General features: G+C 37.3%; 1 pseudogene; it reads left to right on the top strand.

Annotated features, from left to right (window-relative positions):
- Window positions 1-13,492: 13,492 nt before the first annotated feature.
- On the top strand, window positions 13,493-34,981 carry LOC118619612 (annotated as a pseudogene).
- The last annotated feature ends 37,108 nt before the right edge of the window (window positions 34,982-72,089 follow it).

Genomic DNA, 72,089 nt, shown 5'->3' with positions numbered 1-72,089 from the left:
AAAGTTGCCAGTGTTTTTCATGTTCTCTCAGTCAAGATGTACAAATATATAGCATGAAAGTCAACCAGAGTTGACTAGCAGGTTAAAAATCCGGGTCACAATCCATTTGTCTCATCTAGACCCACAAGAATGATAAAAACATTACTTGGCTATGCTTCTGATTTTGCACCCCACTTTTTTTTCACTTAGTATTGTAACTCTTTCTTTCATGCTACATTGTTTCTTAAATGGCATTTTAAATTACACAGAAAATTACATGGAGTGAATAGACCATAATTTCCACAACCATTCCCCATTTTATTGTTTTTCAAACTCTCCCTCAGATTTTTGCTAAAATAAATGATGCTTCACTAAACATTGTCATAGATGTAGTTTTTCTCATCATTGCTGATATAAATTTAGTTCTTGGAAATGGGAATTAAAATACACACATATTAATTTTTTTAAATACACTACCAAATTGCATTCCAATGAGTTTTACCAAGGTCAGATATACATTAAAAACAGTAATGTGTTATAATTCATTGACCTCTCCTTTCTTCTGCCTATTATTATTATTCCATCTATACTATTATTATGCCATAATCATATGGTAAGAAGATAAATACATGACATGTTCTCTTTTAATACATTTTATTTTATTTTTGCTTGTTTTTCTTATTTAATTGAGATATAATTGATATAAAGCAAATACTGTGTGCTTTTTAATTTTCTTTATAGATTCCACTTAAAAGTGAGATCATATAGTATTTATTTTTCTCTGTCTGGCTTATTTCACTTAGCATAATGCCCTCAAATTTTATCCATGTCTATTTCTTCTTTTTTATCACTAAATAAGATTCCATTGTGTGTGTATAGATATCTATCTATATCTACATATACAGAGAGATATATATCACATTTTCTTCGTGCATTCATTCATCAATGGATTAGGTTGTTTCCATGTCTTGGCTATTATAAATAATGCTGCTATGGAAATAGGCGTACAGATGTCTTTTCAACATAGTGTTTTAGTTTCCTCCAGATATATTCCCAGAAGTAGAATTCCTGGATCATAGTGTAGTTCTAATTTTTTAAATTTTTTGAGAAACTTCCATGCTGCTTCCATAGTGGCTGCATCAATTTACAACCCCAACATCAGTGCAGGGGCGTGCCTTTTTCTCCACGTCCCTGCCAACCATTCCGACAGGTGTGAGGTGACATCTCTGTGGCTTTGATTTATGTTTCCCAAATAAGCAGTGACATTAAGCACCTTTTCAAGTGCCTGTTGGACATTTTATATCTTCTTTAGAAAATTATCTAATCAGGTCCCTTGCCCATTTTCAATTGAATTATTTTTTTTATATTGAGTTGTATGAGTTCTTTATGTATTTTTTATATTAACCCTTTATCAGATATATGGTTTGCACATACGTGTTTTCCCCATTTTGTAGGTTGTCTTTTTATTTTGTTGATCTTTTATTTTGCTGTGAAGAAGATTTTTTATCTGAGGTAGCCCCACTGGCTTATTGTTCTTATATTATTTGTGCTTTGGATGTCATATCTAAAAATTATTGCCAAAATCCATACCGGGAGCTTTGTTCCTATGTTTTCTTCTAGGAGTTTCATGGTTTCAGGTCTCACATTTAACGCTTTAATCAACGTTGAGTTAATTTTTATGAGTGGTACAAGATAAGGGTCTAGTTATATTCTTTTACATGTAAATGTACAATGCTATCATTTATTGAAGAAATTGTCTTTTCTCCACTGATCATTCTTGGCACCCTTGTCAAATATTAGCTGACCATGGGTTGCTTCCTTGGCCCTTGATTCTGTACCATTGGTCTGTATGTCTATTTTTAATTCAGTACAATAGTGTTTTGATTATTATAGTTTCATAATACAGATTGATATCAGTAAGTGTGATGTTTCCTGCTTTGTTCTTTCTTGGGATTGCTTTCACTATTTAAGATCTTTTGTGGATCCATATACATTTTAGGATCTAATTACCTAAAAAATGCCACTGGAAATCTTGATAGAGACTGCATTGAATCTACAGATGGCTTTGGATATGGACATTTTAACAACAGCCATTCTTCCAATCTAATTCCAAACATGTGATCCCTTTACATTTATTTGTGTCTGTGATTTCTTTCATGAATGCATTATAGTTTTCAATATAGAAATCATTCACCTCCTTGGTTAAATGTATTCTTAAGTATTATATTGTTTTTGATGCTGTTGTATATGTGATTATGTTGTTTATTTATTTATTTTTTTAGATAATTTGTTGTTCACGTATATAGAAGTACTACTGACATTTTTGTGTTGATTTTGTATCCTGCAACTTGAATGAATTTGCTGATTAGATAAAAAATTTGTGGTGGCATTGGGATGGGAAGGCCAGTTCCAAGCAGGCTTCCAGGCGTTTTCAATCAGGCTTTCTGGTCAAGAGAGGCTGAGCGAGTCAGCTGCAAGCCAGGCTAAGATTCAGCTCCCTTGCAGGGGAGAGACAGTTCAGCCAGGTCCAAGCAGCCCCCAGGTGTTCCCAGTCAGGCTTTCTGGTCAGCAGGGGCCAATGGATAAACTCAGGGATGGGTAAGGCTAGGACTCAGCACCCTTGCCAGGCTCCATGGCAGGGAAGCTCTTTATTTGAGGACCTAAATCAGGCAGACCTTCACCTCACTGCCTTCCGTGGCTGGACCATGCCACCGCCATGGCTCTGCAGGTGAGCGAAACCACTGATTGAGAATCTGCTTGGGCACGGCAGGTAGGAACTCGGTCTGCCAAGATTCAGGTGCCAGATGTAGCAGCTCCTTTCCCCTCTCTGTCCCAGACTCCCACACGTGAAGTACCACTCACTGTTGTGCAGACCCCATGCAGCAAGACTAGAATCGGGGCTCCCAAGAAGTGACCCACAACACTGGAAAGCTGGATGCCCACCCTGGGCTCGCTTTCCTACAGGAGGAGTTGGAGGCTCAGAGAAGAGCTCTCAGCACAGGTTGTGCAAGGCCCTCTGTACTCTGCTCCTCTTACCCTTGAAGGCTGGGTCGCCGTGGGGTGGGTCTGCTTCTGCCTCAGCCTGAGTTCTAGGATTCATCAGGAATGTCTTGTCCATGAAGAGTTGTTGGGTTTTGTTTTTGTTTTTCTGAGGGGGAATGAAGTCAGGAATAACCTATGTTGGCATTCCTTCCTTCTAACATTTTTTAATTTATTTTTTTTATTATTGAAAGTACTACAGATGTCACCCTCCCCCGCCCCATTAACTCCCTTCTCCTTGCTTCCTTATAACTTTTTAAAGTTCTCCTTGCTATAGTTCCTACTTTAAAAGTATATATATATATAACTACATAATTATATTATATATTCAGGAATTGACACAGTCCTACTGGTTCTAATTCAATAAAAATGTTATTTCATTGATGGGAGTGGGGAGAAACACAAGTAGACAGGTCGCAAAGTGAATTGGACAAATGCAAATGGACTCACCTAAGCTCTTGCAGCTGTGTCTAGAGCCATCTGGGATTCAGGTATACATGTTCCATCATACGTGCTGGGTGCCTTACTTCGTAAAGGGGAGTGAAATGCTTGTTCTTATTGTGGCAAATTTAAATATTAATTTCTTCTGAATGAATGAATGAAAAACAAAATGTTTAAGACTCTACCTGCTTTTTTTCTTGTCTTTTCTGCTTTTTATCTTAAGCCTAAATATATGCTGCTCTTTCTTCTTCTCTTGGCCTAAATTATGTGGCAATAAACAAACAAACAAAAAACAAAGGGTAGAGAGTTGGGGTTTGCTAGCCCCATGGAAATGGAAATATATAGTGGCAGAACTTGGGGTTTGGGAATAAAAACCTGCTATTCTGATAGTGTGATGTGATCTATTTTATAGCAGAACAGTTATGACTCACACCACCCTTTCTTCTGACATCTGCCATCTTTCAGTTTCAAAATAATACCTTGAAAAATTAAAAATGAAAAGATCTAGCATTGCTCTGTTGCAGAGTAGAGAGAGTTCAGTAATATTGCACCCATTACTGAATATCCCATACCACATCTGCCAGTTCATTGAGCAAGAGAGTATTTCACTGCATAATTCATAGTATTGCAGATTTTACTTCGAAAGCCTACACAACAGACAGCCACAGGCTTTATTAAAGTTCTTACCTATAGGCACCTGATGATATCCAATTGACCTATGAAATTACATATTTATTATTGACGAAGATTGCTCATGGTTATAATACTTCTTTTTTTACTTTATAAAGTGGCTAGCAAGTGAGAATATGTGGTCAGGCTGACTTCCCTTTGAACAAAAACTTTGTTTTTCTTTGAGGAAGGAAAGAATCAGTCAAGTGAGTACATAGGATGTCCCAGCTACACTGAACCCCTTTGCATGTGGGACTTATCCTGGGGGCCTTAGGCAGAATGTTGTTCAGAATCAATCATCATTTTAGATACCTTTTTTAAAAAAGATTTCCATATTGAGTTTTAAATAGCGAGGAAGGGAGAGGGGGAGAGAGAGAGAGAGAGAGAGAGAGAGAGAGAGAGAGAGAAACATTGATGTGAGAGGAAATATCCATCGGCTTCCCCCTGCCCACCCCTACCTGGGATCATGTGCCTTGATGGGGAATTGAACCAGCAAACTTGCAGGGCATGAGATGGCACCCAACCAGCTGAGCCAAACTGGCCAGGGCCATTTTAGATATCGTGCCTAGGAACCAAGACCACAGATGTGGTTTAAAGGTGAAGACCAGGAAGGGACAGAGGAGAAGGGAGAAGTATTTGTAGTTTTTAGGAAGGTGGCTTATGCTGAGATGATGAAAAGTAGACATTGCCACTGCTTTTTTTCAGAATATACCTTAAGCAGTGCTTAGAATAATCAATAAAACAAAAATTAATAGGCACATAAAAAATCAGGAATTAGCCCTGGCCGGGTTGGCTCAGCAGTTAGAACGTCAGCCTGCGGTCCAGAGAGACCCGGGTTCAGTTCCCGCTAAAGACACCTACCTCGGTTGCAGTTTGTCCCCAGCCCTGGTTGGTCGTGCAGGTGGCAGCCAATCAATGTGTCCCTTTTACATGAATGTTTCTCTCTCTCTCTCCTTCTCTCTCCCTCCCACTCTATCTGAACAAAAAATGGAAAAATGTCCTCGGGTGAGGACAAAAAAAAAAAAGAGAAATTTAAGCCAAGGAAATTTCATATTGATATTGTTCCTCAAAAAAAAAAGTGTACATTTTAAATATCTTCTTCTGTTGTAGATCATCTCAAACTATGTCTCTATGTCTTCCATTTCTTACGCTTTTATTTTGCTTTCTCATTTAGGATTTTACACACACACACATATATATACTATAAATTGTATTTTCTTTCATAATAGTCTGTTTTGAATCAGAAATACAGATGGAAGAAAAGTTAAGAACCAATGGGTGCAAAGCTGAATTCATAAAGAATTCGAACTGAACAGACTCAGATCAGTTCAGAGAATATTGTGTTTGTTTTTTAGTCCAGCACTTTTATAAAACATATAGCTTAGTTTCTTCTTCTGGTTCATCTCAGCATTATTGGGAAAAAAGAAAGAAAGCAAAAAATGACTTTAGGCCACATGTCAGAAAAAAAAAAGAAAAAACCTATTCAGAATCATTTAAGTTAGCATAATATGCTAATAGCATATGAGCAAGTTAAAATGGATACATTCAGGTCAAGTCATAGCTGATTTACGGGCTGAGTGACCTGTGCCAGGTGGACATCTGACCTCAGGAAATTGTCTGCAAAATTTCTAGGGACAAGTAAGATTGCAGGTGCTGTGGGAAGCTTCAGATAACAATTCATTGTCTTGGATGTTTTATACACAATGTGACTAAAATAAACTGCTCTGTGATGGTTAAAAAGTCTAAGTTGTTTTGTCCCCAAAATTTATGTCTTAGAAAGTGTAACTTCTGAGAGGCATGCTATAGAGTGAAGAACAAGAACTTGGACTCATTGCTGCAGTTCACATTCCAGCTCTGTGTTTTACTAGCTATGGACACTTGGGGAATTTCAGAACCTCTCTGTGCTGCACTGGTCCTTTGTACCTCGTGAGGCTGTAGTTTAAAGCAGGTAGTAAAAGTGCCTGGCACGTATAAGGATTTGGTGAGTATTGGCTATTGGTATGATTGCTTGTCTTCCATTTGAAAGCAAAATAGTTAACCCAGGTAATTGGAATGAAGGCAAAACACCCTCAGCTTGAGTTCGGCATAAAGGAAAAGACCATGAGCCTCACCACCCACTTAGCTGGATTCAGCTGCTCTTTTCTGCCTGTCTTTTAGCTTATCAATAGACTTCAGGGTAAGGCAGGAATGAAGTCCTGCTTTCCTCAGCTGGCCTGATGGACCAGGCCCTGAACACATCTGCTTGTTTAAACCACACGCCACCCTGGTGTTAATCCATTGAATAGTATCCTGGCATATCCTAGAGATTCAGCCTTGATTGATTATCTTTGAGAAAATTTCTAAATGGGCAAACTTGCCATCCAAATTATTGATATCAGCAAGTGTCACCCAGTCTTATTAAACATGATTTTATTGACTTCCAACTTCCTGCCTGTGTGCATTTCGTGTCTTCTGGGAAGTAGATGCCAAATTGGGATTAGCTGCTGTGCAGGACCCTGACTGAGAAAATGCCTGTGAGGAAAAATCAGGAGGGAGTCAGACCAAGATGCAGGTCTAATTGCCACTGAGAAGGTAAAGGAGCAAGGATACCTTCAATGGGTTTCAGAATACACCACCTGGGTCCATCTGTTCATCATGCTCCCTGCTGTGAGATGTGGTCACCAAACACCTGATGCCAAAATCTCTTCTCTACAATATCTCCTCTTTACAAAGCTGGAGTTACACCATCTTCTTTAGTTGGGCTCTAGCTTGACATCACCCCATTTTCTTTTATCTCAAATGATTTCCAGAACACCCCTTGTGCCTTTGATTATATTATAATAAACTCCAAAGATAACTGTGATGTTTAAATTATTCTTTGTTTAGGGCTAATTATTAGCCACACACTACAGCTAGAGAACATAAGTAACAATTGCCAGAGCAAGCACGCTCTCCAGCTGTTACTAATCTTTGCCAAGACTGATACACTGTGGTAGAGAACTACATGAAACTTGTTGGACTTGGAAAGGCAGCTCAGAGGGTTTACACAGAATGTAGAAGACAGTCTGCCTTCATGTTATGTTTTGTTTATTGATGCTGCTTATGTCTGCTTGAAAAACAAACGAACGTTCAAATATCCCGAAGTCTTTCCAAATCTATAAGCAATACTCTTTGCCTTTACTTTTGTTTTTGCTTTCATCATATCTGCTCATTTAAACAGTGGTGAAATATGTTAAAGAATGATGAGCAAAAAGTCAATTATAAAACTGACTTTACAGAAAAGAGCATTAAATTTTAAATCAGTGATGAGAATCAATTTACCAAACTTCCAGATATATGTAAGGCAAACTTTTCTCATTAACATTTCAGAACATTCCGATGTGGTGGAATTTTGTAGTAAATTGTAAATGATTTATGGGAAGAATTTTCAGTCAATCTCTAGCAGAGGAAGAGAGAAAGTCAGAGCCAATTTCACAATGCTTTGCAGTTAGTTTTATTAATTCCATTTGCCCGAATAAGGTAAAGAACCACATTTTCCCCCTCTAGTCTCTTAGCTCAGGCTGCCATAACAAAATACCATAAAATGGGTGTCCTAAATAACACTACTCAGCTCACATGACCTCTTTGTGCAATGTGGAGAGACAGAGAGAACAAGCTCATGGGTGTCTCTCTCTACTCATTTCATCTTGAGGGCCCCACCCTGGTAACCTCATCCAACCCTAATTACCTCCCAAAGCCCCCATTTCCAAATACCATTATATGGGAGGTCAGGGCTTCAGTATATAAATTTGGAGGGGTGAGGGATACAAACATTCAGTCCATGATATATAGTCTCAGATCTCAATTTGTAACATAGCGTCAATTCACAGCATGATCAAATGATAATGCCTCCCAGGTTTGCTGGAGGTACACTCTTTTCCTTTTGCGTTTTCTTTTCAAATTCTATCATGGCTCCTCAAGGTCCTTTACAAAGATCAGTATTTCATTCCTTTATCGTTTTTACTGAAAGCTATCTGCTATGAAATGGGGGTTTCAGGCGTGCTCCTCAAAGTCACTTGCCACAACAGTGACCTCCCAGTCAACCGGTCTTGGTTACTACCAGAACCATCACAACTAAATTGGGATCTTAGAGTTACTGATTAAACCATTACATCATAAAGCAATGCCCCACATGTAGTGCAGTGTCACTACAGTTCTAGGGCCACTTGCTGCCTCTGTAGTGCTAATGCGAGTCTCTGCTGATTCTCCCAGGACTCATGAGTAACCCAAGCATCAAGATTAATCAGTGAAGTCCTACAGCAAAACCTACTTGAGACCTAAGTATTCTAGCTCTTTGTCATCCAGATTGTCCTCACGTGTAATGCACACACACACAGAGTTGTTTTCCCAATAAGGTGCCTTGGATGTTATCAGTGGGTACCTACTGTACACAGCCCAGACTACCTCTGCCCCAACATTTGGATGGTAGAGAGTATGAGAGACAAATCCAGACTCTTCTTTCCTTATGTTTAAATTTATCTCAGAGGCCTCATTGGCCTTTTCTCTCTGTATTGCTTTCCTGGCTTTTCCTGTTTGACTTTATAGATTTCAATACACATGTAATTTCAGAGGGAAAGGTCAGACTCTCTTTACAACATTGATCTGATGCCATGATTACCCGGAAGTTCCTAGTATACCCTTCTTCATAATGAAATGGGTATATGCTTTACATCAAGATAGACAGGTACAGACAGACAGATAGATATGGGTTTTTACACAGAAAATTTAATTAAAGGAAAACATTATATCTTATGAGCCAAATACTAACAATGACAATGCCCTACTTTAGATCTTAGTGCCTTAGAGAAATAGCCTTGATACTCTGAATTCCTTGACCCCTGACTCTCATGTTCATGCTATATTATGAAGTTGAAGAACAGCAGAATAAAAATTGTGACATTTATAAATATATGCTTTCCATCAATGTGCTTTGAATACTTCCATCTTGGAAGAAATGCAGCGTATCCCTAAGTCTTAGTCAGTCTGACTTCCAAAGGCAACTTTAGTTTGACTCTTGGCTTGCCATGCCGTTCCCTGGCATTGCAGGGGTGCTCCCTCCCCGCTCAGAGCCCTGTGCTGAAGTTCCTTGGTGGCCTAAAGCCCAACAAGGATCTGGGAGGTGTGTTGATGAGGGGGGCAAGGCAGTGGACTACAGGAGACCACTGTGCTTTTTGTCCCTGTCCTCTGGGGCACTGGTAGTCCTGAAGACAGATCTGGTTGGAGAACTGCCCTTCAGTACATATCACTTAAGATAAAATGTGGCAAGTCCCACCCAGCTCTTGTTACAAAGGCGGATGTTGCATTTCCACCTCCTCAACCACTGGCATTTCTTTAATATCAGTCCAGAGGTTACTGTGAACTCTCGCTGAATTTATCTGCTAAGGTAGTCTAATTTTATCACATAAAACTCAGCTCTGAAATCAAAACTGGGTTATAGCAAATAACTGAATATGAAATTTGTGCCATATTGGCTTACTCAAGTTTTATTTCCAAATAGGAAGAAAAATCAAGTCTTTTTTAAAAAACATGTTCTTATTGATTTTTTTAGGGAGAAAGAGATAGAAACACTGATGTGAGAGAGATACATCGATCAGCTGTCTCCTGCACACTCACCACGGGGGATCGAGCCTGCAACTCGGGCATGTGCCCTGATTGGGAATCAAACTGGGACCTCTCAGTCCTTGGGACAATGCCCAATCCACTGAGCCACCTCAGCTGGGCAAAAAAATCAAGTCTTTAAAAAAGAGAGAATGCATACATTTTGGGAATTCAACATGTAGGCACAGCAGTAGTATTCACAGTAGCATATCTATAAATACAATGGCATGAAGTTGAACTACTTATTACTCTCATACATGTTAAGTCTGACACTCTTGCTCTCTGTCTCTGACTATCTCTCTGTCATGTCATGCTAGGAACTGATTTCATAGTTGACATGTTGGTCTCGTTTCCCAAACAGTAGGTTCCTCCAGTGCAGAGACATAATCTCTTCTAGAGCACTTAGCATGTCCTTGGACATGGTAGGTGTTCCATTAATACTTGATTTTAAATGTTTCAAAAAGGGCCTGCCAAACCTGCATTCAGACTGCTTCTCAAAGGCAACTTGATGTAGACTTGCTGGTTCAGAGTGTCAGCTTTTACCTGGGACTGCTCTGGGGATTCCATGCTGACTGGTTCTGGCCTCCCCACCCCAGGGAAAGAGCGCAGTGTATGCCTACGTCCCTCATGACAGTGGTGTAGGCCTAGATGGCTCCCTTTTGCTTCCAAAGGGAAGAAGTGTACTGCTTGTTATAGTGTAACTGGGCATCTGGTGGGGCTCTCACCATCTTAGGAAGAAGGTATAACATGGGTAAGTGGGAAGACTTTGGAGTCAGTTAGCCTGAATGAGTCCTCTTCAATTTCAATTTGTGTTACTGTGAACATCTAACATTCTTGAATCCTAGCTTCTTATCTTCAAAATGGAGAAAGTGAATGTCTTCTTTTCTCTGGGTTGTCATGTACATAATCTGATCATAAAATATCCATATACAAGATATCATTACTAGCTTATCTATAACACATTCAGTAGTAAGGCACCTGGAATCTTCCATCAGATACAAAGCAGATAACTAAGTGTAAATTATATAAGAATTGTATAATGTTGCAGAAAATTTTGAAATAAAAGCAAACCCCTCTATTAACAGTTCGCATTGGGTTGCATATTGAGATTCAGGTGTAGGAGGTACTCATAGTAAACGAGGCAGCAAGCGAGACCTTTATCCAAACTACCTGACTCCAGCTAGGAACATCAACCACGTAAAAGAAAATTCCTACCATCAAATCCACAACTGCTTATTGCAGGAAAACATGGCTTGCAAGACATAAATAAAAGTTCACATTTTACCTTGATATGTAGAGAAGCAGTGGGAGGCAGCTCCAGGAATCCTTCTCCTCCAAAGCATTCAGTAGGCTCAGAGAATTGTGGTTCCCTAAGCCCCTAAAAGTAGCCATGTCCTGACGTGAAGAGGCAGCAGCCCTGAGCAGCCCCAGGCCTGCTGATGCCCACAGGAAGCACCCTTCCCTTCGCCAGGCTCAGGCTGCTGCTGTGGCTGCATGAAGCTTTCTCAAGGCTCCTCCTACCTTTCCTCCACTCCTTCCTTCAGTCACCATGTTCACCCTGCCCCTTACCACATACATTTTGTTCCTGAAGCAAAGTCTAGGGGAATTATTCTTTGTAGTAAAAATTCTCTGGATTTGCAAGTTGGCACAATGAATAGAACATAATATTAAAATATGCATGCCATGTGGAATAGTTCAGTTGTGTTGACAAAGGGTAATACCATACACCGTTTACTTATAATGATACTGTTGTAATAACCCAGTTATTAATAACTGGAAAGGAGCAACCCAGTTATTAATAACTGGAAAGGAGCAAAGGGAAGGTCACATATTATGGGCATGCCATTTGTGCTGCTTTGCTAGGAAGCTTCAGTTTAGACACATGCCCAGTAAAGTCTGAATGACGAAGGGCAGGTACTTGCCTATTAGTCACACCTGGGAACAAGTCATTGGCCAGAGTAGGCATGGCCACTGCAAGCATGGGAAGATTTAAGATACTTAATCTCCTGAACAAGGGAGTCCACTCTCTTGGTTTGCTCTCTTTCTTGCTTGCTTTCTTGGGACTCTTCTTGCAGTGAGGGGAACATTCTCTTGGCATCCCTGCATTTGCCCGCATGGCCCATGGAACGGAAACTTTGCACACTGGCTGTGCTTCTAGGCTCTGCTGAATCCCCAGCTGCACATCTTCCAGGACTGGATTAAGGGGAATGGGATGTAATTCCATGCAAATAAAGCTTTTTTCCACATCTCGTCCTGCCATGAGTACCTCTGGAATTCTTATTCCAGCGGCACCCTAGAACCCCACTTCCGCTAGCAATGGAGAAAGACCATCCACACATTTATTTGATGACAATAATGAGTCAGCTTTTTAGTTTAAGTGCTGTATAATTTGGAGCTTGGGGGTGTTCTACTTAAAATGGCAGTGAAACTTCAGTAATTCCCCAGGACTAGAAACTTAAAAGTAAACGCAAGTGTCTGGAGCTCTGCTGGAAGGTGTCTTTTTGCAAATTAAACATTGCTCCAAGGCCTCTTTCTTTGATGACAAAAACATTCTTCATAAGTAAATTCCCTCTGGGAGTCGAAATTTACATCCAACAATGGTATCAGTAAAGCATCTAAGAACCCAGGCTGGTGATTAGAAGTCCTGCTGTGGCCTTCCTACCAGCCCTGTGTTCCTGCCCAAATCCCATGGCATTTTTCAAGGAATAGCCCAACCTTTCCCTCAGTAGATTCCAAGGCTGCAGCTTTCGCTAGAATTTCTCCATAGTGTTAAGGAAAAGACTCAGACCGGAGGAAGCGAAGAGGTTCTTTTATTCACGCATGCGGACTCAGAGGAGGCAGTCTCCAAATTCTGGGCCCTAAGTTGTAGGGCGCGCCTAGCTTCATAGCAGGCTGGGCAGACATTCTTTAGATGTGAGACCCATAAGCAGCTTACAGAAGTAGGAAGTGAAAAGGTCTGGTTTTCTCTAGGAGGCAAAAGGGTCTAGTTATCTCCTGGGAAGAAAAAGGGTCTGGTTATCTCCTGGGTACTTGTTTTTTTCTAAAATGGTAGTTTACTTTCTCCATCAATAGAACTTGGATCCAGGCATCCATTCATTCTAGTTCCATTTTTGTTTTTGTTTTTTTTTTTTTTTAATTCAGGCACTATCAGTGTACTTATTAAGTTCTTGCGAAATGAATGTGTGAACAAGTAATGTAGAGAATTATAATAAAATATAATTTTTTTTTAATCCTCACCTGAGGACATTTTTGCATTTATCTTCAGATAAAGCAGGAGGGAGAGAGGGAGGAAGAGAGAGAGAGAAACATCGATGTGAGAGAGACACATCAGGTGGTTGCCACCCACACAACCTAACCAGGGCAGGGGACAAATTGCAACCAAGGTATGTGCCCTTAGGGGGAACCGAACCCGGGACACTCTGGTCCGTGGGCCGATGCTCTAACCGCTGAGCAAAATGGGGCAGGGCTAAATTTGTATTTTTAAAGTTAAGGCCTTTGTCATCTAAAAGTCAAGACAGCATTCCACCATCTGTTTTGTTCACCATCGTATCTCCAGAAAATATAATAGATTTTAACACACAGTGAGCCTTCAATGTGTACCAAACTAATGAATAAATAATTGAGCCATCACACTAGAAAATGGCACGTGAATTATTCTCTTTAGAGATCCTTTCTTAACTGCATAATGGAGGCATCCCTATGCCATCATATAACCTTAGCCTAGTTTTAGTGTTCATGGCACTGAACAATGTTTAACGGTTCTTCATGTTTGCCATCTGTTTATGCCATAACATATACACTCTTTTCTGTCACCCCCTCTTCACTGTTCAGTCCACAGCACCTAGAACAGTGCTTGGCGAAGGATAACTTGTGGCCACCGAGCAAACAGACAGTAAAGGGCTTGAAAGCCCAAATGTTTCAGGTAAGCTAAAAGGGTCTACTGGAATTTCTGCAGCAATGGGAGGGCACATGTCCAGAATTGGGCCTCAGAGAAAGTACATTGGCAATATGCAGTGCTAATTGGCGAAGAGAAGATCCTGGTGCAAAGAAAATAGTAAGGAAATTAGATTTTTTCCCCAGTATGATGTGGCTACTACTGCTGTAATTTCTATTTTGTTTTATGATCCATTAACTGTTTAGACTATAAATAGTTTTTAAGTTAAAGAAAATCTACCGTTTAAGACCTGATAAGTACAATTCTCTCTCTCTATGTGTGTGTGTGTGTGTGGGTTTCCCAACGAAGCTATTAGTTGTATGTGAGTGTGTGGGTGTGAGTATATGTGTGTTACAATGTCTTATTTGGTTGCTTAAGGCGTTCAACATGTCTATATAAAAATGAAGTCAACTATTAACCAAAGGACCTTAGCATTTTAACCCAGACAATATAAAGAGTCTTGGAATTCAGAATTTGCTGTAATTATTGTAGTAAAAAAAAATAGTGAAGGCTATTTAAAAGCTCTCTGTCTTGACATAGTATGTCCTTGTGTTCCAGAAACATAATGGGGGATAATAATAATAGTGATTATGATAATGATAACCTCATCAAAATCACACAAGTATGTTTAAAAAGCCTAAAATGAGTTTCCTGCAGAGGTGATAAAAAGGGTGTTTTGAGGCCAAGTTGAGAATTGGATTTCTACATACTCCAATTAACTTCACACAGAGGGAAAAAATGTAGTTATTTCACAATTTCATGCCGTACTCTCAATCCTGTGTAGCAACCACAACAAATCAACAATATAATTGAGCACCTAATGTGTTGATGATTGAAAACTATTTGCAAGTATATGTCCCTAGCCAAATAGTAAACTGGATAAAGTGTGGATGAGTTAGTGCAAACATCACAACTACTGGCACATGTTGGAAATAAAGTCATTCAAAGCAAAATCATCTGTTTGGATATTCAAGAGCTAGGCATTATTTATATCTCTTGCTCTTTTAGAACCTCTCTATATTAACTTGTAATAAATAGTAAAGAAAATTTAATTTATTCTTATATTCTTTTTTTTATTAATTAATTTTTGTTACAGATGTTTCTCCTTTTTTCCCCACTGATTCCCCCCTCCCCCTCACTCCCTGCCCTGTCCCCAGTTTGTTGTCCATGTCCACTGTTCATGCACACATGCATATAAGTTCTGTGGTTTATCTCTCCACCACCACCCCCTCTTCTGGGGATTATCGATCTGTACGCCACTTACACGTCTCTGGGACTACCCCATTTCTCAGACTGTTATGTTCATTATAGTCCACAAATAAGTGATATCATATGATACTTGTCTTTCTCTGTTTGGCTTGTTTCACTTAGAATGATATATTATTTTTTATTATATAGCTCTCAAACCTTTCCTTCAATTCTGTAGTAACTATTTAAAAGACAGATCTGATTATGACTTCTCTGTTTATAATCTGTTAATAACTACCCAGAATTTATAGAAAAAGGTTAACCTTCTGAACCTAGCACATAAGTTCCTCCATTGCTGCTGTCTTGCCCAAGTCTCTAGCCAACGTTCTCAGCTTTACACTTAGCAATGTATTAACACCAATACTTGGTGCAAAATATAAATCACCATTTTACTGTGACTGTGTCGCTCAACTAGTTGTAATATTTGATATACTTGAATGTGGGAGACTGTTTTGCATGGCATCCATTTTGCAAAAATCTGCTCTGCCATCTCCTGCCCCAAGGCAGGATACCTCTGTATACAATGTTTCTGCATTCCTTTAAGTAACCATTTACTCAGCCAGTTATGCTCTGTTTATCTTTTGTTCCACCCAGGATATTTATGTGATATTTACCTGAAATTGCTTCAGGGTGGTTACCACAAACTTATCGCTTGGCAACAAATGTTCTTGTTTTTCTGCTTCTTGCCATATATAGTGTGGATCTCCCCAGAATAAAGGAGACTTGATCAGAGCCCTGTCTTGTCCCTCCTCATCCTCACTCCCCCTCTAGAGTCCTCATTGCTCGACCTGCGGGACGGGTCACTTGAACTTTCTAAAAATGTTAGTAAATTATTTAATGAAGTATAATACATATATACACTTCATAAATCATTTATGTAAGGTTAATAAAAATTTCTATATATTGAGTTATACCCATGTAATTACCACATGAAGATATCAAGGTATAGAATACTTCTAGCTCCACAGAAGCCTCATTCTGGCCCACCCTGTCACAGTCACCAATTCCTATTACAAGTCATTTACCAAAGTTTGACTTCGCTGTATTTAAATGACCTAATAACATATTCAGTCTTTTATGTTTCAAATATTTCTTTCAAGTTTGGATTTGTGAGATTCATTCAATGGTCTCCCAAGTAAAAGTACTTTATTACTCTACAGAGGTAGGTAGAATTCTCTTATATGAATAAACCATAATTTGCTTTCATATTATTTGCTTCATGATTATTCGGTTTTCAGTCTGTAGCTATTGAGAATAACTTTATTATTTTATTATTTCAGGTCTGAGATTTAATTTTTAATCCATTTCAAGATATTTTTTGTGAGTGATAAAAGATAGGGATCAAATATCATTCTTTCACAAGTGAATACCCAGTTTCTGCAGCACCATTTATAGAAAAGACTGCTCCTAGAGAGCACTGACCATCGAGGTTTGGAAGTGGACCTCGATGCTTTGCTTCTTCTCTGAGTTTTGATTTCACCAGGAGAGGAATGAGGCAGTCAGAACCCTTATGGACTACTATTTGATGAGGTAGGCAGTGAAGAAATAATACCTCCTTATTACCCAGAAATACCCTGAAGCTACGAGTGATAGAAAGTGAGTGGCAGTTCCCTTGCAGGGCAGTGATTGCCTAGTGTTAACAAGTGGAAATGAAGGTGTGTTCAAAATGCAAAGCTGACCTGTTCCCAAGGCCTAGAGCAGAGACAGCTCAGGTGACGGAGGGCACCATACTATTTCCTGCAACTTCCCTGAGCACAGCTTTCTCCACAGGCAATGCACAAAGGCTCGCTTTCTTCTTCACTCCCCATCCTAAACACAAAGGCAAAACATTATAATCATCTTCACCTTCACACGGGAAGAACAAGTTCTTTGGCTCCCTGCTCACTCTAGTTAAATACCAAAAGTTGTGAGATACTCTTAGTACAATGGTTTCTACAGATATCTTCAGAGAACCTGAAAGGAAAAAAAAAAACAAAAAAAACTTTTTCTTTTAAAAAATAAGTTAAAAATATAAAATTTGTTGCATGATTTCTATTACATTTTGTGTAATGAGGGAAGGAGTGTGTATTTCCGTTTAATGCTAAACGGAAATGCTATTAAATTGGGAATTGTCAGAGAAAAATAAATAAAAATATAAAATTTGAGTTTAAAGTGGAGTTAAAATTAATGCATCTTAGAGATATTTTGTTATTTCAACTCCATAAAACACAAAAGTTAAAGAAACATCAATAAAGTTAAAGAAACTATGAAATTATTTGATTTTTATAATCCTAAATGGTTACTTTAAGTATGCCTTTCTCTTTCTTGTAAATTACCTTGCGCAGAGCTCTTTATAAAATAATGTGTCATCCATCAGTAGATGAATGGATAAAAAAGCAGTGGTACATATACATAATGGAGTACTACCCAGCTATAAGAAAGAAAGATCTCTTATCCTTTGAGACAACATGGAGGAACCTGGAAAGATTATCCTAAGCGAAACAAGCCAAACAGAGAAAGACAAGTATCATATGATCTCCCTTATTTGTGGAATATAATGAACATAACAGTCTGAGGAATGAGGTAGTCCAAGAGATGTGGAAGTGGGGTACAGACTGACAATCCCCAGAAGAGGGGGTAGTAGGAGAGAGATAAACCACAGCTTATATGCATGTATGCATGTGTGCATGAACAATGGACATGGACAACAAAGGTGGGGATAGGGCGGGGAGGGAAGGAGAGGGGGCAATCAGTGGGGGAAAAGGAGAAATATCTGTAACAAAAATAAGTAAATAAATAAATAAATAAATAAATAAATAAATAAATAAATAAAATGACGTGCCATTTACTACAGTTCTGTATTGGTGTTCTACTCTGTTACTGAATATCTTCCAATAAGGTTAGACGAATTACTGGGTACAAATGCAGCTTAACGTTTTTTCTTCCTGCTGACACAAAGGTAAAATGTCTGAGAAACCTTTGCTTGGGTGGATTGAGTTTTCTTCTTGTTCCAAGTGAAACTTGGTACCAATTTTTCCTGGGATGCTCCCAGTTCTTGGAAAAGGCTTCAGAAGCTCATGGCGTTCATCCTGACATCTTCAGGCTACAGCTGAGCAAGTGATGGATTAGCTACAAGGATGTTTGCATGAGATAGCAGCTCCTCTACCCAGTGGCACCGTGGGTGGTAACAAAGGGATTTCCCAGCAGAACTTGTTGGTTTTCTTTAATTTGCAAAAATTATTTAGGAAAAGCAGTAGTTAGCTGAGATTGATCTCTTAGCTTGGCACTGAGCTGACAGATTGATTTTTATTAATAGACTGTCATGCACTAGGATGTTTAATTATATAAGATTCAATTGCTTTTGACATCTCTTGGGTTAGCGTCTCTTTTGACCAGATCATTTTATAGTATTCAGATTAGATTTTTACATGGTGATTTCATACATCCCATTGCATACCAGGTAGCTGTTTCTTACTTGGATATATCAACATCTTGAAATGATCAACTTTTTATGAATTCTATTTGAGAGGAAACAGGAGAAATAATGAATTAAAAACCAGTACAGTCATGTGCCACATATTGACATTTAAGTCAATGGACTACATGTAGATTGGTGAGCTCATAAAATTGCAATAAACCTCTGAGCTGAAAGTAGATCAGAAACTTCCCAGGAGCTCTGAGAAGCTGGAAAGTGGTGGTGGGACGTGATCACTGGTGGGGATCCCTGTGCAGGGCCAGCACCAGCAAAAGGCCACTCCCGGAGGACAGAGCCTCCCTCGCTGCCTCGGTGGTTGAGAAGGGGAGAAGTGGCAGGTGTGTTCACAGGGAAGCGAGGCCCACGCTGAGGCCAAGCATCTGGGTGAGCTGTGGGGCAGAGGGAGGTGCCAATGCTACAGAGAAAACCCTTTGAGAAACAGAAGCCTCCAGTGGACCTCCATTCCCACCAAGAAGTTTCTTTTTTATCCTTACCCGAGAACATTTTTGCATTTATCTTCAAGTAGAGCGGGAAGGAGAGAGGCGGGAAGAGAGAAAGACACACACATCAACTGCCTGCCACCCACACAACCCCAGCCATGGCCGGGGACAAACTGCAACCGAGGTACGTGCCCTTAGTAGGATCCGAACCCGGGACACTCTGGTCCGCGGGTGATGATCTAACTGCTGAGCAAAACCGGCCAGGGCACAAAAAAGTTTTCCGCTTAAAGTCACCAACGAGATTTTTTGCCACTGTTGGTGATGTGTTTGAATGAACCATTCTGTGCAGCAGTCTTGTGTGGAGTTGTGCTGTGGCCTGCAGACCTGGACTGACCTATCAGGAAGGACTTGAGTCAGAATAAAACACAAGTCAGAATCTTCAGAGTTTTCCAGAAGCACTAAATAGTCCAGTTTTATACTTGACCAACTTTACCCATCGTTCACACTTATCTGACATTTGTGATGATAGTTTTGCCAAAGATCTACACTTTGTGGAAGAAACTGTGATAATCATTAAGAACAATGGTGCAAGGTTACAGTGTAGGATTTTGGAAGTCAAGATCCCTCATGGAAGTCAAAATCTATCATGGAAGTCAAAACCCAACACATCTAAATGGTTTTGCTAAAGGACAGGCCAGCAGTGTAGTTGGAGAAATTATCATTAGTGATAGTGATGATTCAGAAACACAAAATAGTTCTTTTCAAAATGAGAAGAAAAGGGATGCAAGTGATCCCTCATTGTTTAAGTAAAAGGTACAGCCCACTAACAAATAATTGTATGAGTGTGCTATTACTAAAGCCACACAAATCAGCTGGAGAAAACACCTATTTTTTCATGATAAACTAAAGCTTCTTCTAAGCAACACTGAACTACAAGATGGAGTCCTTAAAATTAAGGCATCATCACTTTCAACATGTAAAATAGCAGACCAAGATTTTTCTTATTTTTTTCCCTGATGATCCACCCACCTAATCTTCAGTCCTGCTAAAAGAGAAGAGGGAGACCTCCCAAAAGAGTATCTATTACTCAGGAGGATAGCATTGCTAATAAACAGACTATTGTAAGTAATAGAAATAAAGCTACTAAAGAAAGAGACAAACTTTAGAAACAGGAAGAAATGAAGTCACTGGCTTTCTAAAACTAAATTCAAGAGAGAGAGAAAAAGAGATACTCTAGAAGCAAAGAAAATGAAAAGGAAGATAAAGAGAAAAAGAAGGAAGAATTGAAGAAAATTGTTGAACAAGAGTGACTGGAGAAAAAAAAAGAAAAAGGCTTAAAATAGAAAGAGAAAAGTTATATGAAAAAAAGCAAAAATATATGGAACACTTAAAATAGTTGAGTAAACCTAGAGAAGATATGGAATGTGATGACCTTAAGAAATTTTCAGAACCAAATCCAGTGAAGTCTTTGGTGATGCGCTGATGGTTTTGGAGTTCCTCAACGCATCTGGGGAACTTCTTGACCTTCAAGATGAATTTCCTGAGGGAGTAATCCTAGAAGGAAGTGCTAGAGGAAGCTCTTGTAGGTAGGAAAAGACATTGAAGGCCCACTATGTGAATTGTTTTTTTTTTCCTTCCTGACTGCCATCTTCCAGGCAATAGCTGAAGAAGAAGAGAAAGTAGCCAAAGAGCAGATAGCGGATGCTGACACCAAAGATTTAATAGAGGCATTGGATAAAGATACAGACCCCACAAAACATGCACTGTCTGCAGTTGTATCTTTGGCAGCTGCGTGGCCACGGTTTACCAGGGCTGCCGTTTGCAGACCTTGGATCTTGTGATAGCTGCACTCTTTTCTGAAATCCTCAGTCTGCACAGCTTAGCTTCAGGTGCTGATGTAACATCAGTTAAATGCAAAGTACAGATATGAACAATGAGGAGGATTTGATGCTACAGACAATGCCTGTAAAGAGCTTCTTTTAAGCAATCCCCGTCTAACAAACTGGCAAGCACTTCAGTGTATGATTTGACACCAGGAGAAAACATGAAGATACTTTATGCTCTCTGTGGGAAACTGCAGACCCTAGTTTTTACTACGGGTTTTATTAAAGATTACATTAATATATTATGGGAGGCAAAGCAGGAGTTCTGAGAGTTAAAAACAGAACAACATTGTAAAGAGAGGGAAGAAGCAGCTGCTCGAATTTGTAAGAAGAAGGCAGAAAAACTTAAGGAGCAATAATAACACATGAAAGAGAAACATGAGAAACTGAAGGAAGATAAAGAAATTCAGCTGCAGATATGTCTATTGGGGAGGAAGAAGAAATGATTTTGAAACTAGCACCAAGAAATAGAGCAAAAGGAACTAGATCAAGATACTGTCACCGAAGATGAAATGAGACAGGATCACATAAAAGAGGCAAAAGGGAGAAAGGGGGACAAAATGAATTTAAAGAATTTATCAGGCCAGAAGAGATCAACTGTTTAACAAGAGAGCCTCTCACTGCTAATGAGGAAGGAGTTTTAAAACAGGAACCCCAATGAAGAAAGAAGGAGCTCTTAGAAAAAGCCCCAGTGCCAGAGCATGCAACACTATCTTTCCCTTGGGCTGTGAGCACATGTACAAGCAATATTGGATTCTAAAACTCCCACAAAGGTGCCTTTGTCCATGCACAGCTGCCAAATTACTGTTACTGAGAAGGGATACAGGTGAGAAACCCTCTATACTGCCATCTTGCCAATGTTACTGCATGAATACTTTTGTTTTAATGCAATCCAATGTATCCATCTTTTTCTTTGTTGCTAGTGTCATATGTGTATGTGAGTGTGTGTGTACATCTGTATGTTTTTTCTGAATGCTTTTAAGATTTTCTCTTTGTCTTCTGTCTTCAGAAGTTTTTCTATGATATGCCTTGGTTTGTTTCTGTCAGAATTTATTTTGGTTGTGTTTCATAAGATTTCCTTTATTCATGACTTAATGACTTGAGATTGTTTTGGAAAAAATATTGGCCATTGCTACATTAAATCTTTTCTTCTGGAACTTGAATATACATATAAAGTAACTATTCCTATATTCTTATCCATATTTTTCATTTTGTTAGTTGTTAAACTGTAGCCTGAATATTTTCTATGGACCCATCTTCTAGTCATTAATTCTAGTACTCTCATCTGCTATGTTAAACTTCTACACTGAGCAGAGTCCTTGGGATCTTAATATCTTCTATTGAATTTTTCTGCTGTAGAATTTTTATTTATTTTTTATTTATTTATTTTTTTAATCCTCAACCGAGGACATTTTTCCATTTTTTGTTCAGACAGAGCGGGAGGGAGAGAGAGGAAGAGAGAGAGAGAGAGAGAAACATCGATGTGAAGGGACACATCGAGTGGCTGCCACCCGCATGACCAACCAGGGCCGGGGACAAACTGCAACTGAGGTATGTGCCCTTAGCGGGAACCGAACCCAGGTCTCTCTGTACCGCAGGCCGATGCTCCAACCGCTGAGCCAAACCGGCCAGGGCTGCTGTAGAATTTTTAATCTTAATTCTAAAGTGATTCTAGCTCTGTGGAGAAAGTTTTAATATTGCCATTTATTTTCTTAAATATCACTATTATGTTCACTTTTAGCTATAAGGCAGATAACAGCAAATATTGGGTTGCCTACATATTGGCTACTATTCGGTACTTTTCTCTTGATTATATTTATTGAAATGCTTGCGATTTTTTATTTAAAGATGGACAACTATAAAATATTGTAGAAACTTTGAATAATGTATCTTTTCCCAGAGCAAGTTAACTCTGTCTTCTCTTTGAATGCCTGAAGGGGAAATCTCATTAACCTCAAACAGGATTGAACTGTCTTGAGTATAGGTTATAGTTTTTGAGAGACTGGGTCTTTTTGGTTTACTTGTTCAGGATCCCAGTTGAAAACCTGAATGTTTGTAGGGCTCTCCTTCTTGTCAGGGCCTCAACTCAATTTATGTATCCTCGACACCTTGGGTTATTTGAAAGAAACAAAAGGAATTATTAAGGTATACTAAAACAACAGTGAGCTAACAAATTTGATACCTTAGATGAAATTGAAAAATTCCTAGGAAGACACAAACTACCAAAATTGACACAGGAAGAAATATAAAAACTAGAAACCTAAGTGGAAAACCTAAATAAATCTATAATAAATAGATTCAGTTACCAGTCTCCAAGCTGTATCCCCATGAAACACACATAAAATTATAGGCTTCCCTGAGCTCTATGTTCACTGTGCTCTACTAACACTTAAAGAATTAATATCAGTCCTTCAAAAGCTTTTCAAAAAAATAAGAGTGGGAAAACTTCCCCACTTACTTTATGAGACTAGTACTACCCTGATTCTCTTATAAAAAAAGGACACCACACAAAAACTATAGACTGATATGACTTATGACTATAGATATAAAAATCCTCAACAAAATACTAGCAACCGGAATTAAATAAGGCATAAGTATTAAAGAGGAAGATCTCAAACTATTTTTATTTTCAACAGATATGATTTTATAAATATCAAATTCAAGTACATCAACTAAAATATCCATTGGAAACAAAATGAGAATTAAGTTTGTTAACTGGCTATAAGATTTATGTGTTTAAATCCATACGTTAAGTTTCTAAAAATATTACTGATTTGGAATACGTGATAAATAAATGATATTTACATTGTTAACAATATGGCCTCAGAATAAACCAAAAAAAATGTTCAAAACCCATGTTAGAAAAAATTTAAAACTCTACTTAAGTACATTAAAGGCAACTTAAGAAAATGGAAAGGCAAGTTTTTCTTACATAGAAAGACAAATATTATTATGTCAGTTATTTATAAAGCAATCAATAAATTTATTTTCACCTCCAATCAATGAGCCAAAAGGTAATTTTACCTTGACAAAATGATTATAAAGTGGTTCTAGAATAACACACTCACACATTTAAAAATGCAAAAGATACTCTAAAAAACTCTGGTAATGAGTATGGAAATAAGGAGGATATTGTAGTCCTACCTATTATTAAATTATATGAAATACAATGTCACTATATAAAGAAGGCTGGTACTAGAAAACTAGGCAGATTTAGGTACAGCTCAAAATTACAATGCTATTTAGCTATAAGTGGTTGTATTTCATTCTAAAAGAAAATTCGATCACCATTCAATAAATTATTTTGGGAGAACTACCCAGCTTCTTGTAAATTAATAATATAAGGGCATATTCCTAACAACCTTTTAGAATTAAATTATAGATGTTTTAAATAAAACATATGGGTGAAACTAATATTAAGTTGGGGAAAGAGTTTCTCAGTGTAGTTGTACACCCAAGTCAAAAAAAAACTGGTGTTAAATAATTTGATTCAATTACAGACACATTTGCTGGTAGAATGCAAATATTACAACCTTCTGCATATAAATGTAACCCTCTCCTTCATAACTGAAATTTTGTATATCCTTTGCTTCTGATGTTCCACTTAGGGGAATTTTCCACATTCATACATTAGCATTAGGTGCAAAGGTTGTGGACAAGATTGCTCATGAAAATAACAAAATTTTAAATAAATCATAACATTATTCAATATAAAAATGCTTTCACGAAATGGAATATTACACTATCATCAAAGCAAATGATATAGAACTATGGGTACAGCCAAGAGAGTACTGCAGATAGTTTTAAAGGAGTGAAATATAGCGAGTTGTCTAAAAGTGTGTGATAGAGATTGCAAACATATCCTCACATGATTATTTATGAATATACATAAAAATTATACTCCATAACAATAGTAACAACAATTTCAGGAAAGTTTCTGTCTTCTGCTCTTGCTCTAACACTATTGTGACAATTACTACATTTTTATGTAATAATTTTTTACAGTAAATAATTTTCAAACCAAATTTGTGCTTTTAAAAAGTTGTCTTGATTATTCTTTACATATTATTTGTTAATTTTATAACTGAGTTTTGAGGTTCCATGAAACTCTGATTGATGGAATTTTTAAACATATTAATTTGGATTTATAGAGTGATGTAAAGGAATTGATATGTAGAACTGACGCTTTTATCCCCACAATAGCATAACTCTAGACTTTAAGATTCCTTTTGTCTTTCAATAAACATTTAATTGTCTCCATAAAATGCTCACATCACGTATTTTGTTTTTTAGCTCTGACTCTGAAATTGGTGGCTGTGGAACAATAAGCCTGTCTGTAGGTTTTTTTCTTTTTAAAATGTATCTTTATTGTTGAAAGCATTACAGATGTCTCCCCTTATTTTTCCCCATAGACCCCTGCCTCTACCTGCCTCCCAAGTCCCCCCAGACCTTCACCACACTATTGTTTGTGCCCATAGGTTATGCATGCATGCATAAAAGTTCTTCAGTTGATCTCTTCTTGCCCACCCCCCACCCCACCACCCCATCCCTGAAATACATCAGTCTGTTCCATGCTTCCATGACTCTGGATCTATTGGGTTTATCAGTTTATTTTGTTCACTAGATTCCACATATAAGTGAGATCATATGATACTTGTCTTTCTCTGACTGGCTTATTTCACTTGGCATAATACTCACCAAGTCTCTCCATGCTGTCTCAAAGGGTAAGAGATCCTTTTTTTTTTTTTTTTTTTTACAGCTGCATAGTACTCCATTGTATAAATGTACCACACCTTTTTTATCCACTCATCTACTCATGGGCACTTGGGATATTTCCATATCTTAGCTATTGTAAATAGCGCTGCTATGAACATAGGGGTGCATATATTCCTTCTGATTAGTGCTTTGGGATTCTTAGGATATATTGGAATAACCAGGTCAAATGACCATTTTTAATTTTTTTTTTGAAACTCCATACTGTTTTCCATAGTGGCTGCCCCAATCTGCAATCCCACCAACAGTGTTTTAGGATTTCCTTTTCTCCACATCCTTGCCAGCACTTCTTTTTAGACCTGTTGATTGTAGGCATTCTGGCAAGTGTGAGATGATACTTCATTGTCATTGTAATTGACATCTCTCTGATGATTAGTGTCTGAGCATTTTATCATATGTCTCTTGGAAAGCTGTATTCCTCTTTGGCAAAGTGTCTATATAGGTCCTTTGCTCATTTTTTTAATTGGGTTGTTTTTCTTACTATTGTTAGTAAATGGGACTTTTTTTTAGTTTTTTTTTTTTTTCTGGGGTTTCATTATTGATGTATAAACATACCATTGATTTCTGGATATTGATTTTATATCCTGCTACTTTTCCAAATTCATTAATTAAATATAATAGTTTTTTGGTGGAGTCTTAGGGGTTTTCTATGTATAATATCATGTCATCTGCAAATAATGACATATTATACCTCCCCCTTTCCAATTTGGATGCCTTTTATTTTATCTTCTCATCTGATCACTGTGGCTAAGACTTCCAGTACTATGTTGATTAAAGGAAGTGAAAACAGAGATCCCTGTCTTGTCCCTCTTCTTAAGGGAAATGCTCTTAGTTTTTACCCGTTGAGTATGATGCTGGCTGATTTTAAGATTCCTTTTGTCTTTCTGTAAACATTCTTGGATTGTCTCCAAAAAGGCTTGCATCACTTTTTAATAAAATTTTTAATTTACATTTTGTAAATATATTAAATACATTAATTAGGTTTGTTGCTATATTGACATGCATCATTTTTTAAAGTTTTAATTGGTTGTATAGAAACAATCAGATTTTTGTGTTGATCATGTATATAACAATCTTGTTGAATTTTATTTCTTATATGTATTTTAAAGATGTTGATTCACTTAGCTTATGTTTATAAAAAATATATTTTATTTTGTGGTCTTTGTTTTAGGCGTTAGTACTGTGCCTTAAATAATTTTAAAATCAATTTTTTTCTCTGCTCTAAAATAGTTTGTAGAAGATGGTAATTATCTTTTCCTTGAAAATTTTATAAAAATATCTGAGCTTTTGGTAATTTTATGTGTGTGTGTTTTAATGATATTTCAAATTTGCTTGTAATGTATTTTTTTCTTTTCTTTCTTTATTTTTTCATCACCTTTTATCCCTCCTATACCCTTTTTACCTCCATCCACCCTCTTCCAACCACAACAGCCACACTGTGGTGTCTATGAGCTCTTTTTCTTTTCTTTTTGAATTTTCTAGTAATTTTTCCATACTATCATTTTATCTAGGTTTTCAAGTTCAGTTGTTTCATTTACCAGCATTGCTGTCATAATTTTTAGTTATTTTTTACTATTTAATTACTTTGTTTTTTCTTTGTAACTCCTGGTATCTTTTATCTTCCTCAATGATTAAATTGCAAATTTTCTAATTTATTGTTTTTATAAACAACTTTTAATTTTCTTCATAATATTCTGCTCTTTTATCTTTTATTTTATCATTTTTATCCTGTTCATTGGTTTGTTTGTTTTTTTGTATTTTTTTTCTTGTTTCTGAAATAATTTCTAAATTTGACCTTTAGTTCCCTAATTTGTTTTTTAACTGTCTGTAATCTGTTCTTTACCCATTTATTTTGTTTTCATATCAACAATTAAATGTTCATATATTAAGTTTATAATTTGTTTTTGTTTTATAGCATCCTGTTTTAAGTCCAGTGATGAGTCTTTTCATTGTCTCATCTACTCATTTTAAAGTTCTTTAGTGATTTTTCTAATACTTCTAATTTATTTCAATGTAAGATATCTTTATTGTTGTGCCTCTATCATAACATTGGCTTTCCTCAGATTTTCTCTCCTCAATTTCTGTGAAATCTTACCAGCATGTCTTTTGGTAGCTACAGCTGTTTTTTTGTGACTAGTGGGGTGACCACCTGGAATGGCCCACCTCTGAGTGTTCCCATGTGGGAAGGTGCCACCTGTTGGGATGGCCTTGCCTGTGTCAAGCACAGTGCTCACCCCAGCAGCATCACTTAAAAGGCATGCCCCATAGCTTCAGTGTTCTATGAATCCTTCTCCCTTTTCTTCAGGAGTTTGCATGTGTGTCAATAAACTTGATTTTCACATATTTTCTGTCATTTTTCAGGTTACATGTGGGTGAGGGAGATTCAAATATGAATTCACTATCTGGAAATACAAAATTACTATGTTGTTTTTATAATGAAAAGTTTTTTTTAAAGTTCAAAGTGTCTACATAGTACCTGAAATATATTAATTTCTTTGTAAATGTCTGTGGAACTAAATTGAATTGTGTAGTTCCAGACAATTAAATTTAATAAGCACTGATCCTGCCACTTAATCAAATTCATCATTTTCAAAATCAAACAATCCTTTATTATTATTATTATACTTTACTGAATCACAGGGTATGCCACAGGACAACATTTTAGGCACAGCATCTGGGTCTATCACATGCCCTTTACATCAAAATTCTAATGAGCTCTATTCATTATTGCTTTCACAAGTCATCTATCCTTCACAATGAAAAATGTATAACTTTTAATATGTCTTTTTTCATTGATTTCCTCACAAATCATAATTAGGTAAACTAAAACAGACATTTATTCAAGGAAGGTGAGGGGGCTTTTGTCTCTTATAATACTGTTTATGGTATAACCTGAAGTTTTATACATGCTCACACTCAGAAACGCACTTTAACTTGGCAACTTTTTCTGAAGGTTGTACTTGACTTGCCTCTTACTCCATAAGTTCTGTAACAGACTTTGCCCCAAAGGAAAACAATTTTATCTGAAGATATAAAGAATTATTGCTTTTGAGATGAACTCTGAAGTTAGCATAATTTAAAAGTAACATTTCTAACGTATCTGAGCAATTATGTTTTTATTGTATATTGGGCTTTCTCAAAGAAAGGTAGTATTAATATACCTCTCCTGTGTAGAAATTCTCTCCTCTATTTTGAACCATAGAGAATTCATATGGTGAGAAAAATGTAAACCTAGTTTAAGAACCTTGAAATAATATCTTACAGACCTGGTCAAATAGTTCTTCCAGCTCTGAAACTAGTTGCATTGTTTAAGTTTTAGGGCTCATTCTTTCTCTAGGTGCTGTGTATTCTTTAAAATGTAGGCAATACGCCCTGGTCGGTTTGGCTCAGTGGTTACAGTGTCAGCCCATGGATTGAAGGATGTCGGGTTTGATTCTGGTCAAGGGCACATACCTGGGTTGCAGGTTTGATCTCAGGCCCTGGTTGGGGTCATGTGGAAGGCAACCAATCAATGTGTGTTTCTCACATTAATGTTTCTCTCTCTCAATCTCTTCCTATTTTCCACTCTCTCTAAAAATCAATAGAAAAATATCCTTGGGTGAAGATTAACAAAAAATAAAATAAAAATAAAATACAGGCAATAGGCCAATGGCCAATATGCCCACAGAATGAGTTTGAATGCTAGGATACCTTTACAGAAGTATATCTTAGTTAAACATGACAGAGAGCATTTTGGAGAATTGAGTAATACTGCAGTTAAAATTGAAATGAATCATTTTTATTCTCTTTTGTCCCAGATAAACCACATCAGCTTGATGCTGCTGCAATTTTAGATTTATATCCTCTTTCTTTTCCTTTACTTTCATGATTTCTGTGGGGAATTTATTGATTGCAGGAGATGTTTTTTCCTACCATTCAGAAGCTTTTATTCATTTATCTGGTTGGCTTTATTTTGAAATAACTGAGAACATGTTTGTTGGAGTGAAAACTGATGAGCCTAGTGTTATAATATGTGATAAAGGCACCACTGTTTATTTCCAGGGGGTCTTTGCTCCTTTAAATCCCCACTGTCTATAAATGAGCGGGTTTGGGAATTAGGAGGGAATATTTTGCGGGGAAAAAGGTATCTTACTGAAAGCTAGTTTATTTCTAGCTTAGTTTTGGTCGGGTTTGTGAAAGGACATTCAGAACGGATTATCTTGTACTTGATTGTGACTATCACAGGGCATTGCAGTTTTGAAATCCATTTGAGGAAAAGAGGCGTCTTTTTCCTGCCTGAATCTCGGGTTCAGGCTTAATCGTCCGATCATGTCATGAATAGCCGGCATGGATAAAACCATCCACATGAATTTCTTCCCTGGCAGGATGTGAAAGGCAGGGTCTGAGAGAAGAGAACTGCCAAGGGGATGAAGTTGAATTCATATTTTATACCTTCCACTAGGATACATATTATGTTGACTGAATATTAACATGTAGAAAGTTAAATCATAAAATTATTGAAGAGAGCATTGTTTTATAACCTTGGAATATAAAAGGTCACTCAGAATGTTAAAATTTGATGCAAGTCATATAAGAAAGTTAACATATTTGGATACCACATGGAAAACTAAAAGACAATTGGCAAATAGGAAAAAAATAGTTATGACATAAATAATGTTTAATTATATATATATATTTAATATGTATATAAAACAACACCTAATAGAAAAAGGAGCAAAGACAACTCATGGAAAGTTAATTTTTAAAAATACAAATGATCTTTTTGAAGTATAAACAAAATCAACCTTACTTAAATAAAAATTCATTCTTATTCTTCAAAACCTAAATAAAAAAGACACGTGTGATATATACAACCAACAGAATTCTACGCTCAATAACCAACATTTGCAGGAGCATTGTGTTGCATAAGTTAGAAACAAAAATGTTCATAGTATGTAATTTTATTTATATTCAGTACTTTATATTAAAAATGAGAAAAATTACTCTATTGATATAAAAGTTATAATAGTGTTTATATCTGGGGAGGTTGGATATTTACTTGAAAATGAGAGTGTGAAAGAGATTTTCGGATACATGTTATGTTTTATGTCTTGATTTGGGTAGTGGTTACACAAGTACATACATATGTAATAATTCATGGAGATGAACACTTATTATATACAAAATAAGCCTCAATGAGATATAATATTTTACCTATTAGATTACCAAAAATAAAACAATATAATGTTGAAGAATATGTCTAGTAATTATATAACCTAATGATAATATATCTAGTTATATATATAATATCATAGATAGATAGATAGATGATAGATAGATAGATGAAAGAAAGAAAGAAAGAAAGAAAGAAAGAAAGAAAGAAAGAAAGAAAGACAGATAGATAGATAGATAGATAGATAATGTGTTATTAGGAAGTGGGGGAAACAGACTAATACATTCATGGTTGGGCAGTAAATTGGTATACTCTCTGCAGAGTGTAATTTAGTATTACAGATCAGTATTACAAAGAGCATAAATTTAAACAAAACATATGAAGCACTTCAAAAACTTCCCAAAGGATGAAAACAATCTAATGTCAATCAGAAGTTTGTCTAAGTAATACATACATGGGATCACAAACCACAAAAATGAGGACACTCTGGATGTACCATCATGGAATAACTTATGAGATAGAAAAAGCAAAACAAAACAAAATGTAAAATACAGTCATACTTCATGCAGTGGGATGAGCTAAGAGACTGTTTGCAGTGGGATGAGCTAAGAGACTGTTTGCTTGTAGATGCATAAACTATTTCCACAAGAGTGCACAAAACGTGGTAAGATTAATTCATTTCCCATAGGGAGAGGGACATACATGACTGAGGGCAAGAATAGGAGCGCAACATTTTTATTTTGTTTTGTTTTTTGTAACTTTACAGTTTTGAATCACATGAGCTCAATATATACTCAAAATATAAGAAAAATATATAAAATTAAAATACTGTTAGGTTTTGGATAGACACGTGTCTGGGGCAGTGGTTGCCTCTGGAGTAAGGTGTAAGAGTGATGGTAGGATAGGGGTGGGAAGGAGACAATTTTTACAGGATGTACATTGATATATTTTGAGATTTGTCTTTATATATATCACATCTATATATTTTCTAGGAATAATCAGTAACAGACATTTTGCAGAACAATGGAGGAAGCAAATGATTTTGGAGAATGATAATGAAGGTGGTAATCTCTGAATGGATTTAAAGGAAGTTCCTGTGAAGTAGTAGATGGGGACCCTGGCATGAGAATGTTCCTTCTCATGAGACACAAGAATGACACAACATGTAGTTCACTTAGAAAATAACGTGGACAGAGAGAAGATGAGGAACTGAAACTCTTTTAGGTCCTGTCTAGCACAAATCATTTTTTAATTGTTTAATAGTAAACAGTTATTAGAAAATAATATCAGACCCTCTGAGAAGCAATTTAGTTGACCATATTTTGAAAAGAATTTTAAATTCAAGGAACAAAATTTTTTTTTTTTTGAAATTTTATTTATTTATTTATTTTTTTGTTACAGATATTTTACCTTTTTACCCCATTGGCACCCCCCACCCCACCCCCACTCCACCCTGTCCCCGGCTTAGTTGTCCATGTCCATTGGTCATGCACACATGCATATAAGTTCTGTGGTTTACCTCTTCCCACCCCCCCACCCCCCCTCCCCTCTTCTGAGGGATGTCAGTCTGTGCCCCACTTCCATGTGTCTGGGTCTACTGTATTCCTCAGACTGTTATGTTCATTATATTCCGTATATAAGTGAGATCATGTGGTATTTGTCCTTCTCTTCTTGGCTTCTTTCACTTAGGATAATACTTTCCAGGTCCCTCCATGTCGTCTCAAAGGATAAGAGATCTTTCTTTCTTACTGCTGCATAGTATTCCATTGTGTATATGTACCACTGCTTTTTTATCCATTCGTCTACTGGTGGACACTTGGGCTGTTTCCAGATCTTAGCTATTGTAAATAGTGCTGCTATGAACATGGGGGTACATATATTCTTCCTGATTGGTGTTTCAGGCTTCCTAGGGTATATTCCCAGCAGTGGGATCACTGGGTCAAATGGAAGTTCAATTTTTAATTTTTTGAGGTAACACCATAGTGTGTTCCACAGTGGTTCCACCAGTCTGCATTCCCACCAGCAGTGTATTAGAGTCCCCTTTTCTCCACACCCTCGCCAACACTTGTTGTTTGATGATTTGTTGATGGCGGCCATTCTGACAGGTGTGAGGTGATACCTCATTGTTGTTTTAATTTGCATCTCTCTGATGATTAGTGATGTTGAGCATTTCTTCATATGTCTCTTGGCCATTTGTATGTCAAGGAACAAAATTTTAATCTTGCCCTGCCGGTGTGGCTCACTAGGTGAACGTTGACCCATGCACCAAGAGGTCGCTGGTTCGATTCCTGGTCAGGACACATGCCCAGGAGTAGGTCCGCTCCCCAGTGGGGGGCGTATAAGAGGTGGCCAATCGATGTTCTCTCTCCCTCTCCCTTCCTGTCTCTCTAAAATAAATAAAGAAAAAATATTGTTAAAAAATATCAATCTTATTTCTTGAAACTAGAATATCCTCAAGATTTTATTGTCACATAACAAAACAAACATGGCCCTCTTCTTATGTCCTCCCAGTTCAAAATGCTGGCACCTCTTAATAGGCAGCTTTCTATTAGATCTACAGGTGCCTCAACTCCTTCAAGCCTCAGGACACCCTTCTTTGTTGTTTTAGCCTTTTTTGTAATATTCAGAAAAGTGGCTAATTTTGCTCACATAGCCGCTCAGTTTCCTGTCATAAGGCCACTTGCCCTGCCCACACAGAGAACCTTGCCCTTCCTGTGCTTGGTACTTCGTGGGGTGGATGCTCGCCACACTTCTTACGGAGAGTCCATGAGGTTTGGGAATTGTCCCCTTGTTCGTGGAATGCTGTTTCCAGGGAGAGCAATGTCTTACCCTCCATCAGGCAGAGCAACGAAAAACAGTTACATGTTGGAGCCTCGAGGTAGGTGTCATGGAGTTAGGACTGGGGCTGGCATTCTGTTTCTCTCTCGCTGAATCTGAACGGATTTCTTTCTCAACTTCTCTAATTTCTCTCTCTCTTTTCTGTTTAGGTCTGCCTGGTCTCAAATAGAGCACACTATGCCTCCTCAGGGTCACTACCATTCATGGTTCAGCCGCTCATAGAAAACTGACCAAATTTGTCAGTGGTCTAATTTATGGCTCTTTGGAGGAAAATAATTTTATACAGAGAAGTCATTAGAAACTTCAGTTTTTTCTTTTATCTTCACCCGAGGACATTTCTTCATTTATCTTCAGATAGAGCAAGAGGGAGAGAGGGAGGAAGAGAGAGAGAAACATTGATGCGAGAGAGACACATTGGCTGCCACCCACACGGGGCTAGGGACAAACTGCAACTGAGGTATGTGCTATTAACGGGAACTGAACCCAAGACTCTGTGGTCTGTGGGCTGATGCTCTAACTGCTGAGCCAAACCAGCCAGGGCAGAAATGATTTTATAATTCAGTCCTTTTCATGTGTCCTTATAGCTGTGACCAACATGGGGGTGGGGGGATGTGACGATGTCTTTGTACAATTATATTAGAAAGGACTATGAGCAAATTAAGATTACTTTGTTATGGCAATACCCTGTATTCTAATATCATTGTACCTTGTTATGATCAAGCTGATTATTTGCTTACATGGAACCAATTCTCACAGGTAATTTATTTGATTTGTAATTTATGTTGTATTCTCTATAAATTTCAGAATTTTGGAAACAACAGCAATAAAGCAACCTTCCAAATACTGTTAGAGAGATATTTTGTTTGGGTGGACTTGACTTGTCTTATAGTCAAGATATCTATGCTTCAAATAAATAAGTGATAAAACATCTCTTCAAACAAAATGAAGTGTTCTTGAGGCTCTGTTCTAGGGCAGCGATTTTCAACTGGTGTTCCACAAGAATTTTTAAAATATGCAATACCTGAATCTTTAGTCAGGGCACTGACCTTTGTTCCCTTAGATTGTCAAATAAAAAATGACAACAGCCAACACATCAATACCATCCAGTATGAATGAATCAAAATTATACATTTTTTCTCGTCAGATCAGCGAAAGACATCTTCATTGGTGAGCTGCAGAATTTTAGTAATTAGTTTGTATGTGCTACGAGATGAAAAGGGCTGAAAATCCCTGTCCTGGGGGACTGTGATGTACAACAAATGTGCACATGTAACTGAGAACAAGCAATACGGATTCTCAAGATCTCTTCCTGACATCACGCCACTGAAAATCCACTAGAATGCAAACTAGATGAATGAAATCTAGCAGTTCTTCTACCTCTTCATATCAGTTAATCTGAGGAATAATTTCAGAGTGAATTTACCAGCTGTTTTACATTCAGAAGGTCTAATGGAAGATGCTTTAGGAAACTACAATATTCACAAGTCCTCCTCCATGATCATGAGGACCAAGTAAGAGAAAATACAGCAAGTGATATTTTAAAGATCAGTAAAGATGGTACTTTTCTTAGGTCTTTTGTGTTTTGAAGGCTTGTATTTTCTTCAGATTGTGGTAACCACACATACACATGGCTACACAGTGAACATGCCGTCAGTATCCATTATAGCACCCTACAGCGGGCAGGATGGCTGAGTAGAAATGTCCCTAAACTATTCTTGCTCAGGGAATATTTAGAATTCTCAAAGAAGAACACTAGTTACCTTTTCATTATAGTCTGCAATTAAGCAGATGGTAATTTTAAGATGAGTCCAGTGAGGTAGCATCAACAGAGAGCTGAAAGACAGTCTCTAGTTTAGATCTGATAAGTAGTCTCTGGTTCAGCACTTTGTCCCTCCTGCAGACAAGTAGGGTCAGAGCACTGAATGAAGCTGGAGTATGGTAACTAACACTGTGTGGGTGGGTGTCATTTGCTCATAAAAATCAGATAGACCATCCCAGTGGCTTTTCATCCATAGGGGTTCATGAAGAGGCAGTAGGAATGCAAATCAAGGAAAAACATAAAATAGTTTGAAATGGGGATTATAGAAAATACCTGGTAAATATTTTGTGGTAATCTTATAAAATTATTTAACAAATTTCTTTTAATATAAATTTACTTTAAAAAACACACACTCTGTACAATACTGATCACTTTGGAATACTTTATAGAGTAGTGGTTCTCAACCTTCCTAATGCCACGACCCTTTAATACAGTTCCTCATGTTGTGGTGACCTCCAACCATAAAATTATTTTTGTTGCTACTTTATAATTGTAATTTTGCTACTGTTATGAATCATCATCGGAAATATGTGTTTTCCAATGGTCTTAGGTGACCCTGTGAAAGAGTCGTTCAACCCCCAAAGGGGTTACAACCCACAGGTTGAGAACCGCTGTTCTAGAGGCTTTTTTTTTTAAAAGGGTTGTTGGCCAAATATGTATGTATGTCCAGAGATATCCAGGTAGAAAATGTGAGGTTCTGGAAAACCTTGCACCAGTAAAAGAAGTAAAGATATTGATTCAGAAAGAAAAATAGTATTCAGCAGAATCTTATACTAGAATAAAACTTAACCCTGTCTCATTACAATAGGCAAGACTAGGACCAACAACAAAACAAATGACCAGAAAGCAACTTAATTATGATACAAGACAATGAGGTTCTAATATAGTTGTAATAGCTAAATTCTGTCTAAAATTATAATGGGTTGCTTTACAAGGTAGTGACTTTCTTGTCACATGAGATATTCTAGTAGAATGTCATAAAAGAAATTCCTAAACTGAGAGATCAAGCAAGGTGATGTCAAAGACACTTTTGCAGTTTAATATTTTGTGCAACATCATTAAACTTAAGTTTCAACTTTAGTAACGTGTCTGGCCTCTTTATGGTCTCTTATCTTACAGAAAGATATTTTCCCAAACAGGTCAGCTGGATAAAAACAAGTTCTTAAAAGTTTCCAGAGAAGCAATTTTAAAAAACATGTTTACTTCTTCTAAATTACATTTTTATGAATCCTAAGTAAACAAAACAAAACAAAAAAACTCTCAATAGGACATTTCCAAAAATTTATTTTGTCTTTATTGTTCTATTTTTACTTGGTTACCTCTCTAAGTGTACATCAACGCTCTAGCCAGAATTCCAAGAAAATGAGAAGTTTAACATTCTCCAACCATTAGCGTTCTACCATTAGTAGGGCTGAACAAGTTAAATATCTACCATGCAACATGCTCTGCATCAAATAGCAGAAATATTCTGCATTGAGGAAGTTCTTCAGGGTACAGAATATTATAGCACTAATGTGCCACAGTGTGACTGGAGTCTGTTTTAGAGAATAATGAGAGAATCAACAATCATGTTGGCTTGGAGCAGATAGCCCACAGAGATTTTGCTTGAACAAAAGGAATTACACAGTCACCTAGTGGATGGTACGCATTCTAAAAATAAGAGATCTGGTGTGTCTCTTTAAAAGATGAAATTGGTATATACAGATAGCCTAGTGTAGAGTGTAGAGTAGTAAATTTCAGTGAGTCAAAAGACTTTTTTTTCCTTGAATGACTTAGTGCTTTCCACTCCTATGACTCTCAACAAGCCTCTGCTTTTTCACCAGATAATTTTATAACTAGAGTTTTGGGTCACTCTGGGTCAAGGGCAGCATCTCGAAAGCCAGAGACAATAGCTGAGTCTGGCTGAGGATCAGTACTCCCAAAATTTCATGATGACCCTAGCAGATATCCAACAAAGAGAAAAAAATGTTCCTGCCTTTCTAATTAGCACTCATCTCATTCTTTCCCATAAAATCCTAAGTGTCCAGAAAATTTAGGGTCTCTTTACCCTCCTACTATCAAAATCTTCCTGAAGAAAGCTGAAATTTTCATATACACTAATGATGTTCTCAGAGCTATTTATATTTTTTAAGTACTCAAAGACTTAACCCAAAGTATTCCAACATGTGAACTTCAAAAGGCCATTTCCGGTGCTTGTCAGGCCTCCCAAGACATAAGCTCCACACCCAGAGGACTCCTAATATCAACCCTGCTTGTGTGTCTGGGATAGCTACAGTATTCCCCAGGTTATCAAAGTACAGAATATTAGTCCTTGAGGAAATCACCAAGTGTCTCAAACTGTAGATAAAATACAAAACAACTAAAAACTTGGTACAAACTACAACTATCCATTGTAAAAACTGAAATGAAAATGCAAGTCTTCCCTATTTGTGTTCTGGAGAACATTTCCCCAACTCTTCAATCATTTTTTTGATAATTTACATTTTTAATGCATTTCTCAATATCTCATTGTTATCTGGGTATTCTTTGTATGTATAGAATTTTTAAGTAGAGAATGTGATTTTTCAAGGACAATGTTGGCCATGTGATATCTAAAAGCTTATTAGTTTTAGGGGAATATTTATTTTATTTTATTTTTTCAAATCCTCACCTGAGGATACTTTTTCCATTTATCTTCAGACAGAGTGTGAGGGAGAGAGAGAGAGAAACATCAATGTGAGAGAGACACATCAACTGGTTGCCTCCCACAGGACCCTGATCAGGGCCAGGGACCAAACCACAACTAAGGTACGTGTCCTTGACTGGAATTGAACCTATGACTCTTTGATCTGTGAGCCGACGCTCTAACCACTGAGACAAACCGGCCAAGGCTAGGGGAATATTTTGATGAGTGTGTGTTGGTCGGTGCAGGAAATTAATGTCTAAGGGTAAAGGCATATATTTTTTATACTATTAAGTAAAACCCTATTTAAAAGTTTGCATTTATCTTATTATAATATATACATCTTGAAATAAGTGGCCACCTTTGTATTAGTGTGCTATTCTTATGGCAATAAGATGGCTAAGATAAGATAAATACAACTTTTCATAAGACTTGTTCTAATCTAGCATGCCTGCATGCATGTAAACACATATTTAGCCAAAAAGAATTCAGCAAGCAACTCTGTAACCAGAAACTAAGGCAGAATATTAAAGCATGGTCAAAATTAGAGGACTCTTTCCAATATTTAACATATTTGTAAAGTATTAAAAATATCGTCTATCTTTGTTGAGTAGATGAAGCTTCCTTCCATAAATTCTTCTTGTTCAACAAAATACAACATTATATTCCCCCCAAATTTTACAGCTACTGCTGCAAAGCATAAGCCTGTAAGCATATTTCTTTAAAAACTATTTTCAATGATCTCTCAAAAGCTTACAATGGAGCTATTAATAGATATGAAATTAGTTTTATTTCCCCTAAAGATTCTAATGAAAATCATTTTTTATTACTCACCATAAGCAGAGAGGATATATTCATTGTATCTCTCAATCAGAAGCTGGCATGTGATGCTCTTGTGTTGATCTCACTTGGGCATTCTACTTAAATAATTAGACAGTTCTCAGATACTCATGATTTCTCAGCATGTGAAAAATAATAACCAGGTTTGAAAGTTCAAATGGAAAAGTGCCATGAAAAGAATAATTGTCATATGGAAAGTCATTAAAGCAACTGCTTATGATCAATTTATTTCCCATTACTGGGGCTAAGCTCTCCAAGGAAGAAAAAAGGCAGGTGACACAGTCTAGTTGCTTTATAAATTTGATGGTAACGGGACCTCCTGTCACATAGACTGCTTCTGTTTGGACAGAGGAGAGTCATTATCTATGGAAAGTTTTTAGTAGGAAGTTCCTGGTTTAGGATTCCTTATGATAAGTAAATCTAGAATCTGTAGATACAGAAGGCATGGCTTCACAGAAAATATTACATTAGCTATATAACCATCCAGGTATAAAAATGAATGTGTCTTAATAGCTTCAACACTCCTTGCTCCATAAGGGAACTCATATACCTCGTTAGAGATCAAATTTATTATTCTGGGCCAAAGTGTAGATCTAATATCAGAAGGGTTTGGGGAGATGTCCTCGATGTTCCAAATCTCTCTTTCACTTTACTTTTGTGTGCTAATTCAATGTATCCTTCAACTAATTAGCAAATTGTGTTTCTGGGAAATACTTTGATTTATATGAGTCTGATTTGATCATTTGATCTTTTTCATAGCTTGATAACTTGATCCTTTATGCATATACCCCTCTTGGAACATTTTAGTATCAAACCTTCCAAATTCAGATTCTCACTACCACAATCTCCTTTGATAAATGTTACCATGGCAACATAAGGAGCCCCCACTTCCCATGCCATTGCTCTTCAATTGGACTTTCATGCCCATAGAGCTCTAATACCACCTTACCTCTCTCATTCTACCCCTTCCAAAATTTCTAATACTCCAGCTGTGTCCCTTAGTACTCAGAGATTACAATCAATATAACCCTGTGTTTCTTCCATATTTTTATGAATATTTCTCAATTGTTTTAAGTGCAACCTGTTTTCCTCCTGAGAATAATACCGCATGAGAAGTCTTTCACATGGAGGTTTTGTTTTGCACATCCCTTGCCTCAACGAGTCTGAAGATGGTTGTTTGCCTTGCCCCTCATTGCTTTTCATCTCTGTTGCTTCTACCACCCTTTCACTGTCATACTGGTAACCCACCTTGTTGTAGTCTTTTAGCAACCTTTGATGATTCATTTCTTGGTGATTTTGGTTCTTGACTCACTATAGTGGGATCCATCAAATTTAGCTGTTGCCAGCAGACATACATGACTATGAAAATTTGTATTTATTAATCCAGCAAATTTTAAAATGGCATGAGATTCAAAGAATGCCCTCTTCTTCAGAATCCAAAGCCCCTATTATCAAAGACATTTGCATCCTCTTGTTTAAATCTTTTTCCAAATTTGTTTAGTAGATATTTCTAATAATCTCTCCTCTCAGTACCTTGACCTCCTCTTTTCTAGTGACTTTGATTTGCAGTCCATTTCAACCACTCATGCCTATGTTTATACCATAGACATTTAATTTCTATTACATTTTTAAAGCCTGAATATCTATCCTTCTTTATAAAACTTTCACATATAAATGAAAATTAAAAGCACAGATACAGACATAGATAGAAATATATTTAGGAGGCACATTTTAAGAACTTCCTCTCTGATCAAGGAACTTGGGTACTTCAAAGATTGTGTTTATTTAACTTTTTGTATATACCAAAGTGATTCTTCAAACTTTACCACATAATTGTTATAAAGTGATTTTCCCTCTACTGATTTTTACTTCCTTATGCAATGATATTCATGTGGTATTATAAAATGTATTTTGAAGTTTCAATATTAAAATTTTGCCTTTTTCTTCCAGACATTCATTCCCTGACAGTTATTTTAAATTATCTACTCGCCATTTCTTATATTTTCCCCATATTAAGGGTGTATCTGGGAGAAATAGAGATCAGAAATGTGTTCAAAACCACAGGGACACCTGAGGAAGTGACTGTATTAGCTAAATAGACAGGAGTTGATAAGGCAGATGGGTAAACACAGAAAATAATTAAAATTTTCTCTTTATAGGAATATAATTTACCAAGATTAAAGTGTACAAGTATTAGCTGTTCTGCTCAATTAGTTTTACAATCCCGTATACCCAATCGGCCACCACCCCAAACAAGATGTAGAACTTTTTTGTTATTTCAGAAAGATTTCTCATTTTCCTCTCCAGTTCAAACCCCCACCTCTCCCCAACACCCAGAGGACGCACTTGCTGACTTGTATCATTACAGCTTTATTTTCCCTTTGTTTAGACCATGAAGAAGTGGGATTAATATTATTTTGCTCATGAGAGGTTGAGAAAAAAAATCTAATATTATAAGGGAAAAGGTGGTCACTTATTGTTTCAAAAATAAACAAATAAACAAGAAAGAGAGACTTTCAGTCAATAAGAATTAGTTTTTAAATAGAGAGAAACTTTGCATGGGTGGTTACATGAAATGTATATAATGACTGACATACTCATACACACACACCCACACACATACACACAAGTACATGCACACTCACATGTACAACATTCAAATACAATGGAAATGAACAGAGCCATAATCTGTAGTAGAAAATAAGGGGCAGGACTGAAGAAAGTAAGGAAGCTCAGGCAGCAACTGAGGAATTTTCAGAAAGCAGAGAGTCATCAGAGATTTGTAAAAATGAGTATAGAAGTCCTGAAAGGACAACAAAATTTTTTAATGAGCTACATAAAAGCATCAATCGACGGTGATGACTTAATAAAATGTCACTGACAAGATACTAACCTGCTATACTCACAGTATTATCCCACACCTAAATATTAATTTCACACTTATTCAAAAGGTTTTATTTTATAAAAAATATTACAACACCCCACTACAATGCAGTTTGCTAGTACATGAATCAGAAAACCAGTACTTACAATAAAAATGTAAAATACTTAACTTCTAACAAATCAACCACATCATCTCATTTATCCATGATTACAATCCTTTTCTTTCCCAAAGCATGTCCGCTGAGACGAAACAGACTGGTCTTACCGTTTTGCCATAAACAGGAGAGCACGACGCGGAATGGGAGGTGCCGTGTTCTAGAGTCTACGCAGTTTCTCTCCTAATTTTATTGGTTGCCATGCTGGGTCATGCCTGAATCTCTTGACCTTTGTGAAACATGTGAAGGAAATCATCATTGCCTGTAGCAGCTAAAACCAGCAGTTTCCAAGCCTGGTCCTCCTCTTTCAATAGGAGAAAATATTTTAAAGGGAAATCTCAAAGCAAACACTAACGACGAGACATTTTTCTTCTTTCTCCTCAACTCTGCTTGATATATAGCCTCAAGTTTAGAAAATGTTTACTAGCAAATTTGGCACTGGGCATCTACAATTCCACGTATTTTTATATGTTTTGAGAAACTTAAATCTAATTGCCAGTGTTATTAAAGTGAATATTAAAATAATCTGCTGATGTCTATACTGTGGAGTAAACTAGGGAAATGTGTTCTCACCAGCCTAATAGATGATAGGGAAGAAAATACTACGGGAGAATGTGTGATTGGTATTATGTAGCCAATTATTATTGTATTATCTGCCAGTTGTTCAAGCTGAAAACCTGGGAGTTCTCTTGACTCCTCTTCCCGTTACCCACCAGACCCAATCCTTCAGCACAGGTCACTTGTCACTACATGCCTACAGCATTCCTGTCAGGCATCTCCCAACTAATTCCAATCCTGCCATGACCTCTGTTAACATACTGCTTGAAAGAGTAGCCAGCCAATGTGTGCTGGTGAGACGTGTCAGATTTCACAGTTCATGCATACTCTCTCGCACAGGGTAAAGCTAGTCTTCCGATGTTGTGGAAGCCATAGACCCTACCCCATCTTCCCAATGACACCCTATCACATCTCATCGACTTCTCTCACTTCACTTTGCTCCAGCTACTCTCATCATTTTGCACGTCCTGGAGGGAACAGACCCATGCCCTTGTGTTGGCTACTTGCTCAGCCTCCCCACAAGCACCCTTCACATCCTTACTCAGATGCCACCTACTTGGAAAGGCCTAATTGAGGCACTGTCCACCTCACTCTCAACCTCTTCACTGCTGAGACTTCTTTCCTAATTCATTTAATGCTACAGTTTCCCTTATATTTAGACTGGAGGCAACACCTGATGGCACTGAGTTGTCACAAGGATTAAAAAAGTTACATGAAATCATCTGGCTCATTGTACAAGCTCAGTGAATAATTACTTTTTTTTTACTAACAGAACCTAGGAATTTTTTTGCTTTCAAAGAATAGGTTTTATTTATTTATTTTTATTTATTTTTGTTACAGATGTTTCTCCTTTTTCTCCCACTGATTCCCCCCTCCCCACCCTTTCCCCAGCTTTGTTGTCCATATCCATTGTTCATGCACACATGCATATAAGTTCTGTGGTTTACCTCTCCCCCACCACCACCCCTACTGGGGATTGTCAGTCTGTACTCCACTTTCATGTCTCTGGGACTACCCCATTCCTCAGATTGTTATGTGCATTATATTCCACAAATGAGATCATATGATACTTGTCTTTCTCTGTTTGGCTTGTTTCATTTAGGATAATCTTTCCAGGTCCCTCCATGTCGTCTCAAAGGATAAGAGATCTTTCTTTCTTACAGCTGCATAGTACTCCATTATGTATATATACCACAGCTTTTTATCTATTTGTCTACTGATGGACATTTGGACCGTTCGTAGTGCTGCTACAAACATGGGAGTACATATATTATTTCTGACTGGTGTTTCAGGCTTCTTAGAGTATATTTCTAAAAGTGAGATCACTGGGTCAAAAGGCAGTTCAATTTTTAATTTTTTGAGGTAACACTATATTGTTTTCCATAGTGGCTGCATCATCCATCTACATTCCCACCAGCAATGTACTAGAGTACCCTTTTCTTCACACCCTCGCCAACACTTGTTGTTAGATGATTTGTTGATGGTGGCCATTCTGACAGGTGTGAGATGATACCTCATTGTTGTTTTAATTTGCATCTCTCTGATGATTAGTGATGTTGAGTATTATTTCTTCATATGTCTCTTGGCCATTTGTATGTCCTGTTTGGAGAGGTGTCTATTTAGTTCCACTGCCCATTTTTTAATTGGGTTCTTTGTCTTCCTTTTGTTGAGTTGTATGAACACTCTATATATTTTGGAAATTAACCCCTTATCTGATATATCATTGGCAATTATGCTCTCCCATACGGTGGGTTGCCTTTCCATTTTGATGGTTGTATCTTTTGCAGTACAGAAGCTTTTGAGTTTGATGTAGTCCAATGTGTTTATTTTCTCCTTTGTTTCTGTTGCCTTAGGTGATGTATCAGTGAAAATTCTGCTGTGTATGATGTCTGAAATTGTGTTACCTACAGTTTCTTCTAGGACTTTTATGGAATCACATGTCACATTTAAATCTTTTATCCATTTTCAGTTTATTCTTATGTATGGTGTAATTGATGGTCTAGTTTCATTTTTTTTTGCATGTAGCTGTCCAATTTTCCCAGGCCCATTTATTAAACAGGCTGTCTTTACTCCACTGTATGCTCTTGTCACCTTTGTCAAATATTAATTGAGCATACTGCCTTGGGTCCATTTCTGGATTCTCTGTTCTGTTCCACTGGTCTATATGACTGTTCTTATGCCAGTACCAGGCTGTTTTGATTACAGTGGCTTTGTAGTATAACCTGAAATTTGGTAATGGGATCTCTCCAACTTTGTTCTTCTTTTTCAAAATTGCTGTGGCTATTTGAGGTCTTTTTTAGTTTCATATGAACTTTTGAAGTATTTGTTCTAGTTCTGTGAAGTATGTTGTTGGTATTTTGATGGGAATTGCATTGAATCTATAGATTGCTTTGGGTAGTATGAACATTTTAATAATGTTAATTCTTCCAATCCATGAACAAGGTATGTGCTTCCACTTTTTTATATCTTCCTCTATTTCTTTTTTCAATGACCTGTAGTTTTCAGCAAATAGGTCCTTTGTTTCTTTGGTTAAGATTATTCCTAGGTGTCATAATACTTTTGCTGCAATGGTAAATGAGATTGTTTTCTTAGTTTCTCTTTCTGTGAGTTCATCATTGGTGTATAAGAGTGCCATCAATTTCTTGATGTTAATTTTGTATCCTGCTACTTTTCCAAATTCATTTACTAAGTCTAGTAAATTTTTGATAGAGTCTTTGGGGTTTTCTATGTACAGTATCATGTCATCTGTCAATAATGACAGTTTCACTTTCTCCTTTCCAATTTGGATCCCTTTTATTTTTTCTTCCTGTCTGATTGCTGTGGCTAAGACTTCCAGTACTATGTTAAACAAGAGTGACGAAAGTTGGCATTCTTGTCTTCTTCCTGTTCTTAAGGAAAATACTTTTAATTTTTGCCCATAGAGTATGATGTTGACTGTAGGTCTTTCATATATGGCCTTTATTATGTTGAGATATGATCCCTCTATTTCCAGATTGCTGAGCATTTTTATCAGAAATGTGTGCTGGATTTTGTCGAATGCTTTTTCAACATCTTTTAATATGACCATATGATTTTTATCTTTCATTTTGTTTATGTGGTGTATCACATTTATTGATTTGCAAATCTTGTACCAGCCTTGCATCGCTGGGATAAATCCCACTTGGTCATGGTGAATAATTTTTTTGATGTATTGCTGAATTGGACTTGCTAGTATTTTGTTCAAGATTTTGGCATCTATGTTCATCAGGGATATTGGCCTGTAGTTTTTTTGTTTTTTTTTTTCTTTGTAGTGTCTTTTTCTGGTTTTGGAATTAGAATTATGCCGGCTTCATAAAATGAGTTTGGAAGTCTTCCTCTTCTTGATTTTTTTGAAATAGTTTGAGGAGAATGGTTATTAGTTCTTTGAATGTTCAGTAAAATTCCCCTGTGAAGCCGTCCTGGCCTGGGCTTTTGTTTGCTGGGAGAGCCTTGATTACATCTTCAATTTCTTTAGTTGTTTTTGGTTTGTGCAAGTTTTTAATCTCTTCCCCATCCAGTTTTGGGAGACTATGTGTTTCTAGAAATTTGTCCATTTTACTTAGATTGTCAAATTTGTTGTCGTATAATAGTTCGTAATATTTGTTAACAATCTTTTGTATTTCTGTGGTGTCAGTTATTATTTCTCCTCTTTCATTTCTGATATTGTGTATTTGGATTCTCTCTCTTTGTTTCTTGGTGAGTCTAGCAAAGGGTCCATCAATCTTGTTTATCTTTCAAACAACCAGCTCTTTGTTGCTTTCATCCTTTGATTTGTTTTTTTGGTCTCCATGTCAATTATTTCTGCTCTGATCTTTACTGTTTCCTTCCTTCTACTAGCTCTCAGGTTTTCTTTCTCTTTGCTTTCTAGTTCTTTAAGTTGTGAGGTTAGGTAGTCTATTACAAATTTTTCTTGCTTCTTGAGGTCGGTCTGTAGTGCTATGAACTTCCCTCACAGACTTGCTTTCACTGCATCCCATAGATTTTGTGTTGTTTGTTCATTTTTATTGGTATCCAGGAAGTTTTTAATCTCTTCCTTGATCTTCGTGGTAACCTATTCATTGTTCAATAACATGTTTTCAAATGTCTTTGCATGTTCTTGTTGCAATTGAATTTCAGTTGCATGCCATTATGATCTGAGAAGATGCTTGATATGATATCAATCTTCTTGAACTTGTAGAGACTATGTTTGTTCCCTAACATGGGTCTATCTTTGAGAATGTCCCATGTGCACTTGGAAGAATGTGAATTCTGCAGTTTTGGGGTGTAATTCTCTGTGGATATCTATCAAAGCCATTTAATCTACCGCTTCATTTAGTGTCTGTGTTTCCTTGTTAATTTTTTTTGTCTAGAAGTTTTATCCAGTGATGTAAGCAGCGTATTGATGTCCCCTGCTATGATTTTATGCTGTTGATTTATCCTTTGAAGTCCTCCAGAAGACTTTTAATATATGTTGGTGCTCCTATATTGGGTGCATATATGTTTACCAAGGTTATATCTTCCTATTGAATAGATCCTTTAAACATTATGTAGTGGTCTTCTTTGTCTCTAGTTATGGTCTTCATTTTGAAATCTACTTTATTAGATATAAATATTGCTACCCCAGCTTTTTTCCTTTCCATTTGCTTGAAAGATTTTATTCCATCCCTTCACTTTCAACCTCTGTGAGTCTTTTCTTGTGAGGTGGGTCTCTTGTAAACAACATATATGTAAGTCATGCTTTCTTATCCAGTCAGCTACTCTGTGTCTTTTTATCAGAGCATTCAATCCATTTACTTTTAAGGTGATTATTAGTATGAACTTATTTATTACCATTTTTGTTTAATGTTGTTATCTTTTTCTTCCTATTTCTTCTACCAATTACAGCAGTTCTTTTAACATTCTTTGCAGTGCTGGTTTGGTGCTAATGTATTCCCTTAGCCTTTTTTTTTTTTTTTTTTTTGTCTGAGAAGCTCTTTATTTGACCTTCTATTTTGAATGATAGCCTTGCTGGGTAGAGTAGTCTTGGATTCAGATCCTTATTTTTCATGACCTTAATTATCTCATGCCATTCCCTTCTGGCCTGTAATGTTTCTGTTGAGAAGTCAGCTCAGAGCCTTATGGGGTTTCCTTTGTAGGTAACCTGTTGCTTATCTCTTGCTGCCTTTAGGATTCTCTCTTTGTCTTTAATTTTTGGTATTTTAATTACTATGTGTCTTGGTGTGGGCCTGTTTGGGTTCTTCTTACTTAGGACTCTCTCTGCTTCTTGAACTTGGATGCCTTCTTTCTTCACCTAGTTAGGATAGTTTTCTGTCACTATTTCTTCAAATATATTCTCTAACCCTGGCCCATTTTCTTCCTCTTCAGGGACCCCTATGATTCAAATGTTATTATGTTTCCAGTTGTCCCACAGTTCTCTTATGCTGTCTTCCTGTTTTTGAATTATTTTTTCCTTTTGGTTTTCTGATTGGTTGATTTTTTTTCTACCCTGTCTTCTAATTCACTGATTCGGTCCTCAGCTTCCTCTACTCTGCTGGTTAGTCCTTCCAATGTGTTCTTAATTTCTACTATGTCATTCTTCATTTCCACTTGGTTGGTTTTCAATGTTTCTATATCTTTACTCATGGTACTGATGTTCTTAATCACACTTTTGAGCTTCCTCAAGATCATGGCTCTGAACTCTAACTCTGATAATTTGCTTAGCTGTATTTCATTTATCTCATCTTCGATAGACACCTGTTGTTCTTTCATTTGGGATTTGTTTCTTTGTTTTACCATTTGGGCTATCTCAGTGGGTTTTGGAGCCAGCCAAATTGTCCCTGTGTGTGTTGGTGTTCTGCTTTTCATGGCTCCCTCTACTGGGTTTGGATGTGCCTGGGTGGGCCCACATTAAACACAACTGTCAAGTCTTACTTTCCTGGGTAGATTTGCAAACCCAGGAAAGGTTTAGTTATCCTCTAGCTTTTTCCTGGTGGCTAGTAGTCTCAGTTACTCAGTGCTTTGGAATGTAGCCCTGGTGTTCTGCATAGGAGGATTTCCAGAGGGTGGGGTAAATGCTGGTTGTTAATGAGCCTCAATTTGCATTTCTTTGCCTCACCTGGGAAAGGCTGAATCTCTGAGGGGTGGGGCTGCTTCTTTTCCCCACAGCTCTGGTCAGAAGCACAGTGGCCACTATCCTTTGTGGCTGCAACTCAGCTAGAACTCTGAGTGCCCTCCAAATATTGGGTGTCCCCACAGAGTTCCAGCCCAGTCTGCCATCCCTCTGCTGTAGCCCCCAGCTGAGTGGCTGTGGCTATTTGTGGTTCTGGGTTCTGTACTGTGGAATGGGCTAGGTCTTTATTCCCCAAGGGTGCTGCTCACAGCTAAATCTGCTGCTGTCAGTGGGCTCCCAGCCCACCACCTTCTCATGTCTTTGCATATCCTACCAGTGTCCCTGGTTATAAGGTCCTGTCTTGCTGCTTTTTGTTGCTTTTTTCTGAGGATTTGTCTCTATTTTAGTTGTGATTCCCATTTTGTCCTTGGATATCATCTGTGTAGCTTCTATTCACTCTGCCTCCATTTTCACATCCTCTTAGCCTATCTGATGCACAGCTAGGTTGCACAGACCTTTCTGGTCTCCCTCACCCTGTAGGTCCCATGGGTAACTGGATCGCACATTCCCTTTGGGGACCAGGCTCTATGCCTATGTTTTGGGCTGCTGGGTTGCACAGGCCTCTCTGGTGCCCCTGCACCCTGTAGTGTCCGTGGCCGGGCAGCTGGATCGCACCAGTCTCTCTAGGGCTCTGGCTTCCCACTGCTTTTATGGGCTACTGGACTGCACAGACCTCTGTGGAGCCCCAGGTCCTGTGGCTGGTGGCTGGGGAGTGCTGCTGCCCCATGGAGCTCAACTCCTGCTCAGCGTTTGCTGTAGTTTTTGGGGATGGGTCTCAGCTGCTGGCCTGTGCTTCTATTGCCTAGGGATAGATGTCTGCTCCCCAACCTCTGTTGCTGGGGGTATATCTCCACTCTGATCCAGCTGCTACTGTGGGGGATGGTGCTGGGCTTCTAGCTGTCTGCATCTTCCATGACTGGCACCTTGGCAGCTCCACTACTATGCTCTGGTCTTTGTTGACACAGAGTGTCCACTGGTCTAATGGTGCCAGGTATGCTGGTGGGCTCAGGTTGCTAGGCCCTAGCTGCTCCTACTGCCTCCTCCCAGAGAAGACCTGGGATCTTCCAAAATGGTGAGACCTCCCTGAGGTGCAGAGAGAACGGCCCTGAAGGGCCGCTTACCATGGTAGCCGGCTGCTCCCGACCACAGCACAGGAGCTTTCTGCTCGTGGCTCTGCACTGCTCGGGTTTGGTCATCCACCTTCATGTCTACTCACACTCTCACACACTCGCTCACTTTCTCACACACTCACTCTCCCTCCAGTCCTGCCCACTGCCATATTTATTATATAATTTTCCAAAATGATTGTACCAATATTTAATTCTGCCAGTAGTATGAGTTCCTAATATTCCATATCCTGACCACAACTTTGTATATATTTTTGTATATTTATTTGTTTTTCAGTTTTGTAAATAGAAAAAGGTATCTCATTATATATTTATCTATTTTTCCTCATTACTAATGAGTTTGAGCATCTTTTCATATTTTGATTAACCAATCATATCCCCTCTCTTGTGAAGTGCCTCTGTTTCTTTCTTTCCTTTTTCATCATTGAGTGGTTTAACTGTTTATTATTTACTTGTTTCTGTTTAATTTTGGTTTCTCATTCATTTGTAAGAGTTTTTATTCTTTTTTGATACTAATTATATTTTTGATTCAAAGTATTTCAAAATTCTTCTACAAGTTTGAATCATTTTAATGTAGTCAAATATGTGACTTTTTTTCTTTATGTCTTGATTTTTTATGGGTTGACCTTATTTTAAAAGTATTCCTTATTCAGCCCTGGCCAGTTTGGCTCAGTAGTTAGAGCATCGGCCTGTGGTCCAGAGAGACCCGGGTTCGGTTCCCGCTAAGGGCACGAACCTCGGTTGCGGTTTGTCCCCGACCCTGGTTGGTCGTGCGGGTGGCAGCCACTCGATGTGTCCCTTTCACATTGATGTTTCTCTCTCTCTCTCTCCCTTCCTCTCTCTCCCTCCCACTCTATCTGAACAAAAAATGGAAAATGTCCTCCGGTGAGGATTTAAAATAAATAAATAAAAAGTATTCCTTATTCCAATGTCCAATGTATATATTATTGTTGTTGTTGTTAATCCTCACCTGAGGATATTTTTCCATTAATTTTTAGATAGAGTGGAAGGAACAGAGGAAGAGAGAGAGAGAAACATCAATGTGAGAGAGACACATTGATGGGTTTCCTTCTGGATGACCCTGACCAGGGCTGGAGATAGAACCTGCAACCTAGGTATGTGCCCTTGACTGGGAATTGAACCCAAAACTCTCCAATCTGTGGGCTGACACTAACCACTGAGCCAAATTGGCCAGGGCCAAATATATGTTTCAATATTGTTTTGTTATATTTTTGAGATTTTGTCATTCATCTTGTCTTTAATTCAATTGAATTTTTAAAAATATTGTATAAGATAGAAAACAGAATTTGCCTTTTCTATATTATTATCAAATTGTCTCAGAACCATTTATTATGTCATTTCCCCACTGATGTCCATTGTGATACATCAGAATTCTCTGTCATTTATCATTTCTATTGATTTTTTACCCCAATGTAACCTTCCAGGAGTTCTCCAGTTTCCCTATCTAAAACTGAACCTCACCTGCCCCTTCCCAAATACACATGTACATTCTATTCTGCCTGCCTTGTCTAATGTTTCTCCATAGCATCTATCACCCTCTAATATACACTGTTTCACTTATTCATATCATGTGTTGCTTTTCCCTCCACTGTACCTAAGTTCCACCAGGACAGAGTTGCATTAGCTCTACTAGTTCTGTATCACCAAAACTTACAAGATCAGAATACAATAAATGTTTTAAAAAATATCTTAAATTGTACTGAATTGATAGCCTATATGCCTATTTCCATTCTGATGCAAACTGTCTTAATTACTATTATAATGTATTGATATTTTGTATACAGACCCCATCACCTGGTCTTTATTAAGAGTGCCTTGGACTTGAGACTTTGATTTTTTATATACATTTGAGAATTAGCTTTCAGAACTACAAAAACTATCCTATGTATCAACCAACAAACTTGGAAGTAACTGATATCTTTATTATATTGAATCTTCTTTTCCACAAATTTATCTCTTCCTTTGTTTAGGTCTTATTCAATGGCCTTTAATAACATTTTATAATTTCATACAAAAAGTTCTTGCATACATTTTGCTAGTGTGTTCTTAAGTTTTTTATATATTCATTGCTATTGTGAATGATAATTTTTAAAATGAGAAGTTGCCATGAAGAAAAAGAAAATGAAAATGTACCCTCACTTTAGGACAGTTATTTTCAACTCTCCTGCACATTAGAAACACCTATTTTATTTAAAAAAAAAACAAACAAAAAACAAAAAAAAACAACAAAAACTGGCCCTATTTGACATTAAATAATTCAGAATCTCTGGGGGTGGAGTTCTGGTATTCGTATCTTTTTACTATTGCCTGAGTTATTCTAATAAGCATCTCACATTAAAATAACACTGTTTTCGGAAAGTATATCCCAGGAAAGTAACCATAAAGATGTGTTTTTAAAAAACAGCATTTTAACAGTCAACACTATAAGATGATAATTAATATATTGAAGGCTAAGACTTTATTTTTTTACATATTCTTGGATTTAGACCCTCTTTTGCCTAATTAAAAGATGAAACGTTAGCCCTGGCTGGTTTGGCTTAGCAGTTAGATCGTCAGCTTGTGGTCCAGAGAGACCCGGGTTCAGTTCCTGCTAAAGGCAGTACCTCAGTTGCAGTTTGTCCCTGGCCCCAGTTGGGGTCGTGCGGGAGGCAGCCATTCAATGTGTCTCTTTCATGTCGATGTTTCTCTCTCTCTCTCTTCCTCTCTCTCCCTCCCACTCTATCTGAACAAAAAATGAAAAAGTGTCCTCTAGTAGATAAAAAAAAAAGATCAAACGTTACATTTCAATATTAGCATCCTATTTACGTCTTTAAATGTATATAAAGAAACAAAATATTATTTTAGTTTTCAAATGTTTAAAACAGAAAAATAGTTTGGCCGGTGTGGCTCAGTGGTTGAGCATCGACCCATATATCAAGAGGTCACCAGTTCAATTCCTGGTCAGGGCACATGACCAGGTTGTGGGCCCGACCCCCAGTGAGGGCCATGCAAAAGGCGGCCAATTGATGTTCTCTCTCATTGGTGTTTCTATCTCTCTCTCCCTCTCACTTTCTCTCTAAAATTAATAAAGGAAAAAAATTTTTTTAATAAATAAATAAAAATATTCTGAGATAAAATAATGTGTACCCAAATCGGTAGTTAGTGTACACTGGAAAGCAAAACTAAGTGTTACAAAGGTTCAAAGATCACAGTAGCCATCAAGAATAAAAAATACTTTGCATGTCCTTAATGATTTGAAAAATGTACAACCTCTTAGAAAATGTATCAAATAATCCATTTACGACAAAGTTTATATAATTCAAAATATAGCAATAAGAGAAGCTTCTCTGGATAATAGATTTTGTATCACTTCAGCTAAAAACCAAACATAGGAAGAGTCACAAGAAAAAAATAGAAAAAATAGATAAGATTGAGCATAAGTTTTAAATAGAATATGGCTTTAAGTTGTATGAGTTCCTTATATATTTTGGATATAGTCATGTGATATAAATTACAGCATAGGAAATATAGTCAATAGTACTGTAATAACTATATATGGCAGCAGATGATTAGTAGACTTATTGGGGTGATCACTGGGTAAGTTATATAAAGCCTAATCACTGTGTTATACTCTTGAAACTAATATAATATTATATTATATGACAGTTGTGTTTGAAAAAATATATATTTAAAAAATAGATTATACTTATTTAAGAATTCTTCTTAGGAAGACCCCTCTTTCTCTTTATGAAGATTTATTGAAGATCTTTTTGAATCTTAAATATGATGTATCCCCTTCTCCATAGACAGAATGAGGATAAAGAAAACATTGAATTACTATGATTTAATTTGTAGAATTTTTACTTTCTTGGGATAATCTGAGAGAGTCGTGGAGAGAAAAAACTCAGCAACATAGTGGAATTCCAGAAGTAGTCTGAAGAGGGAGACCAGGAAGCTCTACTTGTCCTGGAAGAGAACTAAGAGAAGAACTGTATACAGCAGGATGAGGATATCACACCAAGAAGGAACCAGGATTATACAGACCTACCATTTGGAGTTTTTATACATTTTATTTCATTTTAAGATTTTTTTCATTTTTTAAAAATTTAATTAATTTTGTTACAGATGTTTTTCCTTTTTCCCATTGACACCCTTCTCCCTTTCCCGCCTCCTGTCCCCCCTCCCCCCACAGTATTGTTATCTATGTCCATTGGTTAAGCTTATATGCATAAGTTCTAAGATTTTAAAAGAATGTGACTCCATGTGGCTGGAGGACTTGAGGCTTTCCAGGCAAACGACATCTGGGTTTCATACATGACAATTCCTTCCAGGCGGTCTCGAAAAAAACTTCACTGATGTCAAAAACCTAAATCCAGGATTTGTGAATCAGGGCACTTAAGAGTTGGCTTTTGTATGGGAGAGGATAGAATAAAACAGAATAAACAACATCTTAGAACTTGGTCTCAAAACAGAGTATGCATAACATGGGTTTCACAAAACCTCTACAAGGGAACAGCGTAAGCATGCATGTCAATAAAATAGCCTTTGAGTTTCAATTTTCCATGTTTACTCCTTAAAAAATACACTGCCATCTGGATCTCATTCTGGTTCTCTATTTCCCCTTTTCCTTTAAAAGTGTCTCTTCTCACCCTGGCCAGTTTGGCTCAGCGGTTAGAGCGTCGGCCTGTGGTCCGGAGAGACCCGGGTTCGGTTCCCGCTAAGGGCACGTACTTCGGTTGCAGTTTGTCCCCGGCCCTGGTTGGTCGTGCGGGTGGCAGCCACTCGATGTGTCCCTTCACATCGATGTTTCTCTCTATCTCTCCCTTCCTCTCTCTCCCTCCCACTCTATCTGTACAAAAAAATGGAAAAATATCCTCGGGTGAGGATAAAAAAATAAAAAAATAAATAAATAAATAAATAAAAGTGTCTCTTCTCTCCACCTGTGAAAGAATACCAATTTTCCCAAGCCTGTCAGAACCCTTCCATGCTACCCTGTGATGGAGTGCAAAAGCACCTAGGGAAAAAGTGATGATCCCAATCATTAGTGTTGAGAGGCCACCTTTCATCAAGACATCAAAAACCTGCGGTACGCCTTTGTCTTTCCATACCTTTAACATATTACTGTTCAGGACAAAGGGTGATTTAGAAATAGAATATGGTGGCCTGTGTTGAGATATTCTGAATCCAAGCATATTGTAGAGTACAGTGGTAGGATTGATGACAAATTAATTTTCTATTTTTTAAAATTAACTTTAATTGGGTTGACATTGGTTAATAAAATTATATAGGTTTCACATGTACAGTTCTATTCTACATTTTCTGTATACTGCATTGTGTGTTAGGCACCCATATATTTGACCCTTTTCACCCTTTACTACCTCCTCATCCCATTCCCTCTGGTAACTACCATCCTGTTGTCTGTATCAAGTTTTTGTTTGTTCATTTGTTGCTTTCAGGTTCATATTCCATATGAGTGGAATCATAGGGTTCTTGACTTTTTCTGACTTGTTTTGCTTGGCATATTTGTAAGATCCATCTATGTTGTTTGTTGCAAATGGCAGTATTTCTTCTTTTCTTGTGGCTGAGTAATATTCCATTGTATGTACGCACCACATTTTCTTAATCCAATCATCTATTGGATACTTCAGTTGTTTCCATGTCTTGGCCACTGTGAATAATACTGCAGTGAATAAATGTTTTCAAATTTGAGGGGCTGATACCAAGAAGAGAGGCTGCTGGGTCATATATTTGCACTATTCTTAATTTTTTGCGGAACCTGCATACTGTTTTCCATAGTGGCTATACTAGTTTACTTTCCTACCAACTGTGAATGAGGGAATCTTTTGCTCCACAACCTCTCTAACACTTGTTATTCCTTGTATTGTTGATGATAACTATTCTAATAGGTGTGAGGTGGTAGCTCATTATAGTTTTGATTTGCATTTCCCTAATAGCTAGTGAAGTTGAACATCTTTTTATATATTTGTTTGGCCATTTGTATGTCTTCTTGGGAGAGGTGTCTGTTCAGTTCCTCTGACCATTTTTTAATTAGATTGCTTGTTTAGTGTTGAGCTATATAAGTTTTTTATATATTTTGGATATTAACCCCTTGTCTGAGCTGTTGTTTGCAAATATTTTCTCCCATTTGGTTGCTTGCATTTTCGTTTTGTTGGCAGTTTCTTTTGATGTGCAGAAGCATTTTATTTGATGTAGTACTGTTAATTTATTTGTGCTTTTACTTTGACCCCAAAGGCAAGGGAAGTAAAATACAATTTTCCATTAATTACCCTCCCTTTCCTTTCCAATGACTGCTTTCTAAGAATTTATTACTCTTGAGGGAGAGTTTTTTGAGAATTCAAAAAATATTTCAATTCATCTCTCCTACTCAAATGGTACTATACTTTGTAAAGAACAGATAATAGGAAACATTGTTCAATACATTTTGACAAAAATTGCTGTACCTAAAAGATACCTTGGGTATTGAGGATTCAGGCATATTTCCAATCATTATCAGTTAATAATGTATATCCACATGCACAGGAAAGAAAATCAGCATTAATAATTGTACGGGATGCAGTTCTTGCCAAACAGTATCCTAGTAGAGATTTTCAGAACATTGACAGTGTCATTTGAGTTGATTCTGGCAGTATGGGCAATGACCAAGAACAAGAATGGATTTTTGCTTATTCTTGCACCTTAAACCTTATTTTATTTGAGGAACGCTGTTTTTAACAGTTTTTTTTTTTTTTAATTAAGTATCAGCTGGGAACTTTAGTAAGTATTAAGACACAATGAACTCCAGTAAAATCTCAAGATAATACAGTGAGGAAATGTGAGATTCCAAGTAGATCTGAAAGAAAGAAAGTGTTGATGTCAATGAGGCACTTGTGGGAGCTGAGGAAATAAAGCTGAACGAGCCAGTCTGAAAATTGTGAAATGTAGTCAGCAGCTTTAGTAAGACACGAGTTTTATAATTATGGGGAGAAAAGTAAGTGTATGGAAATAAATATAAATTTATTAATTTGTTTCTAGGATTAATATTCTTAATCAAAAAGCAAAAACAGTGAATGTGTTTAATTTCCATGTCAAAATCAGTTCACTAAAAATAACTTGAACAGGTGAGTGAAAAATGTTGATCACAGCCACAAGCATGCAAGTGTCTTCATTCATTGACACTTGTTAAATTTACAGGTCTGTAATCTGTTGCCCTCAATTCCAAAATCCCAAATATTCTGGAAACCAAAAAATTTATATAACTTATTTGGGAATAAACCTGATGTGAACTAATGTGAGGCCATATATAGTCTTTACCTTACTGAGTCTGATATGTTATTATATGTTTCATTGCAGAAATAGTAGAGGGTTTGATTATAGGTGCTGCCCTAGACAGCTGAGAATGTTATATAAAATTATGGTTTATGTTCTCATAAACATTCTAATATCTAAAAAGTTTGAATATCAACCTCATAGAATTTAGAAGAGAAATTATTAGCTTGCTCAGAGTATTAATGTAAAATAAATTACAGGAATCAATAGCCATTTTTCTATGCCCAAAAGACCTTTGACCTGGATGTTCACTGAGGTTATAAAAGAACCACTGGCCAATGCAGGACCACTGCAGGCATCATGCGATGCAGTTTAGTTGACCTCATCAAGAGATGACCCCTAAAATTATGTTCACCAACAGAAACCCTGAATACATCACTCCTCTAATGTTTTAGCAGTACTCAGGATCTCCAGAACACTGAAAAAAAGCAGTTACTGTTTACAACTACAAATTTGTGTAAATTCAGCTTTCAAAATATTGCAACATCAAAGCAGAAAAGTATGACCTAGAACATGAACATGATATGTTCATTTATTCACTTAGCAACTATTAAGAAATGATTCCAGTGTGTCCAACACTGTTCCAGGTGCTGGGCATGTGGTTACGATATGGATACTTGCCTTGTTTCTTGTTTAGTAGTAGTAGTAGTAGTAGTAGTAGTCTTTTGGCCAAGAAGCCTATTTTGAACACTTTTCTTATATCTAGGACATTTCCTAGGTATAAAAAACTCACTTCTCAGGTTAGAAGCCTAAAACTTGCTTTTCTTGCCACTGCCCTGATCCAAGGCCCAGATGCGTGACGTAAAATGTGCTAATGAGATGCATTCACTCAAGACCATGGTCCTGAAAGAAACTACAAGAAGCAGATACCAAAGGGGAATACTTTTCCAAATGGTTGACCTGTGAAGTCAGAGCCCATAGCAGAGGAGTCGGGTTCCAGGGCCAGTAGGTGCCCAGCATGGGAACTGTGGTATCCATCTCAAGTGCAGTCGTGAGTGGTGGGGTTTGGACCATTCCCACAGTGAGGCTTCAGCAGTGCTCCTGATGGCTTTGTCTCCAAGCCTGATAATGATGTCCTCTGGAGAGCCCATGAGCAACCCACTAGTTTTTAAATATTATTTTTTTATTATAACAATGGATTTTGTTTCTGCAGTTAACAACCATGATTCAGATAGCTGAACAATGAAAAAAGCCTCTGACCTAATGGGGATGGCATTCTAGGGGAAGACACAGATAAACTAATAAACTGATCTGCATCAAATATAGAATACCGCAGTGTTTTGTTTTTTGTTTTTAAAGGGACATAAGTAGAGAAGAGGGGATACTATCTTAGAAAGCATGTTAGTAATGTCAGAACTCCCAGAGAAAATGGAATTTAAACCTAAGTAAATTGGATTGTTTGTCTTCATTTGGTTTAATTGTATGAGTTATTTATATATTTTGGAAATTAATCCCTTATCAGATGTATCCCTGGCAAATATGTTGTCCTATACAGTGGGTTCCCTTTTCATTTGATGGTTTCTTTTGCCATACAGAAGCTTTTTATTTTGATGTAGTCCCATTTGTTTATTTTTTCCAATTAAAAAATGGGAAAAGAACCTAAATAGATAATTCTCCAAAGAGAGCATACAGATGGCTGAGAGACATATGAAAAAATGCTCGAAGACACTAATCATCGGAGAGATGCAAATTAAAACAACAGTGAGGTAGCATCTCACACATGCCAGAATGGTTGCCATCAACAAATCATCAAACAACAAGGGCTGGCAAGGGTATGGAGAAAAGGAGACTCTAGTACACTGCTGGTGGGAATGCAGACTGGTGTAGCCACTATGGAAAACATTATGGTGTTTCCTCAAAAAATTAAAAATTGAACTGCCATTGACCCAGTTATTCAACTTCTGGGACTATATCCTCAGAATCCCAAAACACCAATCAGAAAGAATATATGCATACCTAGGTTCACAGAAGCACTATTTACAAAGCTAAGATTGGGGAACAGCCTGGGTCCATCAACAGATGAGTGGCTAAAAAATCTGTGGTACATTTACACAATGGAATACTATGCAACTTTAAAAAAGAAGGATCTCTTACCCTTTGAGACAGCATGGAGGGACCTGGAGAATATTATACTAAGTGGAATAAGCCAGTCAGAGAAAGACATGCATCACATGATCTCACTTATATGTAGAATGCAATGTACAAAATAAACTGAGGAACAAAATAGATCTAGAGGCATGGAAGCAGGGAACAGACTGATGAATCTCAGAGGGAAGGGAGGGAGGCAGGAAGAGGTTCACCAAAACACATGTGTGCATATATGCATAACCAGTGGACATGGACAATAGAGCAGTGAGGTGAAGACAATGATGGGCGTGGTAAGCAGGGTGGAGAGTGCCAATGGGGGAATGAAGCAGACACATTTGTAATACTTTTAACAATAAAGATACATTTGAAAAAGATAAAGAAAAAAATAAAGAAAATAAAGCTAAGTAAAATCTAACTGAAGAAAGGAGTAATCCGTGTTAATATCAGGCAGAGAAACTGTGAATGGGGATGGGGTGAAGGAGGGATGGGGAGGAGGGTGTTAATGAGGAAAAAAAGAGAAACATCTGTAACAAAAAATAAATAAATAAATAAAAATAAATAAAATTTACATACATAAAAAAAAAAAAGCAAAGGTGCTGCAATGAAAGCTTAGAATATTTGAAGAACAGAAAGAATGTCATGTGGCTGATCTGAGTCAAGAGAAATGTAGAAGAAATGAGATGAGGGGTAGCCAGGGGCAAGCAGCAGACCGTGCTGAGGACTGAAATACATGCGTATCTGTGTGTATGTATATATGTATAAAACACGGAGGGATGTTATTTGAATCTTTATTCAGCCTATTTTACAAACCCTTAGAATAAATCTACTAATATCAATGTCACAGGTTAGATAGGTTAGTTTTTGTGTCATTTTTATGAGTTAATAGAATTTTAAAATTGTTTTTAGATTAAAATAAAGGGATACATTACATAGTAGGATGCAGATTTTTCATAAATTTTAAAGTTATAACAAAAGGCCCTAAAGATAAGTTTATATTTGTGGACAATTTAGAGTAAATTTCTTAACTTCCTGTTCCAGATGAGTAAAGGAGGCAACTGATGGATGTTTCTCTGTCACATCGATGTTTCTCTCTCTCCCCCCTCCTTGTTCTCTCTCTCTCTGCCTCAATCAATCAATAAAAACATATCTTTGGGTAATGATTAAAAAAATAAGGGAGATGTTCAAGAACAATATACTATATTACCATATAGTAGCTATTTTTGTTCCTAAATAAAACACAAAGCATCAAGAATATAAAACTATAAGGCCTAAGGAGGAGAGGATGTAGTCTTTAGTCGAAAGAAGATATTTCTACTATTTAGGCATGATATATTATTTCAAATTTCTTTCATTTACATTTAAAGTTAAGTATTATGTATTTTCTTTTCCATGAGCAGATATAAGCTGTCTGGTACCTTAATTCCCTAACAGTACCCAGACATTTCAACTGTTCCAAGCACCAAAGATCCTACCAGAGGTTGAATTGGTCTCAGTTAAAAAAATGACTTCAAAAATGTCAAGTTCACAGAAGACTTTCTCTCTGGAGAATTTAAAGGACGGCAGTGCTAAAATATGCAGTGTCTAAAAGGTTTCAAGCCTGCAACTTTTTCATCAGCTTTGTCACAGCATGGTAGGATTTTTATAATTTTATAGCTCTAGCTCAGACTCCCTCCACAAGTGCTGTGGGTCCTACTTGGATCCATCAGCCTCGTTATCAGTTTGTGCCCAGGTCCTAAGGATCTCTGCTCCACTGACAAGTATTCTCAGGATCTCAATTTGGGAAGAGAACTCAGGTACTAGATCCAGCTCCCATTTCCCGCTCTTGATCAAATACTAAGAAATAATACTTAGCTTCTGTGTTTATAGGGTTAATTAAATATTTTTCCACCCAAGTTGACCGAAATTCTGGGAGAAAGCATATTTTGTATTTCATTTTGAGCGAACCTGTACGTCTGGATGTGAAAAGGGCGGCCGTGCTCTGCTTCAGCGTGTTGAGTGTGCGGCAGCCCACGTGAAAGCTGAACGACAAACACGGTGCAGTTGGTCAGTGCCCACGGCCACTTAGGTAAGCGAATGAAGTGAATTCGTTTTGCCAAGACTGGGGCAGCAATGACACTGCCCAATGCTCTGCTGTGTGAACTTCGAGTCGGGATTCTGGCATCTGAAAACGAGCTGTCTGTTAGACATTTAACAAAAACAGTTTCACTTTTCCATCAGTAGAAATTTCTCTGTAGAGCTGCAAATGGCCCAAGGCTAGACAAAGTGCTTTGTCTTATGGTTTATTGCCCCACAGTGGAGAAATCACTATTATTTCAAGGGTTGGTGCCCTCCTAGTAGAGTTCCTTGCTGGGGAAGACATTGACAACAGCCCCAGGTAAAGAAAAAACAGCCAGGGCAGTGTTATTTGGCTTTGTCGACCGAGTTAGCACAAAGCAATTGTTTAAAGGTGTTTTCTATACATATTCCAGGTAATCATCTTGTTCATTTTGCAGAATGGACAGTAAACAAACCACCTTTGAAGAGTGCTGCCAAGGAATAGGGGGCAAGCCAATTATTAAAATCATTCCTCTGCCTACCTTTCTCAGGGTGTGTCACCATGCCCTCTGCATTTGAAAGCTGCCAAGTTCGGCAAGTCACAGTGTATGTTGCATAGATTTAAAATTAGGATAAAATGTTGGAAGCTTTCTTAGCTTCATGGCCAGGGGAAAAGGAACTTGACTATGCCAGACAGAGATGGCATAGTTTGACTAAGCAGTTTAAAAAAGTTAGGCGAAATATACAAAATTTACAACTCATTAAACTCAAGGGAATCACATAGCAATGTTCATGAAAAGAAAATCTCCAATGTGAAATACTTTGCAAAGTTTTTCACCTTGACACATCTACTCGCAGAAACAAAACAAACTCGGCGCAGGTGAGGGTGGGGTGGGGGGATGAGAGAGATACTTGAAATAACAGCCTAAAACATATTGTCAAAAGCCTGCCTAGCCCGGCCAGTGTGGCTCAGTGGATTGAGTGTTGTCCCATGTACTGAGAGGTTTCAGTTCAATTCCAGGTCAGGGCACATGCCCGGGTTGCAGGAGGCAGCCGATCGATGTTTCTCCCTCACATTAATGTTTCTCTCTCTCTCTTCCTCTCTCTCTAAGAAATCAATAAAAAATATTAAAAAATAAAAATTGAAAAAGGCTGCCTAAATAGTCTACCCACTTTGAAAAAATCTAAAGGTTCTTGACTTTAGCATTAGGTAATGTTTTTATCTAGGGAATAGATACATCTTGATTTACCTAATGGCTGAAAACATTGTTACTCAGTCATTGAATAATCATTAGTACATAGTAGATGAGAGGACACTTTTTGGTGTTAGCTATAAGCACTGTTTATTTCTCAACATGTTACCAAGAATTCTCTGTTAACTTGCCCTCTGAATTTGCCTTTTATTTAAATATTCTGAATAAATGCTGCAACAAAAGAAAAGCTGTTCATTCCAATTTAACCCTAATTGTGGCTGTTCAACCAAGAACAGATCAGAGCAATTTCTGAGTCTCAGAATTCTGTAAAATAAGCCTCTTGCTCTCTCCCACCTTACTATTAAAATAAAGAATGACACTAAAAATGTATGGCTATGAGCTTGACCGAGGCAATAAGTGTGAGAAACAAAATAACAACTCTGGTCTCTACTCCAGACTCTTCATCATATTTCTGGGCATCATTATGCTTTTACATAAAATAAAATGATCTAGATCAAAATGGGATCTATAGTCGTTTTCAGCTATAAAATCTGATGAGTTTTTTATTATACTTTCATCACCTTTGTATGCACAGGAAACAATGTCTTGTATTTTGGAAGTTCTGTAGTTTTCAAAATGTTACTAATAATCCTCCAGTTCATCTTTATCTTAAAAAAATTTTTTTTAAATTACACCAACATGAATTAGTAGCTCACTTATATTCTAATACTAAAAAAAATCATAAGAGAAAAAAAAATAAGAGAAATGCCTAGCTATATATGTATATAACAATGTATATATAGATATAATATAGTTCTCTATATCTATTTATATAGAGATAGTTAAATCAGGATATGCAGCTGATTAGAAAACAGAATGAAAATACATTAATATTATAAAACCTAAAATGTACTAAATGATAAAGAATGAAGAACTACTGACTTTTGAAAAATAAATGAAAACGTATGATGAGGTAATTTGCCTTGTTCTAGCTGAATCACCTATTTTGTTGGGTCTCACACTGACTTAGTATTAATCAGGCCAAGGCTGGAAGAAGAATGTGTTGGCCTGAATTCCTTAGAAAACATAATGTGAGGCCCTGGCCAGTTGGTTCAGTGGTTAGAGCACCGGCCTGCAAACCAAAGAGTCGCAGGTTTGATTCTCATCAAGGGCACGTACCTCAATTGCAGTTCAGACTCTGGTGGGGGTCATGCAGGGGGCAACCAATCAATGTGTCTCTCACGCATCAATATCTCTCTCTCCACCTCTCTCTCTCCTTTCTCCCTCTCTCTCCCCTTCTCCCTCCCCCTCCCCCTCCCCCTCTCCCTCTCGGTCTCCCTCCCTCCCTCCCAGTCTATCTGAAAATAAATGGAAAAATACCTTCGGGTGAGGATTTAAAAAACAAACAAAAAAACAACAGAACCTGAGGCAAAAACTTATACCCAGATATTTTAATAAGGGAGGTAAGGGGCAATCCCTAGAAGCAAAAGTGAGTGATACCAGGAAGCTTGACTGTAATCAACGAGAGCAAATACAAATTGGTTTGTTACCATATAAGCCACAGTTCAAGAGCAGCATAGTTGATAGCTCTGTTGTGCGAGTTGTTTAAAGAGAAGCTGTAAGGAACACTGTGCTAGGATCAATCTATTGGGGTTGAAGTAGGGAGAAAAGGCTGGTGAATGACCTACTGATTCATTTTTCATGACTTGTTTTCTATTGGTCCTAGCCTACCTGATGAGTTACTGCTCCTGTACTTCTGGGTTGTGTCACCTGGACTCTCTGGGAAACGAGGGGAAATGAGGGCTTTCAGAGGTCCAGTCCAGCTCAGGCTGTTGCAGGGGATTCCTCCAAGGTTTTGTGTATGTGTGTGTTGGGGAAGAGGAGACTCGGTCTATGACAATTATGGTGGCAGTGATGGCAATGGCTTTATGATTGAGGTAATGGCATGTCATCCCTAAGACCATTTTGGCCAGAAAGCAGAGTAAACTGCCAAGACCTGGAGGTCAGGTGAGGTCAAGTCGATTCAGAAGGCAGAAACTCATATTCACTAACGGCCTTTAATGATTTTCAGATCTCACAGGAGAGCACTACATTCAATCCTTCCCTGGGAAGGGAGGTGTAAATCGAATTCTTTATGTGATAGTCAGTTCACTCTCCTAAAACGATTTAAAGAGGTTTAGAAAACAAAGGCATATTCAAACTATTGCAGGTGGTACAGAATTGATACTTCTGATCATCCTTCTTCATCTGGACTTTCTAGTTATCCCTTTTCCTCTCTGTGAACTTCTTCTAGGTGTTGACATAGCATTCAGTCATAGCAGGCATGAGGTCTTAACCTTTGTTGGTCATGGCTGCTTAATATTTTCATTGACAACTATTAATGGGAATAGAAGCATCAAAAGATGCACTAGTGGCCCGGCCAGTGTGGCTCAGTGGTTGGGCATCGACCCATGCACCAAGAGGTCGCTAGTTCAATTCCCAGTCAGGGCACATGGACAGGTTGTGGGCCAAACACCCGGTGGAGGGCATGCAGGAGGCAGCCAATCGATGTTCTCTCTCATCGATGTTTCTATCTCTCTCTGCCTCTCTCTTCGTATCTGTCTAAAAAGAAAGAAAGAAAAAAAGGGAGGGAGGGAGGGAGAGAGAGAGAGAGAGAGAGAGAGAGAGAGAGAGAGAGAAAGGAAAGAAAGAAAAGAAAGAAAGAAAAAGAAAGAAAGAAAGAAAGAAAGAAAGAAAGAAAGAAAGAAAGAAAGAAAGAAAGAAAGAAAGAAAAGAAAGAGAGGGAGAGAAAGAAAAGAAAGAGAGGGAGAGGAAGGAAGGAAGGGAGGGAGGGAGGGAGGGAGGGAGGGAGGGAAGGGAAGGGAAGGAAGACGCACCAGTGAATCTCCCAGGACACAGACATGCTCTGCTTTGCCTCCACTGTGTCATGACAAATGGATCCAGCCTCACTTGCCTGGTCTGTAATCTGTAGTGAGGACTCCATCCCACATTTGGTTCCCTGGTTCCTGCTGTCATATATTAACCAGGCCTTTAATTTATTTGACATTTATGCCTTTTCTCCCCCAAATGCAGCCTATTCAGGTTTTATATATAAGCAGAACTAAAAAGTTATCCCAGAATTAGCACCTTTTCAACGACCCTCAGACATAAAAAATGAAGGAAAAAAATACTCTTAAATAAGATAGAGTCACTGCTTAAAAAAAAAAAAATATCCTGACTCCTTTTTCTTTTTCTTCATGTAAAGCTTTTTATAATCCATGGTAATTAGAGAAAACTATAATAATAAAATATTTTATCTAGAGTAAATTTTTTTCTACTTTAAAGTATAAAGCTGGTCAAACAAAATTGATAATATTAATCTCAGTTAAGTTAGTTATTTTAATATAGACAGATGGAAAAAGGAGTCATTATTCATCCCTTTAGTGGGTTACACACACCACCTGTTACAACTGGATAAGAATAGTCTCTCAAGTGAAACCTTTCCTCATTTCTTCCGAAACCGAAGTTCTTCATATGTAATGCTTCATTATCCTCATCTCCCTCTATCTGGGGGACGCAGTCCATTGACATTCAAGCATAACAGAAGAAAACACTAAAATCTCATCATGAAGACTAACGCACAAGGTTTCCTGTGAATTGGGACAGATTTCCTAGAGGGTCACTTGTTAATACCAATTTCAACATATTATAAAATACCAACACCTAACTCCCTGGCAACATATGTACTATCGGTAGAAAAAAAATAACCTTTTCTCCTACATATCAAGAAAAAGCAGTTAAAATTCTGAAGTGGAAAAAGTATGGCTGTGAGATACAAATGACCGGGACTCCAATCCTGCACTAGCTGTGTAGCTTCAGCGAGTCGCACAATCTCTGTAAGCCTGTTTCCTTATCTTAAGATGGATACGCTAATACTGAAGGGCAGGGTTGCTGGGACATTTAATTTGGTTTGTTAATATGAAGACAGTAAAATTGTAAATATTCAAAAAGTAATAACTATACTTGTTGTTATTATTTTTAAATCTTTTCACTAGCATATATTTCTCTAGAATAACCAGTATAGCCCTGGCTGATTTTGCTCAGCGGTTAGAGTGTCGACCTACGGTCCGGAGAGACCTGGGTTTGGTTTCTGCTAAGGGCACGTACCTCGGTTGCAGTTTGTCCCCGGCCCTGATTGGATCCTGCAGGTGGCAACCATTCGATGCATCCCTTTCACGTCGATGTCCCTCTCTCTCTCTCTCCATCCCACTCTATCTGAACAAAAAATGAAAAAATGTCCTCAGATGAGAACAAAAAAAGAATAACCAGTATAACTTGCAATGGGAAATGGAAATGGATAGAGAGAGATCTGTTACTCTACTTCTAACCTTATATATCTATATAATATCATTTTCCTGCTTGGAATAAACTTAAAAGGAGAAAGAATACCAGAAAGAAAAGGAAGAGGAGAGAGAGGAAGATAGCTCCACTTCAGAATATTTTATGTAACAGGAGATTTAAGCACTTCACCCAACCCCTTCAAGATATGGTGAGTAGCCTCTATGACTTTAATTCACACCTAGCCAAGTATGTATCTTAACCAAATTAATCAATAATTAAAGATAGTTTTCAGGTTCCTCAGGACTCTATTTTAGTGCTATTTCGAACTTCAGATTAGACCCCTCCCAACTCCTCAGAATTTTTAGTGCTTCTCCACTCAAATCATTTTCTCCTGGAAAGACTGCTAGTGTTTGTGTATTCCCATTCTTAGATATATTGATACTTGAGGTCTAATTAGGAAATTGCGGGTTACGTATATTGAAAGGAATAGGATAAAGATATTAAAATAAGGATATCATTAAAGTAAGAGATCTCAAGCATCAGTAAGAAGGGTGTGTGTGTGTAAGTGTGTGTGTATCTGTAAGACAGTGTGTGTTTGTGAGTACATTTTAGTGTGTGTGTGAGTAGGTGTGTGAATGTGGGTGTATGTGGGTAGGTGTGAGTGTGTATGAGAGTGTGTGAATATATGTGTGAGTGTGGGTTTGAATACGTGAGGTGTGAGTGGGTATGCATGAGTGTGGGTGTGAGTGTGGATGTGAATCAGTGGGTGTAAATATGTGAGTAGGTGTGCATATGTATGAGTGTGGGGGTGAGTCCGTGGGTGTGAATATGTGAGTAGGTGTGCATGAGTATGTATGAGTGGGTGTGAGCATGTGAGTGTGGGTGTGAGTGTGGGTTTGTGCAAGTGTGCACACGTGTGAGTGTGAGCAAGTGTGGGTGTGAGAGTATGTGTGAGTGTGGGTGTGAGTGTGTATGTGTGAGTGAGTGTATGCCAGTGTGAGTGTGGGTCTGAGTGTGAGTGCACGCACAGCCCGCTTTGTGGCCCTGTTCAGTTTGCATAGAACATTGCAGAGATGCTGAGCACACTAAGAATGTAGACATTGTTATATGTGGCCATGCAAGAGGGTATCTTTGTATCTTTGTTGTTGAATATTTGTTTTCAGACATCTTTACAACATTAGATATAAAATAATTCAACAGAAAAAAAATAATATCACTTTCTCAGTTTATTTCATAAATCAGCAAGAATTTGTGAGTGTTGGGAACTTTTTCAATGTGTTATTTATTCCAAAGAAACTTATAAAACATTGACATCAGGGAAAAATTGCTTAAAATATCTTCATGAACACAAACCACAAATATGAATAAACAAATCCATTTAGGCTTTCAAAATTCAAGGTTTTTGGTATTTCTTTTCTGATGGCGCTGATGATGTATATGTATTTGTGTGGGTGTTAAATTATAAATAGACTTTAAATCCTTGCACCTTAATTACTGGCAGCGCAGTCTTGTCACGTGGAGTTCCACCAGTCTGTGTGTGACAGACTAATAAGAGGGTAAAACGACTTCACAGGTTCACAAGAAAAGAAATTCATGAAATAAATACATTATTTGATTCTAAGAGGTACTGCAGTCTCATTGAAATAACAAGGAAATTATAACTTTTGCAAAGAATAAAAAGCGTTCAGCAGCTTAAAAATAGACCTGAGTGAACACGAGGCAACAACGTGAGGAATGGAGGCTCAACATCTACCTTACCGCTGAGTAATTTTAAGTCACTGTCCCCATATACTTCTCTGGTGGCTCCATGGAATCTAAAGATACCCTCCAAAGTGCCTGCTGTTTTCACAAACAATCAAATCTTCATCTAAAAGAAGCAGTCATTTTCTCTTCTTAGCTAACATCATAAGGGCCCTCATGAATGTAAGCAATCATTTCAGGAGGACAAGAATGACTTTCAATTTGCCATGGGTGGCTTAAGCTAGAAGTAGCTGGAACTCCCAGTCCATTAAGCAGATGTCTGTAGACTAAATAGCAGTTCAAAAGCAAAACAAAACCCCGCGCATATACATACAAATTTTAAAATGTCAGTTGAGAGAAATTTTCAAGGGAAATAGTATCTTCTTTGTCTTCCAGAAGAAGCTGAAAAGTAAACCAAGCATTTGAAAATAATATCATGTACCAGAAAACTGGAAGAATGGCATAACATCTACATGATGGTAGAATTTGTAATAAAATAATGACCAAAGTAGAGAGTTTCCAACCTCCTTTTACCCCACAAACACAAATGCACATACTCCCCAATCTCTCTTTTTCTTTCTCCCTTCCCCTTCCTCCCTCTTTCTCTCTCTTCTTCCCTCCTACCTTCCCTCCCTCTGGTCATTGATTTGGAATGTACTGGATGCTTTTACTGGCATAATTACCTTTCCAACTGTATTTGTTAGTAATAATATAAGCATCAGACTATGCTACCTGACTGCACACTGGTTCTGTGAGCCTACTGTGAAATACAGAGCCTCTTTCCGAAAAGATTTTTTTTTTTTAATCCTCACCTGAGGACACTTTTTGCATTAACCTTCAGATAGAGTGGGAGGAAGAGAGAGAGAGAGAGAGAGAGAGAGAGAGAGAGAGAGAGAGAGAGAGAGAGAGAGAGAGACATCGATGTGAGAGAGACAACTGGACTGGTTGCCACCCACACCCAACTGGGGCTGGGGACAAACTACAACCAAGGCACGTGCCCTTAGCGGGAACCAAAGCTGCTATGAATGCTATGAACAGTTGAATACACATCCTTGTGTATACATGTATTTTCATTTATTTAGGGTTAACAAATACTTTCCCTGGTGACTTATGTTGTGACCTTGCCAATTATTTAAATTTTTGATACCTTTCTGTTTTTGATTTATAGTTGAATTATATTGTATTAATAGGACACACTTCATAGGATTTCAATTTTTAACATTTTTGAGGCTTGATTTATGGCACAGAAAATTATCTATCTTTTTAAAAACTCCATGTTCACTTTGAAAGAATGTGTCTTTTGCTTTTATAGGTAGAATTTTCTATAAATCACAATTTGAACAATTTGATTGTTATTGGCATTTAAATCTTCTATACTCTTAGAGATTTTGTTTACTTTTCCTATCCTATCAATTACTCCAAAAAGAGTGTGGATTCTTCAAATAGAACTATAAATTTGTCAATTTCTCCTTTTAGTTTCATCAGATTTTTAATATACTTGGAAGTTCTGTCATTAGTTCTACACATATTTGAAATATTTGTGTCTTCTTCAGATGGACTTCTTATCATTATGACATTTATCTTTATCCCTTGTAATAATCTATTTTGAAGTATCTTTGTCTAATATTAATATAGTCATCTAGTTCTCATTTATTATATGCATGGTATATCATTTTCTATTTTTTAACTTTTAATCTTTCTATATATTTATATTTCAAGTGGATTTACTATAGACAGCTATTTGGGTTCTTACTTTTTAAATCAAATACAATACTCTCTATCATTGAATCAGAATATTTAGATCATATAAGTTTAAGGAAAAATGATAATGTATGTGATAGGCAAGATAATGTGACCCCAGGGATTCTACTTCCTAATCTACAGGACCTGTGAACACATTAGTTCACATGGAAAAGGACATTAAGATTACAGACAAATTTGGGGGTATCAACTGATCATAAAATAAAGGATTAGCCTAGCTTATTTGGATGGCCTTAATGTAATCACAGAGTCCTTAAGACTGGAAGAGGGGGCAGAAGAGAGAGATGGTAGCATGAGAAGTTGGCCTAATGTTGATGGAGGAACGTCCACAAGCCATGGAATCTAGATAGACTCTTTAAGCTGGGACAGGGAAGGGTATGGATCCTTCTCAAGAGTATCTAGAAGGAACTCAGCCCTACTGACCCCTTTATGTAGATCATTGGAACTCATTTCAGTTTTTGATGGCTGGAATTTTAAGGTAATAATTTATGTTGTTTAAATCACTAAATTTATGATGATCTATTACAATGGAAATAAGAAATTGTCATAGAAAATGCTCACCAAATAGAATTTGTTGGGGCCACAATACTTTGTCATAACCAAAGGCATGTGGGAAGAAGTAATGTAATCCACTTCCAAGTGTGGCCATCTAAAACATCCCATGGCACATGCCACCTCTCTGTCTTTGTTGCTGTGACTTTTGTGGCCCTGTGTTCCAGATCATAGTTACAGATGGGAGAGGCTTGGCTTCATGACTCTCTACTTGTAGGATAACCTTCTAGGAGAGCTTCTCAATCCACATCAAATGTAAGGTGAGCAAGAAATAAAACTGGGTTTGTTAAGGCACTGGCATTTTAGGGTTTAATTGTTGCTATATCATAACCCATCTTACTTATAGATATAAAGCCATGTTTTTTATAATACCTTATTTAAAGTACGAAAACCCTGCTAATGTGTTTTGTACTAGTCATCCTTAGGTTGGCAACCAGGTAAACTAGATTTTTTACTGTTGACACTTTGTGAACTCTCACAAAGACACTCCTACTTCTCTACTAAAGATCTGACTTGACAATAAAGATATCCTTATTTGATGTAACATAGAAGGAATACCACCTATGACAAGGTGGAAACATCAGTTAGTTGAGAATCTTAAAACGAAAATATCACTCAGGGTGACATGGTTTCATTATCTTTAGTATTCTGTCAAATAATCAAATCTGACATTAAGTCATCGAATGTTTATGTTATTAAGTAGATATATTTATTTTTAAAAATCAAAGTCATCAACAATTATAATTTTTAATCATCTGTATTTGGATAACTGTGTCTATAAGTAGGAATCTTTAACTAGTTTTTTTTTTTTTTTTAATTGTGTAATATCTACTTTATTTACTTAGGGCAACTGGAATCCAAAAGAACTTACAAATCATCTTGGAAAACCAAGCTAAAACAAAACAAATCAGTTAGATAACAATCAAATTTAAAGAAGGGGATAAAAAATGAACAGTCGTTAGGTAAGTTTCTTAGGCAGACATAAGAAATAGTGTCTATTAGAGACCTGAGCACTGACAAAATCACCCTAAGCCCCCTACGCCTCAGTTTTCTCACCTATAACCTGAGATGATATTTGTATCACCCTCACATTTCTAAGAAAGAATTAAGATATAATAGATATAAAGTTCTGAGCACACAGGAAGCAAATAGTGAAGGGGTAACAGCCATCATTTCCATCCTTGTGGCCACTAGGAGCATCACAAAGTTTCCCTTGAAGATCAGTCTTAACTAATTACCTAGACACAAGGAATGAAATTCAAAGTAGAGTTTTATTTATTTATTTATTTGTATTTATCACCTGCTGCCAGTGTCTTAATAATCTGATTAGTCATTACTCTGATGGGAAGAGAAAGAGTGATAAAGTAGAAATCAAATTAGTTACCTTTGTTACCTGCCAGCAATATTCTGAAAAGAAGTC

The sequence above is a fragment of the Molossus molossus genome, unplaced genomic scaffold (genome assembly GCF_014108415.1).
Source record: "Molossus molossus isolate mMolMol1 unplaced genomic scaffold, mMolMol1.p scaffold_m16_p_7, whole genome shotgun sequence".
Taxonomy (NCBI): Eukaryota; Metazoa; Chordata; class Mammalia; order Chiroptera; family Molossidae; genus Molossus; species Molossus molossus.
The sequence above is the reverse complement of the archived record's forward strand: the minus strand, read 5'-3'. Positions and strand labels throughout refer to the sequence as shown.